Raw genomic sequence first — 62,389 nt, forward strand, 5'->3', positions numbered from 1 at the left:
AGAGAGAATCCTGAGCAGGCTCTGCACCATCAGTGTGGAGCCCAATGTGAGGCTCCAACTCACAAACCATGAGATCATGACCTGAGTCAGAACCAAGAGTTGGATGCTTAACTGACTGAGCCACTCAGGCACCCCCCAAAAAACAATTTTCAATCCTCATCTTGACAGATGTGCCAGCAGGTTTTAACACTTAATAATCTTTCTTGAAACATTTTCTTTTTTTTCTTTTTAATGTTTAAAAAATTTTTTTAATGTTTTATTTATGTCTGAGAGAGAGTCAGCGTGAGCAGGGGAGGGTCAGAGAGAGAGGGAGATACAGAATCTGAAACAGGCCCCGGGCTCTGAGCTAGCTGTCAGCACAGAGCCCAACGCGGGGCTCAAACCTATGAACCGTGAGATCATGACCTGAGCCAAAGTCAGACACTTAACTGACTGAGCCACCCAGGCGCCCCTATTTTTGAGAGAGAGTGAGACAGAGAGCATGAGGGGGAGAGGGTTGGAGAGAGAGGGAGACACAGAATGCAAAGCAGGCTTCAGGCTCTTAGCTATCAGCACAGAGCCCGACGTGGGGCTTGAATTCATGAACTGTGAGATCATGACCTGAGCTGAAGTTGGACACTTAACCGACTGAGCCACCCAGGCTCCCCTTGAAACATTTTCTTTACTTGTATTCCAGGACCCCACATTCTCTTGGTAATGTCTTTTCAGCCTCCTGTGTGATCTCTCCTCATTTCCTCTGACCTCTAAAGGAATGAAATATCCCAGGATTTAGGACTCAGACCTTTCTTCTTCTTATTCCCTTGTTGATCTCATCCAGTCCCCTGGCTTTAAATAACATCCATATGTTGATGACTTACTAATTTATATCTCTAGCCCAGGCTTCTTTTCTAAACTCTGGATTTGTATAACCAACTGCTTACTCCACATTTTCCATTGGATGTTATCCAATAGACATCTCAAATTTAATATGGCCAACACTTAACTCCTGATCTTCCCTCCCTGAAGTCTGCTCTATTTACCCTCCCCCTTATTGGTTAATGACAATGTCTTCCTACCAATTGCTCCAAAAACCTTGGAGTTACCCTTGGCTCTTCTCCTTTCTTCACAATAATTAGCAGATTTTATTGTCTACAGTGCCCCCACCCTGGAACAGGTCACCACCATCTGCCATTGGAGTTACCTAAGAGGCCCCCTTACTGGTTGGCTTCCATACTTGCCCTCTATAGTTTATTCTTTATCACTGTCTAATGGCTCCCCATTTCACTCTCAGTAAAAGTCCAAGTACCTAACATTGGGCTACAAGACTCTCTACATGATCACTTACTCTGACCAACTTGGCTAAGAATAGAAAGTTTGCCAATACTGAATGATGTAGAAGATAGTCTCACCTATACATTGTTAGTGAAATGCAATTTGTTAATATTTCTAAAAAATTTAAATTAAGCATATGCTATCACCTAACAATTCCATTTGTGAGAATTTATGAAAATACACGTGGCCAAAGACACAGATGCAATGTTCACGGCAGCATTGTTTGTCAAGGGCACACAAATTTACAAGGCACTTCCATACAATGGAAGACCACGCATGGTAATAGAGATTCATGGGCTTTGGAAAGATCTCCAAGATATATTACTAAGTGCTAAAAGAAGCAGATCAGTCACAATACAATAATCTCATTGTCTAATAAAAGGTCAACATAAACACATTATATAAGAGAGTATGTGCATGCATTTAAAATATGATTTGCGGGGCGCCTGGGTAGTTCAGTTGGTTAAGCATCCAACTTCAGCTCAGGTCATGATTTCTCGGGGTGTGAGTTCAAGCCCTACAAGGGGCTCTGCGTACTAATACTGTGGAGCCTGCCTGGGATTCTCTCTTTCCTCTCCAATTTGTACTCATGCCCCCTTTCTTTCTCTCTCCAAATAAATAAATAAACATTAAAAAAGAAAAGCCACACAAACATTATTTGAAAAGATTACCAGTCAACCTGTGTTCTGTCTGGGGAGTGAGGTTGGGAATGGAGTATGAAAGAGATGTTTCTTCCTTGTATAACATTCTATTCAACTTCAATTCCTTTAAAAAAAAAAGAAAAAGAAAAAACTATGAACTTGCACTTTTATGATTTGTATGTCTTTAATAAATATAAACAAAGATTTAAATAAAAATTTTTAATGTTTATTTTTGAGAGAGACAGAGCGGGGGAGGGGGAGGGAGAGAGGGAGACACAGAATTCAAAGCAGGCTCTAACTCACAAACCATGAGATCATGACCCGAGCTGAAGTCAGATACCCTCTATAGTTTATTCTTTAACACTCTGAGTGATAAACCCAGGCGCCCCTATAAAAAAGATTTTTAAAAGGTCATAGAAATGCTCACCTGTATTTTACTTCAAATGCACATGTCTTAAACATTCTATGTTTGATTTAACTCACATAGGATTACAGAATGGGTGTGTATATCTAGAGTTTGCCACAGAGCGTGACTGTTTCTTTTTTAAAACTTTTTTTTAATGAAGAAAACAAAACATACTATTTGTAGAAAATCTAGCAATGGAAACTCTTGGCAACCCAGAGAAAACCTGTTAACATTTTAGGGCATTTCCTGTAAAAGGCAGGGTGTCCAGAGAGGTGGAACCTGAAACCTTATCAGTCTTTTGCTGATGCCCTGATGCCATTTGGGGGGATAAGGGGGGCCTGGCAGTTTTGGCTTCCTCTGTTTGGGAAATTCAGCAGAGAGGGTCACACACAATGGTGAGGCAAACATTCACCCATTGTTCATGGAGAAAACAGTGAGGTCACCTTGCTCCTGCAAGCAGATGTTGCAAACCAAGATACGAAGTGTTCCCCCATAGTGAAGATCAAGTCATCTTTTAGCCAAACCCTTTCTTGAAGTACAAGGAGAAACTGGTTCCCCAGGAGTGCCTTTCACTCACTTGCATGTCCCCTTCCACAGATTTACTTCAGATGGACTATTCAGTCTCTATGGAGGGCACACACGGTTTTGTGGGCTATGAGACGGCTCGTCGGGGCCTAGCACTCCTTAGCAGGACGCTGTGGTGGCAATGGGGGATTTAGGGATGAGGGCTGCTCACCTTGGCACGGTTAGTAGGACAGGGCTGGCTCCACGGAACCAGGTGTGGCTGATTTGCTCGGCCCACACTGCCCCCGGGGCCACAGTGACACCTGGCATTTGCAAACACTGCAGAACAGAGCCTGGCTGCTCACGGACCAGACCCTGGGGACAGAAACGTGGATGGACCGCTTGGTGTCAGCTTGCAAGAGGTGGAGTCCAGAGTCAAACCCGCTATGCCAAACTCTTTCCCGGAAAGGAAACAGGATAAATATCCTGCAGGCAAACAATTCTGTTCTAACAAGGAAATGAGGTCATACATCAGGTTCAAATGGAGAAGGAGCTTGACAACCCCAGAAATGTAAAGTTAGAAGGAGGTACACTTTTATAAGTCCTCCTGGCAAAAGGCAGACTAACAGCATGGCGATATCATACTTAAGCCCATAGAAGCAGAAGGGACAGTGGGATAGGACCTGGAAGAAGAAGATGGAGGAAAATGGGTGTCTGACATTTAAAGAAAACCAAGATATCTGACTTGACCCTTCTAGAAGTCTTGTTAACTTCTTCAACATCAACCAAGGAAAACAGGAGGGAGAGAGGCCAGACTGAGGGAAGCACAGGAAGAACAGAAAGCTAAGGACAGAGGTGGTCTGGCCCAACCTCCCAATCTTCTATAGATAAGGAAAACCAAAGCCCAGAGAAAGGATGGAAGTTTCCCACAAAACTAGACTCCATGGCTAAGACTCTTGACTTCCAGTCTAGTGCTCTTAAGCCCTTCCCATTTGGACTGATCCATAGGCCAAAAAGGGAGGAGATTTAAGTCCTGCCAGAAGAAACGAAGGCTTCACACTCAGAAGGGAACCACTCCCATCAGGCTTCATCACTTCTCAGCCTTGGAAAAACCACTGAACATTTCAGAGCCTTGGCATCTTCCTCTCTGAAATGAGGTTTTGGGGTAGGGGGGTGTGAGCGGGGTGGTTAGGGATCAGGGGGCTGGTGGCATGGTAGGTGCTTAGTGTAATGGAGGGGGGTTCCTCTATCACTCTCTGGAGCATTCAGGGGCTGGAGACCCAGGTGCAAGGAGCTAGTATAAAGGGAGGCCCTGACGCCCTCCCCACCTCACTCTTCCTTGGGCTGGCCAGAGCACAGGAAGGCAGCCAGTGGTATAACAGAGTGATGAATAGGCCCAGCTCTACTCCCTGCCAGACACCCCTGACCTCAGGTCTGCAAGCCTGTGGTGCAGACCATGTGTTCACTACAGGGCCCCCACCCCCAAGATGGACTGTTCCCAATCCCAGTCACAAGGCCCGGGGTGCCAAGTGTGCGTGCTGCCCAGGTAGTCTTCAAACTGTATCTCGTGGGGAGAGGGGAAGTGTAGGCTAGGTCAGGTGGGCACTCTAGACAAGTCACCCCACATCTTGCAACCTAGGCAGGAAGGAGGCCCTCCTGGGCCCATCTTGGCTGGCCAATGTGTGATGGTCTGGTTGCCACGCGGCTCACCCTCAGGTAATGCCCAGCTCTGTGTTCAACAGGAAACCTAAGGGCTAGGAAACCGTGGCCTTTTCATGCCCTGTGGAGAGTACAAAATAACTCCTAGAAACACAGCCTCATGCCCAGCTTCTCCTTTCTATATTGAGAATTTCAGAGCGAGGGGAACCTGTGGTTGAGATCTGAGGTAGAAATAGGGGCAAGAAGATTGGGGGGAGGAAGCCCACTGTCTGAGGAGAGAGAAGGTGGCAGCAGTTGGAGAACCAGCTGTGCTTCACTTTCTGGCAACAGGAGGCTGTAGACAACTCCAACACTTCAGCTCCTGGAGCTCAGTTTGCATGTCCTATCCCACCCAGTATGTACAGGAGTTTGAGTGCATGCCCACAGCCATCCTCCCTTCAGGCTGCCCAGCCTTTCTCCCCACCCAAGGAATCCCTGACCCCAGGGACCACTCTAGACCTGGTTGGGGGGGTTGGGGAGGGGGCTGCCTCACAGGAGCACCTGAGGGAAAGTCTAGGTCCCTGGGGTCCTTCATCCTGCTGCCCAGGCAGCCTCCAGCCATCTGTCCATCGCCGAGTCCTCCCACAGAGAAAGCAGAGTCCAGGGCAGGGAGAGGCCTCCACATTTTATTAGGAATAGGGCCGAAGCAGAGGCTGGAAGCAGAGCAGCCGAGTTCTTAATGACAGATAAATTAACCGCAGTGCAGGGATGGGGGATGGGGGCCGGGCCAGGCGCTTTAATATAAAAAAACAACCAAAAGACAGACAAACGGACCCCAGAGACATGGGGTGGGGGAGGGCAGCACCATCCAGACAGCAGGGAGGACCAGGGCAGACAGAGAGAGAAGGCAACTTGACCCTTCGCCCCCAAACTCCACCAGCACGGGGACTCTGGGCTGGGAGCAGCCAGGTTGGGCAGAGATGGCACAGCTGGCGGGCAGGAAGCCCAGCACCACAAGACGGCTTGGCCTGAAGTGAAGGGGGAGCTGGGGGCTGGGACACAGCGCCCTTGAACCTCCAGTCCCTCAGAGGAAGAGCCTTACTCCAGGTGAAAGAAGGGAACAAGGGTGGGGTCTCTCCCTGAGCTGAGAGCGGTCATCTCCTCCACAGCAGCAGTGGGCAGTGGGGGGTGTCAGGGACCCCTTCATCTTCTTATCCATCTGCCTCCTTGGTCCCTGCAGGGAGGGGCCCCACTGGCCCTGAGGGATGGGGCACCAGGAGAGCTGGTCCAGTCAGTGGTCTCCAACTCCAGAGAGGGACCGTAGCCCGGTGCAGCCCCTCAGCCCTGACTCCCACAGGAGGAGAGCGAGTCGTAGAGGGAGTCGCTGAGAGACTCTGACGTCTCCAGCCCTGGGGGGCCCCCACTGGCCACTCTCCCTTCCTCGCCCATGTCCGATGTGCTGGGTGTGCGGCTACCTCCAAATGCCGGGCCCTGTGGTGTAGGGGCTGGACGGCTGGGCTCCAGGTTCTGCTTCCGGTCCATGGGCAGAGCCTGGGAAAGGAAGGGAAGCTCAGGAAGCTCCTCTCACCTCCTGGCCCAGCCCGAGAGGTGCTGGGCTCTGCCCCCTGATGGGGTGCTGCAGGGCACCACGGTGGGACACACTTGAGAGGAAGCAGGTTAGAGGTACCACTGAGCTTGGTCTTGCCAAGGTTCTGGGGAGGGAAACTCTTTCTCCAAGAAGGGTGTGAGAAGGGGCAAGGGGGTGGGCTGCCCAGAGGGGCATCCAAGGGGGCTGACCCTTCATCCACTTCCAAGACAGGGCTGTACCTCATTGCAGGGACTGGTCTCCCCATGTCCTCCCTCCTGCCCTCCAGGCCTGTCCTGTTTCCCTTTTGGCCATGCTTACCATGGGGGTCCTGGGCAGCCCCTCCAATTGTCGGGATGGGCATAGGAAAGGGTCAGTGGAGCTGCTGGCTGCCCTTGCGTTGGGGAAGGTCCAGTTCTTAGCCAGCTGGACAGGAGGGGGAGGGCCTGGGTCCTCACAGGGATCTGCATGGTAACAAGGGGAAAGTGGATGGTGGCAGGTAAAGCTCCAGGGATGGCCCACCCTTCTGCCCAGACACTCACCGTCAGGACAGGCCTGATGGCCCCGGTGGCCCGGAGCAGCAGTGAGCAGAGCGGGAAAGGCTGGCATGCTAGGGTGCCGCCCGCTCACCAGCAGTTCCTCTATGCCCGGCACCTCACGCTCCAGCGTGTGGGCACGGCGGGGGTCTTTGGGAAGGGGCGGGGGCCGAGCTGGGGGCACTCCAGGTGGGGGGTCCAGCCGCGGTGGCTTTGTCTTGGGAAGATTCTTGCTGGGGGTCCCATTGCTGCCATGGTCTGGGGGTGGAAAGGTCCCAATGCCACTGTCCAGGGTTCGAGTCAAGGAGCCACAGGCTGGGGAGGGGAGGGTAAGTCAAGGATGTGAGACTGTGGGTTCAGCCCCTCTGCCTTCTTCTGGCTTCCTGCCTCAGCCTAGGCTCCCCAACTGGTCAGGGACCCTCCTGGCCCAACAGGCCGCCGTCCCTGCCAGTCCTTCCCCCACCTCCCCTATACTTGGAGAAATATGTGTGTGTGTGGGGGAAGGCCAGGTACCCCCAAGGGCAGGGAGGGGTTTAGATCTGTCCAGCTCCAGTGCCTATCTGGTGCTTGGTGCCACGAAGGCACTCCAGGCCTGGCATCTGCTACAGGACAGGAGCAAAGTGGGCAGGCCCCCCATCCTGCTGACCTGTGAAGTGTGAGGTGGGCACTGGCTCAGCCAGGCTGTCCTCTGAGGGCATCTCTTCCCGCCTTCCTGGCTCGCTGCTTGGCTGTGTGGGGTACAGGAGACCTCAGAGCCCATTCCTCCCACTCCCAGCATTCCCCAAGCTCAAGACCCCTGGAGTATGGGTCTGCGTGTCTGCAGTCCACCAGCACGCAGCGACCACGGGCACACCCAGCAGCTTCCAGGCCCCAAGGACAGGGAACCCTCTGGGCCCAATACGCAGCCCCTCTCCCAAGGACCTACCTTTCCAGAAGGTTTTCCGCAGCCCTGAAGAGGCCCCACCAGGCCATTTCGGGGCCCACAGGCTGGCCATGGGTTCTTGGGGTCAGAGGACACCGGCTGGAAATCACCATACTCCGGTTTGGGCTCCCGCCAGTTCTTGGGGGGCAGCTCCTTGCCATCCACCCTATAGGCAGCAGTACAGACGGAGGTAAAGGGAGGACTGGGTCTACCCAGACATGCTGACCTCACTCCCTCCAAAAGTGCCGGGCCTAGTGAAATACCCACTGATCCCTGCCCCTGGGATTGGGGACATATGCCTGATGGTTGCCCCCATCAACTCCTCTTGAGGCTGGGAACAGGCAGAGACCCTAGGGAAAACCTCAGAGAAACAGCAGGGGCAGGAGACATGGGACAAGTTCCCCAAAGCTACACAGGGCCGAGCCTAGAGACCTCTAGATGCTGTTTGTTAGTAGATGGCAGACTGCTCACTTCCTGGTCCACACACAACACATCCTGCCTGCCCCAGCTGAGCTTGAGCATACTTGCTGTTCAAATGGCACCCCACCTGGTGCCCAACCCTATGGACATTCTGCCTCATTTGGCCCGGACGGAGAAATCCCAAGATGGGGCAGCCCCTTCTCTGAACCACAGCTCCTGCTGCTGTCTGTGGCAGGTGCCAATGGGCAAGATGGGATGGGGACCCTCCTTGTTCTACAGGATAGAAAATCCCAGAGTAAGACCTTTACCAGCCCATAGTTAGGAACTAGCAGTCCCTTAACTACTGCATGCAGGCAGCGCTGGAGACAATCTAGGTAGATGTGGACTGTTAAGTCATCTTAAATGGGCCTGGCATGTCCCACATCAGATAGTCAGAGAGGCGGGCAGTGGGGGCACAAACCCCAGGCTTTGATTCAAGACCCAATCTTTCCTCTGGGCCAGACCATCAACTCTCAGACACTTTGGTGGCATTTTACTTGAACTCCTACCCATTTTGCTCTTGGAAAAAGCAGCCGCAGCCCCAGGTGTGCCCATGGAAAAGTGCCCCCAGACACTGAGCACGTACTGCCTGGTCCCAGGCTCTCACCTGTTGAGCAGCTGCTGCATGAAGGTGTCTGCGCCCTGGTACATGCCAGCCAGCTGGCCCTGCACCTGCCCCAGCCCTGTACTGGGTCCTGGCGCTGGTCCTCCGGCCCGGGGCCGGGCCCTGCTGCTCAGGTAGGCCTTCTCCTCCTCCAGTGCCCGGCGCAGGTCTTCTGCCTTAGCCATCAACTTGGAGATGTTGAGACTCTCTGCCTCCAGCTTCCGGGCTTCCATTTTGACTTCCTTCCGGAGTGGGGAGCCCCCACTGGCCCCCTCCTTGCTCTTGGTGGTCTCTGTGCGGCGGTTCAGCGCTGGCAGCTTGCTCTTCTTAAGGCCAAACCAGCTGGCGATGCTGCTGGTGTTGCGGTGCTTGGCCTCAGTGCCTGGCGCCCGCTCCTGGCCCTGGAGCCGCAGCACATTCTCCTCGATGCCCTTCATCACCTTCTCCTCGATGGCAGAGTGTGGGGCCCGCCCCTCAGGGCCTTGGCTTGGGTCAGCAGAGCTGGGTGCGGGGGATGTAGGCTGGACGGTAGTGCTGCCACACTCTGCCCAAGGTGGGCCCTTGCCCTTGTCAGGCTTGGGGGGCTCCTTGGTAGTTGGTGGGACCACAGGTCGGGGTACCACCTTGGTGGGTGACTTGGAGGGCAGCTTTGTAGGGCTGCCATGGGGGCTCTTACTGGGCTTGCCAAGGCTGGGGGCTGAGGTGGGCACTTTGGCAGGGGCACGGGGTACCTGGGGGCACAGGGCCCCTGCCAGCCGGCTCTTGGCCAGCTCCACTTTGGTGAGGCAGCTCCTTGGTGAGACAGGCTCCAGGTCCACCCGGGCCCCCATGGAGTGGGAGGAGTAGACTCGGGCCCCGGAGTCCCCCAGAGGCCCAGGTTCTTGCTGCTTCAGGCTGCTTGTGCCTAAGGCCACTGCCCCCCGCAAGACCCCCTTGGCTTCTGGCCCCTCTGGAGGCCTGGGGGTGGGGGGTGCCATGTCTCCAGTGCTCTCTCCTGACCTCCCTGCACCCCGGGCCTTCTCGGTGCCAGGCCTGGCTGGTACCCCGTTTTTCTCTGGCCCCTCGGGGCCAGTCTTCAGTTTCCCCAGGGCTGCCAGTCTGTCCCGCAGAGGTGTATAGCCAGCATCCCCAGGTCGCCGCCCTGCCCCCTGGCTGGGCTTCTTGGATGAGCTGCCTGGGGTCCTGCGGCCAGGATGGGGAGACTCCGAGCCTGCTTTGTCCAAACTCTTTTCCTGGGCACTCCCGTAGGAGCAGGATTCTGGGAGGCCAGGGCTGGGAGGAGCTCCAGGACTTCTCAGGACCTCAGGGGCCCGTGGCACCTCCAGAGTTAACTGTGGGTAAGCAGGTACCTGCAGTGGGGAGGGAGGGGGCTCTGGGGAAGGCCCCCTAAAGGTGCTCCGGGAAAGGTCCAGGATGTTCTCATAGCAGGGAGATACCACAGGTCCCGGGGACAGCGTGGTGGACAAAGCTGGCTGGGGAGGTCTCAGCTGTGCAGAGTCCAGGGCCGCGGGGCAGGGGGAAGGACTGGTAGGCAGGCCCTGTGCCCCCTCTGGGGACAGCTCTCCTCCACCCAGACCCCTGCGGGCCAGCAATGGGGAGGGGCTGCCGTCTGAGCCGCTGTTTCGACAGGGAATTCGGGAGTTCCGGGGAAGCTGGGGGCTGAGCTGGGGGCCTCCTGGGCTGGGGACCTTCTCTGAGGCTGGAGGCAGCTTTAGGAACTTGAGACCTCTGGCTGGAGAGGGCAGAAGGGGTCCCTGGGCTTCTCCAGGAGAAGGGGGGCCAATTTGGAGCTTGCTTTTCACCTGAGATGAAGAGTAGGGGTGGCCAGGCCGAGAGCCCAGGGGGGCATCACCTGCACCCACAAACATGCTGAGGAAGGGGAGGGGCCCCTGGCCCTCTGAGGTAGCACCAAAGCCCGGCCTGTGGGCCTCTGGGGTACCCCCACCCCAAACTGACTTGGGGAGGCCTTTGGACTTGGACAGCTGTGGGGGCCCCTGGTCTGGGGAAGATGGCTGCCCAGGACCTGGTTGTTCTCCACTGAGTGGGCCTGCAGCCCCAGCCAAGAAGGCCTGTAGGTAAGACTCTGTGTCCTCAAGGAGCTGGCCCAGGTTCAGCTGTTTGCGGGCTAGGGCCCCAAGCAGGGTGTCAGGGCTGGGTGCCTCGTTGGGGTCACCGGCCTCATCAGAGGAGGAGGAGGAACTACTGCCTGGGGCACAGGGAGGCCCAGAGCCAGTGCCTTGGGCCTGGGAGGAGACCCTACTAGGGACCCAGGGCCGCCCAGCACCTTCTTCCTCCCCTGGGCCCCCCAAGAGGCGCTCCCAGTGTAGCAGGCCTCCCAGGCTACCAGGGCCTAGTAGCAAGTAGGGGGCCCAGGATGAGGGTTCAGGCTGGGGTGGGCCACACAGCTCGCCGTTGATGGGCTCTGGGGAGCCGGGACCCTCGCTGGGAGGCCGCCAGGGGGTGGCAGGTGAGCAAAGAAGCAAGGGGTCAGTCTCTTCCAGGGCTCTCAGCACCTCCAGGATCTGGGCTTTCTTTCGAAGGAAAGGGGACAGAGCATCCAGCGCTGGGGGCGGGGCGGCTGGGGGTCCTGGGCCTCCTGGCCGTAGCTGCTGCTCCCAACACGCCTTCGGGGAGAAATGGCATGATGAGGAGGCTGTGTACAGGCCCAGGACCTGAGCTGGGAGTAACTGACTATGTCAGGGACAGAGCTGGCCTGGTTTTGTCTGAGTCCCAAAAGGAACTACTAGCTTCTCAGATAGGACAGCTCGGCTTCTTCGAGAGTCACGGAGCCCTGATTACCCCACCTCCTTTCCTGGTGATACCCCCCACCACCACCACTTCCCACTGCTGCTTGGATCAGCAGGGCTGACACCCCTACAACCCTGATTATCTAGGCTTGCCCCAAGGGAGGGAAGCCTATTTTTTAGGCTCCAGAAAGAACACAGAGACTAAAGAAGGGGATGTGTTGGGGCCAAGTCATAAGTCAGTAACTACAGGCAAGCCCAGGCCTTCTCAGGGCAGACAGCTGACCTGATCCCTGTGGAGAAGGGAACTGGGATAACTGCTGCAAGCCCTCCCCTGTTTCTGCCTGGCTCCTTCTTGGACACAGTCCACCTGGTGTCATGGTTAACTAGATGGGCTCTGGAGCCAGACCATGTAGGTTCAAGTCCCAGATCTGCTGGTTAACTAGTCATATGAACTTCAGCAAGTTTCTTAACCTCTAAGCTTCACTATATCATCTGTAAAAGGGGATGGTCACTATGATCAACCTTATAAAATAAATGAAACCAGGGATGCAAAAGAATAAATACAGAATAGTTCTAGACCTGAATAAATAAGTATGTATAAAATTGTATATCAAGGGGCACCTGGGTGACTCAGTCGATTAAGTGTTTGGCTTCCGCTTAGGTCATGATCTCGGGGCTCACAAGTTCGAGCCCTGCATCGGGCTCTGTGCGGACAGCTCAAAGCCTGGAGCCTGCTAAAGATTCTGTGTCTCCCTTTTTCTCTGTCCCTCCCCCACTCATGCTCTGTTTCTATCTCAAAAATGAGTAAGCATTAAAAGAATTATAAATGTATGCCAAAAATTATTTTAGAAAAAGATAAATGACATCCACGTGTTCAGCACAGTGCCTGGCATTGAGCAAGCAAGCGCTCAGGAAATGTTAACTATAGGTCTTACTAACACCTAACTAAGTTTGCTTGCCAGGCTAGTGACTAGCAGTGGGATTTTGTTCTTGCTATAAGGCTGACCGCTGAGGGCTCATATCTGTGCCCCAGGAAGCAGCCCTCCCGCTGAGACTCCTTAGGAAGCAGCAAAGCCCCAGGCCATTGTGCCCAGCCCCCCTACCTCTCTCTGCCCAGCACAGTGCCCCAGAGGCAGCGAGGTGGTCGGTCCCTCGACAGAGCTCAGGGTGGGAGAGGCTGGCGGCTCTGATGGAGGCTGGAGTGGGGTAAGTGGGATCTGTAGGGAGAGGCAGAGTTAGCACAGGGCCTTACCTATCCCAGGTCCCTACCCTCCTCATGATGTTAGGACTTCCCATCCAGGGCAGAAGAACATTCCTCCACATCTGCTCCTTCAGGGACGTCTCTTGGCCTACAGTGTGGCTTTCACCACTGTCCCTACTACTTGGTCATAGGAGCCTTGGGAGACGATGCACCGACAGAATGAAGTGAGCCGAGGTGGCAGGGAGATGGGACCACTCCGGGGCTGTGGAGAAACCACAGGCAGTGGCAGTGGCAATGGCAGTGGGCAGTGGCAGGCCTAACCTGCATGCCCATGGTGGCCCCAGGACCGCTCTGCTTTTCTCTAGGACCTCCTCCCTGCTTACAGAGAGGGCCAGCCTCAAAGCCCCTTCCTGTTCTGACTGCCTGTGACCCTAGCATCACAGGGATGGCTGAAACTAATGGAAAGGCATTTTTCACTCGGTCCTAGAAAAGAGCTGGCAGGAGTTATCATCTCAGCCCCCGCTAACTGATCTCTGAGGATGACAAAAGTACTATTTCATCACAGGTCACTTCTCTCTGTCCCTGAAAATGTCATTTCCATCCCCTAGGCATCTCCACTAGACATGAGTCGGCTTTAAACTCCTGCTTATGCGGCGTGTCTGCTTTCCCTCTGGCTGGCCGGCCACGGCCCAGTCCTCACTGCTCTGGCCCAGAGGCTGCCTAGCCTTTGTCTCCCTGACCCGGTCTGGGGCCTTTACAAATCTCTTACACACGAGGCAGCCTAAAGTATTCTCTTCTTTTTCATTTAAAGCATCTTTGTGCTCAAAGCCTCCTATTCCGGCTCACTGTCTTAGAAGACAAGTCTGGACTCCTCTGCTGGCATTGCCACCTCTGGTTCTCTCTCACTGCTCCTTCGTACGGCCTCTGTTCCAGCCCCGCTGAACAGCCTGCTGCTGCTGAGGCTTCCCTACTCTTCCTTCCACAGGGTATCCCTTCTCCCAACCCCAATTCTACTTTTTAAATCTCCCATCCAGCAAGGCCCGGGTCCAAGGTCACCTCCATGTGGCCCCCACTCTGCTGGCCTGTCTCCCCTCGGGGCTCCCGGACAGTACCATCACTCTCTGCTCTGTACTATGGCTGTCTGTAGACCTGCCTTAGCCTGAAGCAGTGCCAGGCTGCAGGGTTCATGTGCTCTGCACAAGCCACAGCCCTGTCCAGTTCCATACATGTGCTGGCAAAGGAGCTGCTCACAGCGAGAGGGTAATTAGCATCTGTTCAATGGAGCTTTCATCCTAGCAAAGCACAACTTGAGAGCAGCATTAATAATGAAAAACAGCTGCTAATTATTGGCTACTGCTATGGGCCAAGTGCTATATGTTATCTTATATCATCCTCACAACAACCTGCGATGTAGGTATCTCGAACCTCATTTATAAGACAAAAACTGGGGTTCATAAGGTTAAATAATTTGCCTAGGGTCACATAACTAAGAATTAGCTAAGTCAGGGACCTGATCCAAGTGTTTCTGAGGCCAAGGTTTGTGCTCTTTCCATCACGTCATGTTACCTCTGGGGAAGATAGGTCTATTGCCCCAAACCCCGAGAGGTCCCAGATTTCATTTAAGGAATCGGTGACTTGAGGATGATGTATACCTCTGTTATCACTGGTCACTGGGAAAGGTGTGGGCAGGGTGAGTTTGGCCAGTGTGGTTAGGCCCCTGGGGATTCCAGGGTAGACTCTGGAGCAGGGACAGAGGCCCCAAAAAGACCATAGTGATGAAAAGCCTCTGCCAGGGACCAGGCTTCTCAGTGAGTCGTGGGGGCATCCTGCTCAGGGTGTGGGGGGCAGGGCTCCCTGATGTGCATCAGATTCACACAGAAGGTGCTTCTCTTCTCGTCAAGGGTGGGGGTGGGCTCGAGGTGTGCTGGCTGACCTCAGACCTGATGCTCATGTCGGGTCCCTGGAGCTGCTCCTGATCCTCCCAGCCCCAGGTCCCACCCTGGCCTTGGGGCTACTGACAGACCGACCCCAAGTGGCCTCTTAACTGAGTTCAGGATTCCTCCCTAGTAAGTAGCCTTCTGCTTTTCCCGGGGAAGCCAGGTGCCAGGGACCAGCGTTTGAGGACATGCCTGTGTGTCAGTGGGCGAGCATGCGCAACTAGGCGTCCGCACAGAATGACCAGGCTGAAGCGCCTTGCCTGACCTCGCTGTGACACCAAGCACGGGGTGCCTTACACCCAGCCCCGCCCCTGCCCCTGGCCAAGAAGCAGCAATGCAGTGGCCAAACGGGCCCCCTGGGAGCTTGAAATCACTGCATTTTCAGTCTCCACCCATCTCCCCACATAGGGCAGGAGCAAGCAAGAACCTTCTCTGTCAACAAGAAGGGATGCCATCCAGTTGGGCAAGGAGCACTTGGGAGGTGGGAGAAAACCAAGCATGAGGGACTCAGGGAGTCTCCCCATGGCTCCATCTAAGGCTCAATATCTATCAGGCCAGAGGGGCCTTTCCCAGCAGGCCACAACCCCCAGAACGGAGGGGAACGGCTGGCGGCCTGCTTCTTCAGGTGCTGGGAGAAAAGAAGGTGATGAAGATATAGGGCTGGGAGAGGCAGGAAGCTGCATGGGGTAAGAGGAGGGAAGGAGAGTTGCTTGTGCCCACCTGGGGGAGGGAGCCTGTCGTCAGCTGGAGTTTCTGCTGAAACAGGGCGCTCAGCATCTGGTTCTGCCGTTCCAGGTCAAACACTCTCTTCTTCAGCTTGATGCACTCCTCTCGTAGATCCTGTGGCCCCAGGAGGCCAGGGGAGGATGGGGGAGGGGGGGCGCGAGTGGTATGAGCTCAGTCTCCTTCATCAGAGTGGCAGCACTCCTGCTGGCATGTCCTGCCTCTGCGGCCCCCTTCGAGGGGGAGCTGAGCCTGCCTATGTCTGCAGCTGCCATATTTTCTGGGGATGGTACATTCCCCAAAGTTTATCACTCCTGGTGGGAGGTAAATCCTATTCCCTTTGGCATCCTTCCCATCCCTGGAGCCAACCCCCTGCCTCTTAGAAACCACACATCAAAGAAAGGCCCATATAAGGCAGAGGAAGACCTGGGGGTCAGAGTGGCTCAGAAGTCAAGAAATTCCCACAGTACTTGAATAAATATTTAGGTGACACCTTATGCTCACAATATTAACACTGCTATCAGGGCCATCACAATCTGGACGAACCAGCTCGGGCCAGGATAAGGGAAAGATTCAAGCCCAAATCAAAGTTACCATAGCTCAGAGACCTAGCCTTCCTCTGCCTCCAGGTAGAACAGTATGGACCTGTCTGAGGTGGGGAGAGGGGCCTTTGTTGGAGGGTCAATAGGCCATTTCCACCAAGCTCTCTTCTCTAGCCCCTATCGGAGTAGGCTCAGGGGTCCCCAGGAAGGGCTTCCCCAGCTGGACCCAGGGTCTCTCCCCCCAGGGCATCTGGGCTCAGGGGTAAGAATGTCTCCCGTGGCTGCTTACCTTCTGGTTCAGCAGTGCCTGTACCACATGGTTGGCAACCTGGGGATAGAAAGCCCAATGCAGAGCCATCAGTACATGAACCTCTGCCTGCAGCATTGACGACTCATGCTCCCCCCGCCTCCCAATATCCCCCAGCATCAGTCCCCATGGCGACACCACAGACCTCATCTAGACACCGCTCATAGGTCTCCCGCTGGTTTTCATTGGCCTGGGCAAGTGCCGAGTTCTCTGCCTACAAGAGGAAGAAAGAGGGCAAAAAGGGGCTACGGGATCATTCGTCTGCCAGGGCAAATTCCTTTTGGGGGAAGGAGAGGCATGGAGTCAACTAGTGACACCCCTACCCCAGCTCTTGGCTCTGGCTGGATTCAGAGATAAACCAAAGACATCGGGAAGGCAGAGCTAAGATGGCTGGGTTTCTGTGAGCCCCAACCTCAGTCAGTGAGGTTGGAGGGGTCGGGGAGATACAGTGGCCAGGACGACCTAAGCTGGGAGGTGTCAAAAGTAATACTTGGGAAAAAAAAAAAAAAAAAAAAAAAAAAAAAGTAATTCTTGGGGTGCCTTGGGGGCTCAGTCTGTTGAGTGTCCTACTCTTGACTTTGACTCAGGTCATGAACTCATGGTTTGTGAGTTCGAGCCCCAAGTCAGGTTTTGCACTTATAGCATGGAGGCTGCTTGGAATTCTCTCCCCTCAACCCCCCACCTCTCTCCTGCTTGTGTGCTGTCTCTTTCTCTCTGTGAAAATAAATGCACTTAAAAAAAAGTAATCCTGGGGCGCCTGGGTGGCTTAGTCGGTTAAGCATCCGACTTTCGCTCAGGTCATGATCTCGCGGTTCGTGGGTTCGAGCCCCGCGTCGGGCTCTGTGCTGACTGCCAGCTCAGAGCCTGGAGCCTGTTTCAGTCTGTGACTCCCTCTCTCTCTGACCCTCCCCTGCTCACGCTGTCTCTCTCTCTCTCTCCTAGAAATAAATAAAAAACATTAAAAAAAAAAAAAGTAATCCTTATTTCCCTGGGGAGGGGGCAGAAGAGGCTGCAGGGGGGAGCGCAGGTTCTTAAGAATATGGCAAAGAGGGGTGCCAGGGTGGCCCAGTCAGTTGAGCATCTGACTTCAGTTTGTGAGCTGGAGTCTCACATTGGGCTCGCTGCTGTCAGCAGAGGGCCCGCTTCCCGTCTTCTGTTCCCCTCTCTGTCTGCCCCTTCCCCCACCTCAAAAATAAATAAACATTAAAAAAGTAAAAGAATTGGCAAAAAGCCTAGCATAGGGATCCATATCCTTGTCGCTCAGCTCCTGAGCCCCGGGTCATCTAAACACTTTTTCCTGTGGGCTCTGTGACCATGACTTTCCTAGATCAGCACGGGCATAAAAGTGGGGAAGAGAGGGGTACAGAAGGGAGACATCTGGGGGCTGGGACAGGCCCACCCCTGTGCATACCTCCTGTCCCAAGCTGGCCCTCAGGTTGGAGTGTTCAGAGCAAAGAAAGGGCTTCTCAGAGGAGCTCTGCTCCAGGCCGGCACAGCGGGCTGAGAGGAAGGACCACCACATCCCAAGAGCCCACCCAAGCCCCCCAGGGCCCTGGCCAGCACCACCGCCCCCAGGCCGCCCGGTGCCCCACCTCCAGCTCCCGCAGCCGGTGCAGGAGCTCCTGGCAGGTGCCCGGCTCTGTTCCACCGTCACCACCCTCTCCCGGCCTCGGCTTTCCAGGACTCGTGGCTGGCTGCTCCATGGCCTCCGACATCGGGCCCTGGGAACGAGTGAGAGCAGCCCTGAAGGAGACAGGGAGGAGGTGAGTGGAGGAGGGGGACAAAGACCAAACCTGTCAGTATTCCTGAGGTTTAGTGCGACTGACGTGCCATGGATATTGTAACAACTCAGGGTCTGACTAAGGCTCTTCTGGTCACAGGACAGATGCACAGACACACTCTTCTCATTTTAAGAACGGAGACCATTGTTTTATAAACCCCTGCAACTGTGCTCATCCTACCGTAGGTCACACAGATGCTGGCCAATGGCCAAGAGAGCGGAATTCTCCACTGAGATGGGCCTCGAAGTGGCACACTGTATCTTCTTGGGCACAGGGGGGAAGATGACCTGCTGCTCCCTGCTCCCCATGAGGCCCACTGTGCATGGCTCCCCATACCTCCTTGCTATCCGCTGGGCCAGTTCCTTCCTACTCATGCTTCAGGGACCCCACTCCAAGGCTGGGTCATGCACGGTTCTGTAACTGCCTCCCTGAGACGGTCAACCCTGCAGGGCAGGGGCTCTGCATTTACTTTACAGCCCAGACCCCCACTTTTGGGTGTGAAAGCTGGCATGTAAGAGACAGACTGATGACTAAACAGATGAGTTTGTCACTGCCTGAACACAATACAGCCAGGGTTCTGTCCTGTATCGTGTTATGTGCTTCCCGCTGCCCTCCTCCCCCTACCCCCCCAGCTACTACCATGGTTCCTGGCTTTAGCTGAGGAATCTTCATCTGCCCTTTGAGTTTCAATTTCTCTGCTAGAGGAAAGTACTCATTTCTTTCTTTTGCACCAATATTGTAGAAATTTCCAGTAGATGGGACACCCTTCCTAACATAAAAGCGTGGAAACCCCCAGTCCACCAAGGACTACTCGCCTCTTTGGCCCCCTGCAGAGCTCAGCTTAACACTTTCAGACCAAAGAAGAGAGGAGTCCTCTAGCAGCTCACCAACCAGGCATCTGAACAGTCCCTCCCCTGTCCTCTGCAGTAGGGCACAGGGGATGCCTCTCCTGCCCCCCACCCTCCTCCTCCAGTCCCCTCAGCAGCAAGCATGGGTTCAAAGCCCCTCACCTGTCTCTGCCTCCTCACCCAGGCTGGCACAGTCAGTCTAGAAGCCAGAATGGTCACCTCGCCTATTGAGAAAGAGGGAGACGATGTTAGCCATGCAATCCACAAGCGTTTCTTGGGCTTCCCCTGTGTACCAGGCACTGGGCCATAGGGGTGAACAAGCCAGAGAGAGCTCTGCCTTTATGAAGCTTCCGTTCCACTGGGGAGGCACATAATATACAGATAAACCAATGAACATACATCAGATGTGACACTGAAGCAGAGACCTCAGTGAAGTCTAGATGGAACCCTGGAATGGGAAAAGCATTCCAGGCAGAGAAAAGAGTCAGTGCAAAGGTCCCCAGCTTTCAGCCAGAAATCACTCATATAAGAAATAGGAGTAGGGTCGCCTGGGTGGCTCAGTCAGTTAAGCGTCTGACTTCAGCTCAGGTCATGATCTCGCAGTCCGTCAGTTTGAGCCCCGCGTTGGACTCTGTGCTGAAAGCTCAGAGCCTGGAGCCTGCTTTGGATTCTGTTTCTCCTTCTCTCTCTGCCCCTCCCTTGCTTGCACTTTGTCTTTCTCTCTTTCAAAAATAAAATAAAACATTAAAAAAGAAATAGGAGTGAACAGCAACACATGATGCTTTATGGCCCTTCCACAATACCAATCATCTTCTTTACTCCTCATAACTGCAAAAGGAATTAAATGTTATTAGCAACACCTATATTTGAGCTAAGGAAACTGAAGAACAGGAAGTTGTGCTCACATACACTGAGTGCACCCTGTGGCTGAGCAGTGTGTTGGCGCTCTCTCATGCACTACTGCACCTGATTCTCTTAACTTTGGCGGGGGCGGGTACGGTACCAGCCTGGGTGAGGAAGCAGTACTGGAAGCAAAGGATGCTGCCGAAGACATATGCTGGCTCTCAAAGGACACTGGACAGACTGGACAGGCCTCCATCTCCTCCTTCCTCTGAGCCTCTCTGTACACACACAAGTTGTACGGTAAGCTCCTTATATTCTGTAAGCTCCATATAGTCCCAGGGCTCTTGGAGTTTTGCACATGTACAGATCTGGGTTAGAATCCTGACTCTACAAAATCTGTTTCCTCACCTATAAAATGAGCATAAGAATACTTAGCCCACATGGTTGTCAGAGGATGAAATGAGATCATCCTCATTTCATGTATACAGAGTATCTTGCATGAACTCAGTGCAAAAAATGGAGGATTTTCACTGTAACATCCTGACAGAGACATGATGCAAAGTCCTACCTTGGAGGCGGCTGCTATCGTCTGCTCACCTGTAAGGGACTCTGAGTCCCAGGCTCCTCCCTGTGGGGTCTGGGCAGTAGGGGCACCCACAGATCTGAGAGTGTTGCCCCACCCACGCTGCACTCAGGGGCCTCCTCCTCCCCACCCTAGAGGGAGAAAGGGGCAATTGCAAAAGGACAGAACCGTTTCTTTGCAAGTGAGAGACAGTGTGTGCCCACGTTTGTGCGACAGTGGGAAGGGGGCTTCTGGAAACTGCAGGAAAAGGAAAAACTTGTAATACTTATTTTTAAACATGCCACAACAATCTAAAGTCCTTTGTTATTTTAACATCATAAAAAATGTATCGAGTAGAACTTCATTTGCTCATGACATTATCGTGTTTGATATTTTTAGAAATGGACAAGCTTGGAAAAAAATGAAAAAAATTCAAGAAATATCCTCCCCTTCCCACATACATAAATAGGGGTTAAAACCAAAAAAGGCCTCAGGTTACCTCCACCATTCAAATTCCACCCTACTCTCCCAGCACAGCTCAGATCCTGCGAATCAGAGGCTCCCACTGTCCCCACGATTCCCTTGCCTTCCTTCACCCCCTATTTCTTCCCTGGGAGTAGTGGGGTTGGGGTTGCGGAAGCAGTGCTGGGGGATGGGAGAGACAAAGTTGGGAGGGTGAAGGAAAAGAGTGGGGGTGGACAGGGCAGCGTCCAGGGGCCAGAAAGGGCGAGAGATAAAGCTGAGAAAAGCCCAAGGCTTTGTGTTCCCAACACAACAGCAAAAACCAAACTCAGGGTGAAGATGGTTTAGGAGAATATCTTTTCCTAAAAAAACAAAAAAACAAAACAAAAAAAAATAAAAATGCATCCATGAGGTCCAGATCATGGGGACTGGTGGTGGATTATGTATGTACTTTTATGTGTGTTGAGGAGGGTGGGGACCCAACATACCCCACAGGGCTGACTGCTGCCACTCTCTCAATCTGAGCCTCTGTGAACCCCAGGGCAGGGGGCCCTGAGTCCCACCATGAGCTCGGGGAGACCCTCCAAGTGAGGGTCCAAAAGCAAACGGCTCCATCATGCGTGTCTGTGTCTGGATCCCCAGCTGGGCTTAGGAGAGGCTCCGGAAATGAAGGCAGACCGTGACTCAACCTCACTTTGAGGAGAAGTTTTCTGCCCTCAGTCGAGGTGGTCTGGCCAACTCAGGACCAGAGGCCTTCTCTTCATCTGCAGGGCCACAAGCGGAGGGCAGGAAGCTGTCAGCCCAGATTGCCGAAGAGTCACGGCGAAGAGGTCTGAGCTTAAACCTGGCACCAGGAGCAGTGCATGCTTGTGAGTAGGACCCCAGTTTGAGTTCGAGATTCCTGTGGTGAAAAGGAGACTTCCTGCACTCTCCTCTGGAGACTACTACCACCTCCAGCTCCCAATCCGAGCCTAATTAGCGATCTGGCCCTTCAGAGTCTAGGTTTTCAGCTTAAGTCTCACGGGAAGAAAACCAAGCCAGATTTTTCCCCAGTGGCTCTCCCTGCCGGGTGTTGGTGGGGAACCCTCTCCCAGGAGCTGCACCCCCACTCCCTTCCCGTCTTCCCTCAGGCCCCAGGACTCCTACTCACAGCTTCTGTGTTCAGCTCTACCCCGGGCCTGGAAAACACCCAATCTGGGTGCTTCAGGGTGGCCCTGGTTTCAAACATTCCTCCGGTGGTCCCACGACACGCCCGGATGTTGGATGCTGGGTCTGGAACACACGATGCCGGCCATGCTGGGTAGAGATGGAGCTGCAGGAGGTGGGAGCTCCAACTTGAACTGGAGGCTTCTCCCGCCAGAACTGCCAACGGGCAGCTCCGCCCCCCACAAAAGCCTGATTCAGAGGGAGGTGACCTCAGTGCCGCTGAGGGGAGGGAGGAAGACCAGAGCAGGGGCAGTACGCAGCAGCCAGGGACAGGGAGGGGGAGCAGCTGCTCAAGGGGCTCTGGGTAACCTGGGGACACAGCTGGTTCAGCCCAATCGCTGAGCAAATCTGAGTGACAAGATCTCTTCAGCCTAGTCAGTCATAGGGCCCAGAAGAGAGGTGACTGTCCCGGTCTTTCAATCAGCCAGATCAAAGGAGTAAGGTTTGCAGTGCCTACCCTCTCCACAGACCCCTCCCTGCCCTCCAAGTCCAGGCCTGGGAGGAAGAGACTAGAGAGGTGGCAGCAAGCCTGACTTCCATGCTCCCTCACCCTGGCCCTTAGCCAAGGGCTTTAGGCCCCAGTGAGCCTCTCACTCACCAGCTGTTCCCCCCAGAGTCCTCTAGGGAGAGAAGCCAGGGACCAGGAGGGGGTGAGGGGGGCAGCTGTGGGAAGGCAGAGATAGAGAAGCTCACTTTAATAACAGAATCATCCGTAACAACAACCGGTTCCCCCCTGCTCCCCCCCATCTCCCAGCTGCTTTCTGGAATCCCCGTCACACCCAAGAGTCCACTTGTAAACAGCAACTTCTGTACCCACAGCAAACACTCCTTTCCAGACAATATCAGCCCTCAGTTGGGGAGGGTTAGAGGGATTGAGGCCCCAGGGCATTCCTGGCCTGAAAGTAGCCACCTTAATCCCTGCCCAAAGCAGAATTCCAACTGGTCTCCTCCCCCCTCCTGGAAAGAGGATAGACAAGAATTTCCTTCCCTCCTCCCAACAACTGGCCCCAAGACACAATGGTTCTACTGAGAGGCTTGTGTCCATGGGGAAGGGGCCCCCAGCATCTCCTTCCAACTTCCTCTTCACAAGAGGACATTGGATGCAAGAGCTTCCATCCCATGGTGTGGGTTCTTTCTTTCTTTTTAAAGTTCATTTATTTATTTTGAGAGAGAAAGAAGGCACAAGCAGAGCAGACGAGGGGCAGAGAGAGAGAGAGAGCGCGAGAATCCCAAGCAGGCTCTGTACCGCCAGCGCAGATTCTGACGCAGGGCTTGAACTCATGAACTGAAAGATCATGACCTGAGCAGAGATCAGACACTCAATCAACTGAGCCACCCAGGTGTCCATGGGTTCTTTCTAACCTCGGCCTCCTGCCCTCCAGCCAGGCTGGAGGAAGGGGAGTTGAGCCCCAAAGTCTTAGACTTCAACACCCCTTACCTCTCCTCTCCTGGTTCCTTCATACTCCCTGTCCACAGCATAACCCAACAACAACAACAACAACAACAAAAGCAGTTGCTGGGGGTGGGGAGAGGAAAGGGCCTCAGTCACAGACACAAAGTGTTCATTTATAGGGCCACAGGGCCAGGGGCTCTGTGGCCCAGAAGCCTAGTCCCCACTCCCCAAAGCCCAGCTGGACCCATCTTAGCCAAAAGGCAGAAGATTTATAGTCCCAGCACTGCAATTTACTTGCTGTGTGACTTTAGGCAAATCACTCAGTCTCTCAGGAATAAATGCCAAATGGAGACTGTTCTAGAACCATGTTCTCAAAATGTGGTCCAGGGGCCCTGACATTCTTCCAAGGAAGCCACAAAGTCAAAACTATATTCATAATACTACTAAGACACTATTTGCTTTTTTGACTCTCATTCTGAGTATACAGTGGCATTTTCCAGAGACCACGTGTTAGGTGATATCACAACAGACTGAATACAGAAGCAGATATGAGAATCCAGCTGCCTTTTATTGTCAGACATGACAGATATGCAAGAATGAAGAACAATGCTATTCTTTTCACTACTTTTTTGGTTTGGAAAAAAATATAGTTACTTAAAATATGTCAACATGTATTGGGTTTATTATTATTATTTTTACTTAATTAGATGTTTAAAACTCTCAGTTCTAATTTACATGACAGGAAGTGTCAACAGATAAAGCTGTATAAACCAAAGTTCTTTGGGGGTCTTCACGTTTTAAGAGGTTGGAGGGGTCCTCAGGCCAAAATACCTTGAGAATCACTTTTCTAGAAGTGTTGTCTGATAGAACGTTCTGATTATGAAATGTTTATTCTGTACTGTCCAATACGGTAGCCACTAACTATACATAGCTATTGAGCACTTGACATGTAGCTAGTTCAAAGGAGGAACTGAGTTTTAAATTTAAATTACCACACGCAGCCACTGTACTGGATGGTACAGTTCTAGAAGATCCCTGGGATTCCTTGACTTGAGCCTTCCAGGTCAATGCTTTTTTTTTCCATAGAGTCTAGAGGATGGGGTAGGACAGGACTTGACACTCACTCCTGTCCCCAGGCTTTTGCTCACGGTATTTCTTATTCTCTCCTCACCAAAGCCGTCCCAGCCAGATCACCAGTCCTGCCTGGCACTCCTACCCAGGTTCACTGTTAGGTCCACATTCTCTAGGGCTTCACACCTACTCCACTCTCCTCAGAGGGGAAAACCCCTCAGATCTCCTGCCACCCAGCCCATCGGAACCCTCCCACCTCCCCATCTCCTCCCGTTAACAGCAGAGAGGCTACCTTCTTCCCAGGGAAGATCAGTCCTTCCTGCCCCGGCCCATCCCCACTTAGGTCTTCAGTATTTACCTCCTGAAGGGACCTTCCCATCCACCTTTAAAAGTTCTGAGGTGTCTTTCATCTGAAAATTAATCTTTCCTGTGACATTTCTCCAGACACTGCCCTCTTCTGCCTTCCTCAGCCAAACTTCTCAAAAAACAAACAAAAAACCCCCAAACCCATCTTCATTTCTTACTCCTTCCTCAACCTGGTCCAACATCAGCAGTAACTGCCACACTGCTAAATCCAAACAATATTTTTCTATCCCCATTGCTTTCTTAGGCACAAGTGCCTCTAGTTGCCACTTCCTCATAGACTTTCTTTTTTAAACTTAAAAAAAAGTTTAGTTTGAGAGAGGGCATGCAAGTGGGGGAGGGGCAGGAGAGAGAGAATCCCAAGCAGGCTCCATGCTGTCATCACAGAGTCTAACCCAGGGCTCAATCTCATGAACCATGAGATCATGACCTGAGCCGATATCAGGAGTTGGACGCTTAACTGAGTCAACCAGGCAGCCCTTTTCAAGCTTTGAGACATGGTTCACATCCCATAGGACTCACCCATTTAAAGCGTGCCATAAGTGGTTCATAGTGTAGTCACAGATATATGCAATCGTGACAATTTTAGAATGTTTTCTTTACCCTTTAATTAGCACCCCTTCGCCCCCAACCCTAGGCAACCAGTAATCCATTTTCTGCCTCTATAGAGTACTCTATTCTGGACATTTCATATGAATGGAATCATAGTAGAAGTGGTCTTTGTGACTGACTTTTCACTTAGCGTGTTTCCAAGGTTCACCCATGTTGAAGCATGCATCAGTACTACACTCCTTTTTATGGCCAAATAATATTCCACTGTGTGGATATGTTACCCTTGTTCACCCATTCATCTGTTGATGGATGTTTGGGCTGTTTCCACTTTTTGGCTGTCCTGAATAATGCTTGCTCAACCAAGTTTTCATTTAGGTGGATTTAGGTTTTCATTTCTCTTGGGTATATACCTAGGAGTGGACTTGCTGGATCATATGGTAACTTTTAGGTTTTACCTTTTGGAGGAACTGCCAAGCTGTTTTCCAAAATGAATGTACCATTTTATAGTCCGGTCAACGGTGTACAAGTGTTTCTCTGTTGCTCTATGTCTTTGCCACTTGTTATTGTCTGATTTTCTTTTTAAATTTATTTTAATGTTTTATTTTTGAGACAAAGAGAAACAGAGCATGAACAGGATGGGGCAGAGAGGGGGGGACACAGAATATGAAACAGGCTCCAGGCTCTGAGCGGCCAGCAAAAAGCCCGACGCAGGGCTCGAACCCATGAACTGTGAGATCATGACGTGAGCTGAAGTCAGCTGACTCAACCGACTGAGACACCCAGGTACCCCCTGATTTTCTGATTTTAGTCACCCTAGCAAGTGTGATCTGATACCTCATTATGGTTTTGATTTTTAGTTCCCCAGTTAGTGATGTTGAGTATCTTTTCATGTGCTTATTGGACATTTGTGTATCTTCCCTGGAGGAATGTCTATTCAGATCCTGTGTCCATTCTTCATTAGATTATGTGGGGTTTTAAATTTTACTATTATTATTTTAAATATTTATTTTGAGAGAGAGAGAGAGAGCTGGGGAGGGGCAGAGAGAGAGGGAGACAGAGAACCCCAAGCAGACTCTGCCCTGTCAGCGCAGAGCCTGATGCAGGGCTCAAACTTATGTACCTATGAGATGGTAACCTGAACCAAAATCAAGAGTTGGGCCTTTATTTAACGGACTGAGCCACCCAGGGGCCCTGATTATGTGAGGTTTTTTAAACTGAGTTGTGAGGATTTTTTATATATTTTGAATACAAGTCTTATATATTATTTGCAAGTATTTTCTCCCATTCTGTAGTTGGTCTTTTCACTTTCTTGATGGTGACGTGGCCACTTTCTCCTGGATGACTGTTCCCTCTTTTATGATGCTCCTCCCTGCCCCTGCCCCAGCCATTTTGCACCTCTACTTCTGTGTGTTTTAAAACTTTGTATGGTTTTCTATGATTGTATACACACACACACACACACACACACACACTTAAACACACAAGCAGTATGTTCTTCTCACTGTTCTATACCTTTCTTTAGAAGAACAATTAAAAACAAAAACCCAAAACCACAGATTTTATTTGGATCTTACCGGCTTTTCCACTGATAACCATTCACTGATGTTTTCTATTCCAACATCTAATCTAGGATCTCACACTGTATTTAATCACCAAATCTCATTATTTTCCTATGATTCATGACAGTTCCTCAGTCTTTGTCTTTTCTGAGCGTGACATTCTGGAAGGGAACTGATCAGGTCAGTATTTTAGAGAATGTTCCCTTATTGGGGTTTGTTTTATGTTTTCTCCAGTTAGACTGAAGTTATGAATGTTTGGAAAGAATGCCACAGAGGTGATGTGCCCTTCTCAGTGCATTATATTGGGGGGGTATAATGTCGATTGGTGAGGTTAACCTTGACCACCTGGTTACCTGGTATCTATTAGTGGGTTTACCCACTATAAAGTTACTATTTTTCCTTTTGTAATGAGTAACCCATTTGGGGGGCAATACTTTGTGACCATGCAAACATTCTGTTTCTTCTTAAATTCTTACCCACTAATTTTAGGATTCATCTGCAGATCTTGCTCACATCAATTACTATAGCGTTCTAATGATAATTTTTTTATTTCTCTCATTCCTTACACATTTATTAATGAGAAGTTTTCTGTAAGGAAATGCTTGTCCCTTCACTGCCACTGATTTACCTAATTACATATTTATATTAGCATGAACTCCTGGGTATTTTATTCTTTGGATTAAAATCCAGTATTATCATCATTTATTTCATTGCTTAAATTCCAGCCTTGATCATGGAGAACTCTTTCAGGCTGGCTTCTGTATCCTTTCACTATGCCCCAATAGAAAGAAAATGTTATTTACTTTTTAACATCTGCTTACTTTCTGGCACCATGAAATGTTCCAGACTTATATTTTCCCTGCCACAGTCACTTTTCCAAGAAGCTCCAGAGCAATCATCTTTCTAAAACTGTAAGTCTAATTGTGTCCCTCCTGCCTCAAATCTTCCCATGACCTCTGATGGCCTCAGGGACACACCAAAGCGCTCAGCACAGTTGTGGAAATCCTGCCCTGGCCCCACAGCAATTCTCCCGAAAAGCTGTCCTGAGTGGATGCTACCCACATTCATCTGTCTTCCTGAAGTGCTTCCTTCAGGACCAGTACTTCCAACTGTACTGCGTCCGTTCTCTAGCCTTCCCCTATGAGGAAGACGGGGCTCCCTGTGCTATCAGAAGGGGAGCTCCCTAGGGACGCCTGGCTGGCTCAGTTGGTTAAGCATCCAACCTTGGCTCAGGTCATGATCTCGCAGTTCGTGGGTTCAAGCCCCCTGTTGGGCTCTGTGCTGACAGCCAGCTCAGAGCCTGGAGCCTGTTTCAGATTCTGTGTCTCCCTCTCTCTCTGACCCTCCCCTGCTCACTCTGTCTCTCTCTCTCTTAGAAATAAATAAAACATTTAAAAAAAAAAAAAAAAGAAGAAGAAGAAGAAGAAGGGGAACTCCCTGAGGCAGAGCCCTGCCTACATTATTGTACCCCGACTTTCTGCCTGGGCACTGCCCCTGTCCACGAGGGCCTGCACGTGGTGATCTCCTTTCATTCCAGACAGAATAAGGCAAGAAAGAAGACGCAGCATGCTCGTCAGTTTCTCTTAAAGACCCCCAACTGCTCCCACCCAAATGGCTATGAGGGCCCTATGACAAACCATGCTAAGAGGTGAGCAAGGGTTGGTTTCAGATTTATCCCTAACATTGATAGGACCCTATCCAAGCCCTCAACCCACTCCCAGGCCTCAGTGACTCCCTCTGGCAAATGGGCCTAATCTATTTATTCTGAGGATATTTCCAAACTGATCACTCAGTAGGAGTCACAATACTGGGTATAGGGGAGGGGCACTCAGAGATGGATCAGCTCTTCTGACTTCTTGAGGCTTTCAGTCTGGTAGGGGATAGAAGACATGTAGGTAATAGCTATACTGTGAAGGAAGTCCCACGACAGAATTTTTTTGGAGAACTTTAAAAATCAGTAGAGAAATATTAACCTGTATCTGGAACAGTTTTTTCAGAACTTAAGGCATCAAGTTAATGGAGACTTTATAGATCCGCAGGGTGTAGATACCAGGGAACGGCAAGGGGGTCATTCTAGGCCAAAGGCAGGCATAAACAGAAGAAGGCAGAAATCTGTGGGTGTGTACGGAAACAGAATGACTCAGTGCAGCTGGACTGAAGGGCATTTGAAGGTGAGTGTTTCCTGGTCCCCTGGCCCATGCCAGTTACTAACTCCTCTCCTATTTTCTGACCCAACAGCAGAGTCAGCATATTTTTAACACCCTGGGTGTAACCAGAGACACATGCTGGGTCCCAGAGGAAGAGCTGAGGCAGAGAGGCTCCTGGAGGCAACAGTAGAGGCGACTGCTGAGTTGACTACTGGTACACCAGCTATCTGCTTTCAGGTCCAAGAGGAAAAGGGCCTAGGAGGCTGCATGGCCTGATGACTCTCAGGCTGCACCTGCAGGCTCTACCCTCCCAGCCCCCAGGCTCAGCCTACAGTGCTGACTCCCCCAGCTTCCCTTTCTGGGCCTCTTTCTTCAAAGGGAACAGGCTTTGGCCAACCAAATACTTTCCATGTCCAGGCAGCTTCGGTGTTGACTTAGTGGCTGCTATTTGGCCAGAGTGTGGATGGGACCTCCTAAGCTACCAGCTCTGGCGAGAAGAAAGTAGCCTTCCCTGGGAACATAAAGTAGCTCTGGCACACTCACAAACCCTCACTCTTTGCTCTTATTTGTGGCCACAAATGGGAGTGAGACTTCCTGGATTCCGGTTCTGGCTCATCCATACTGAATGACCCTGGGTGAAGCCTAGAACCCTTTGGGACTCAGTTTTCCTATCTGTAAAATGGGATGAGCTCTCTGACTTCTCTCTTCCTGCAGGGCACAGAAAGAAGAGATCATATCTGGAGAGCGATTGCAGCTGAGAAGACAGGTCCCTTTGTGTGGGGTAGGGGGTTGAAGGTGAGGGGCTTGGCAGGGCTTTTAGAGAGAAGCCCTTGGCTTTGATTCTGCCTCCCTCTTACAGGGCCCACAGGCTTCCCAGGAAAGCAGGGGGGGATGGGGAGCGGGGAGAGGAAGGGACAGCAAAGCCAAGAGCTTTAGCCTTCTTCTAATCCCGGGACAGGAAGTGAGGTGCCGTCTACAGAGGAAGTGAGAAGCAAACACCCCCCAACTTCCCTTCGGCCTACAGTAGAAAAGGAAGGTTCCAGCTTTACGAACCTGCAGGCCCAGAGCTGGGGATAGAAGGTGATGGGGTGGGGGTTGGTAAGAAGTCTGTCCAGTACCATCTTACAGAGAAAGAGGTTTTTTGTTTTGGACATAATAAAAGTCAAGGGGCCCAGGACGTCCTACAAACTGGGAGAGAGGGGAGAAGAGAAGCCACAGAGATCAAGTTGAAAAAACCCAGCCTTCCAGGTCACGTGGTGCCACATCTCCGGTCCTGGCCCCAGACCCCTGCTCCCAGCTTCATACTGTGCCATGCCATGTGCCTCCCCCACCCCCGCCCCGCACACCAGGTCCTCCGATTACTTGGTCTTACAGTATATGGCCTTTCCTTAGCACAACACTACCACACAGTAACTGCTGGACAGAGCCTGACAATTCCTCAGAGACTGGTTTTGACCTAAACCTTGGCATCTGAATGAAGTTTAGTATATAAAGCTGAACAAAGCCTGCTAATGGCCTGGGGCCAGCTGGAGGGGCCCTGGGGTAGGTGGTAAAGATCAGAAACCAGAGACCTGGCAGAGATGGAAAGAAAAATCCATCTGCCAACAGATAAAAGATGAAGACAATATATGTTATCTGCTATCTTTTGGATAAGAGGAAAAAACTAAGAATATACATTACATTTGTTTTGTGTAAAGACTTTTTTTAAGTTTTATTTTTATTTATTTTGAGAGGGAGGGAGGGAGAGAGAGAGAGAGACAGAAAGAGAGAGAGAGAGAGAATGGGGAAGGGGGGAAGATAGATCATGAGATCATGACCTGAGCTGAAATCAAGAGTCAGTCACTTAACCAAATGAGCCACCCAGGTGCCCCTATGTAAAGACATTCTTGAGGGATATGTAAGAATTAAGTGATTATCTATGGAGGGAAAGGGGGTGGAAGTGGGAGCACAATTTCTCAACATATACCTTTTTGTATCATTTTGATGTTTGGACTATGTTAAAAAAATGTCTAGTGAAAAACTGAAATACAAAACTTAAAAAAAAGAGTGGTAGAAGGTATAACCACTTTCCCAAGTAATTTTTTTTTAATGTTTACTTATTTTTGAAAGAGAGAGAGTCAGAGTATGAGCAGGGGAGAGGCAGAGAGAGGGAGACACAGAATCCGAGCAGGCTCCAGGCTCTGAGCGGTCAGCACAGAGCCCTACACGGGGCTTGAACTCATTGGCTGTGAGATCATGACCCGAGCCGAAGTTGGATGCCTGACCAACTGAGCCACGCAGGCGCCCCTCCCAGGTGATTTTTTTTTTTTAAATGTTTTATTTATTTCTGAGAGGGAGAGCGAGAGCGAGAGCGACAGCGTGAGCAGGGGAGGGGGAGTGAGAGAGGGAGACACAGAATCCGAGCAGGCTCCAGGCTCTGAGCTGGCTGTCAGCACAGAGCCCGACGCGGGGCTCGAATCCACAAACCGTGAGATCATGACCTGAGCCGAAGTCAGACGCTTAACCGACTGAGCCACCTAGGCGCCCCTCTCCCGGGTGATTTCTAAAGCTCATTCCAGCTGGGGCCATCCACCCTCTTCCCATATTAGAAGTAGGGACCAGGTCCCTGGGACAAGAGAATGGTGAGGAGGTCTGGCTAGATGAGGCCAAAGGACACCAGTCTTCACTCCCTTTCTTCCCGTAAAGCTCCCACTGGGCTAGGAGAGCAGTCCTTCTACACCCAGGCTGTGGTGGCATGGTAGCCCCAAACTATTCAGAAGTTGGTCAGGGCCGCTTCCTCCTGGGTCAGGCCTGCGTTCATACTAGATCACGAAGAGCAGAGGCAGAGGTGGGAGGTTGGGAAAGGGGAGAGTTTGGGACAGATGGGAGTACACTGGGGTAAATGACACCCAGGAGTACCTACAGCTGCTGCAGACAGGTTCTGGGGGTGTCAACAGCTCCTCCTACAAAAGGACCACCTAAAGCCCCCACATCAAGCCAGTTGGGGATGAAATGAGTCAGCCCATGGAACTCTGACTACTGAGAACACTTCAGGACTTCTGGGGCCCCTCACAGTCCCAACTAGGAACAAGCTCATCACTCTACTCAGGGAGGGACAATTTCAAGCCCTTCAGGAGAGTGAGAAGTGTAGACCAGTGCCCCATGCAGCACCTACCACCACTCAAGCCCTGAAGGCATCAGCATGAGAAGCAGAATGGGGTCATCTCTCTTTCTGAAATATCTATCTACAGGGATACCTGGGTGGCTCAGTCAGTTAAGCATCCATCTGACTCTTCAGCTCAGGTCATGATCTCATGGTTAACGAGTTCAAGCCCCGCATCAGGTTCCATGCGGATAGTGTAGAGCCTGCTTCAGATAGTCTGCTGCTCTCTCCTTCTCGCCCAAATACAAATTATAAAACTTAAAAATTTTTTTAATAAAAAATAATTTAAAAATAAAATAAAATAAAAATAAATAAAAATTATCTATTAGATATTTTTAAAAGCTTGGTGAGTACTGGAGAAATCCCAGAGCTGAAGCACAACTATAAGGTCCAGGGAGTGTGCCTGGCTGGGTCCTTCTCAGTGGCTGCTGGATTTGTAGAAATCAGTAATAAGAGGAATGATAATTCACCTTAATAACAGCCTGGCTTCCTCGGGCCCCTTTCATCTGTGTTAACTCCCAGAGCCAGGAAAATGGTAATTATTGAGCAGGTGCCACACCCCAGTGATGATGTGTTATTAATCCATCAGCACAGGCTGGGAAACTGAGGCCTAGGGAGCCCTTCCCCTCACACAGAACTAAGGATGTAGGAGCTGAGGGCCACTGTGTAGTGAGGAACTGAAGGTGCTGATTCCATTCCTGCTGTGTTTTGGGAAGATGCTGAAGCTGGGGGAACTCCTTTCAGAGTCAGCCAGACCTGGGTTTGGGATGAAGGTGAGGAAGACCCCAGATGTGTTCCAAGCCCCCTCCTCAGGCTGCAGCAGGGCCTGGTGGCAGCCTTGGCTGGGAGTCAGGGCCTGACTGACTCCGATCTTGAGCCCATACACTCACTCTGCCAAAGTACTGCAAAGCAGACCAACAGCTGCTCTGAGCATCTCTGGATCTCCGCAAAGCACGCAGGCACTGCAGGGTAAGTGAGCGCTCGGCCCTCCAAACAGCCCCATGCTGCAGGCGCCATCTGCGAAGTGGGAACAAGGGGCATCTTGCAGCTGGGGGCGTGGATCAGATCAGAAACATGTCAAGAAGTGGAGAGACTACTTCTCAGGGAGCCAAACCCATCTCTGCATCCCCCTTCCAACTTTGGCACTGATTTCAAAATAATGAGACCCTTGTTATATCAAGTTGCCTGGTCTGTCCCTGCTGTAGAAACCTGCAGGGGAGGTCCAGCTGGCATGTGCCCTCCAGAAGGGCAGGGGAAGGTAGGCAAAGAGTCACAGAAGACTAAAGATCTTTTCCCACCGTGGCCATGGAGGGAAGCAGCAGAGATTCAAATGAGGACAGGAGGGTCAAGACAGAGGCACTGCCCATGCAGAGCCATCCACAGCCTACTGTGTGCCTGGTACTGTGAGAGATACTGAGAACAGACGCAGTCTCAGCTCTGGGAAAACTGCAAGGGCCAGGCCAGGAGCAACCAATGGCCTTGTCCTCCAACCTTTCAGGGCAGGGCCTGGGGAAAAACACTAAGGGTGTTGCTCTAAGAGATGGGAAGTTATTTTTCAGCATGTTAATGCTGACCAGAGCCTCTGGGAGAACACTCTGACCCTCCAGAAGTCCAGCTCTCTACAATCTCAGGTTCAAGAACTGCCCTCTCTGCTTTAAATTTGGCCCAGGCCCCTCGTGCATAAGAAGTGAAGGCAGAATGGAACCATGTAAAAACACTAGACCAGAGTCAGGAGCCCTGCCTCTGACACTCATCATTGCATGAATCACTTCCCCCTCTGGACTTCAGTTTCCCCATTTTTAACATGAGGGCGTTGGACGAGATGCCTCTAGGATTCCTTCCAGCCTATGACTCTATGTTGTTTTGATGTGGTGGCAGATCCCAGGTTGATTTACATAAATTTGCATGTTCAATCAGAAATCCCCAACTCCAAGTATAGAAAATCCAATCAGTCCATTAGTGCAGCCAGACTGGAGCTGGAGAAGCCTGCCAGGTTCGGGTGAGAATCATCAAAGCAGACTGTGGTAGTGGTGGTGAATTGGGGGAGGAGCTGGGGGAAGAAGGGCGAGAAGTGTCATTTGTTCTACGGGATGCAGTTCTGGTGAGCCAAAGCTGTCGGGGCCACGGTCCCCTCTGGAGCTATCAGGCAAGGGTCCTTTCTCCTCCTGCTTCTAACGGGGCCTCTGGCTGGCCAGCCTCGGAGCCACACCCCAAGAGGAAACAGCAGCCTCTGCCTAGCAACAGCCGCATCCTTCACTCTGACAGGGACTCCACCATTAACCACTTTCTGGGAAACTGACCTCCCTGGGAGCTTCCATTCTCCAATCCAGGGGCTCCTTGCAGTGAGGGAGGTTTCCTTGGGGTCTAACCTAAATACCGCCTGTTGCAGCTTCAATCCATGGGCAGCAGGGCCCAGGAGAGAAGCAATGCAGGAGAATGCACCCCAGGTCTAACCAATCCCACAGCGTCTCTAACCACCACCTCCTCTAACATCCCCCTTGGCACCTGGGAGATCAAGGATGAAAACAAACAAGGAAAACGTGAAGGCTTTGGCTCTTGGGCTAGAGAGCAAGTCCCAACCTGGAGAACCTGACTCCTGAGAAACCATAGCCCCAGGAGGGAAGGAGGCTGGGAAAGGTGGGGCTGGGGCAGTTTCTCCCTGCTGCTTGGCTGCCATGGAAGGGCCAGAAGGCTGGCTGGACTGGGTGAGGGCAGCAGGGAAGACTCCTTAAGCGCACTGCCAGGGGACTGGCGAGGTGGGGGAGGGCACAGGTGAGGCGAGTAAGGCCAGGGAGTGAGATGGGCAACAGCAGCAGGGCTCTCGTCCTCTTCCCATAAGAAGGTGGATGAGTGTGCTGTGCTCACTGGCTCAGATCCTAAAACAAGTCCCAACAGCTGAGATGCAAACTGTCTCCTGGGAATCTGCTTACCCTACTGGCCCTTGGCTGCCTCTCCTTCTCTCAACTCCTCCCCAAAGGCCCAACTCAAAGACTGGCCTGCCAGGATGTCTCAGCAGAGACCTTGATGGGTGGGCCAAACCCCAGCCAGCAAGAGTTCATACCCCAAGCCACCAGGGGTAAGCAAGACAATAGCTATTCTCAGGCAGAATCAGGGAGTCTGCTCCCCTCCAGCCAAGGTTCCAGTCCTAAGTAACTGTGACTTAGAACTGTATCACCCAACATCTACCCCTTCAAACTTCAAAGCCACCTTGCCAGAGGACCTTTCTCCCTTTCAGATTCACTTATCAGTGGAACCATGCAACATCAAAAAGCGAAAGGGGATGTTAGAGGTCTTTAGCCCAATTGCTGAATTTTACAGATGGGAGAAAAGAGCCCCAGAGAGGCAAGTGGTCTTGGTCCAAGTCACACAGCAAGCTGGGAAGAGAAGAGACCACGGCTTCTGACTCCCAGTTCACAGAGCTAGCATCCTGGTCCTCATATACACTGGTTTCTGCCTACTGTGGAAGAGCCTTTTCCCCTGCAGCCCAGGCCATCTGCCTCTCCAGGTTCCCACTCTGTCCGAAAGATCTAAACTGGAGAAAGATGCTGGAGTGCCTGAGCCACCTCGTGCAAAGGTGTTTTTCTAACAAAGTTGAACTATGCAGGAATATCTCCCCAGACAGGAATACACATGTGCCTCTGAAGTAGGAAACCCACGAACCCTAGACTGATCATAAAAAGACAGGAAACAAATATGAGAAGTGAATGTTGAGTCTCCCTTCTTGAAAGACAAGGCGTCTCAAAGTCAGCAGGCATAATGTCTTTGGAGAGAGGGTCTGCGACAAGACAATTAGGCTGGGTTCATTTTCTCCAAAAGTACTGTCCATAGAACGGTTAGGCACTCCCTCCCTACTGTCCCCTGGACCACTGCTGTCCCAGGCATCTTCCTCCAGCCACTACCTCTGGCAGACAGTTGTGCTTAGGCAGGAGGACCCATGGAGAGGGTGAGGGTGGTTGGAAGGGATTAAGAGGCGTTTGTCTTCACAGCCAAGAACCCATCGGTGTAAGACCCCTGGTTCCTCAGAAAGGCGAGCATTTACGAAGCAGCAGCTGGCAGGTTTGGTGAATAGAGCTGAGTACCTGGAAAACCAGGCCTGCGGGAGGTGAGGTACCTCCGTGCCCTTGGGGCACTGCCAGGGCTGGAGACATGGGGCCCTGGGCCCAGAATAAGGAGAACGGGGCTGGGGTTCGGTGAGCCGCTTTTCTAGTCGGCCTAGGCCAGGGGAGTGTCGGGCACAGATAAATTCTCTGCATTCTTCTGGCACCGCAGTCAGGACCCAGAGAGCCTTTTCTACAGGCGCTGCCCTGGCCCCACACCCTGCCCAGCCCTTCTCCCTCCCTCAGCCTCTCTTTAGTGTTCAGCCTCCCGGCCCCCGCCTCTTTCCTTCCCGCAGCCCCTCGCAGCCACGGAAGGATTGTTCCTAGAGACCCTGATCTCTCCGCCTCTCCCCATCTTCCCCACGCCCTACCGCCCCAGGCCACGGGGACTGCAAAGAGGGAGAAGAGGAGCCCGGGGCTCGTCTCCGCGCCTGCGCTTTGGGGAGAGCCTCCCTCCCCCCTGCGCAACAACCCCGCACCACTAAGCGGCACCCGGACAGTGGGATGCGGGTGGGGTGGGGTGCGCAGCTGGGGCAAGGTCAGTGCTTTCAAAGAGGGAGGGAGACAGGCCCCCGGAACANCCCGCCCCTCGCCCAGACCCCGCCTCCCTCTTTCCGCACAGCCAATCCACGTTCGCCCAGGATGCGCGCCCCTCCCAACCCCCCTCCAGATGTTCCCAGGACAAGAGCTAAGTCCGCCCGTCCGGAGAGTGCTGCTTCCGCCCTGGTGGGAAGGACCTCCCCTCCCCCCCCGTAGAGAAACACTCTCCTCGGGCCCGGTGGTATCGCGTTTGGTAAACTTCCCCGCTGCGGGGGTAGAAGAAGCTGCGTCGGGCTGGGCGGGGGTGGAATGCGGGGCATCTATAGCACAGAAAACTAAGTAGGTACGCGCGGAGCCACGGGCATGCGCATCTGCTTCTGTGGGGCTGGGCGTGCACGTGTATGTGTGGTTGTGAGCATTGGTGTTTGTAATTTGCCTTCCTGCTTACGTGTTGGGTGTAAATCTATGGGAAGACGTTTGAGTGCCTCCTTGGCCTTAAATGCTCTCTCCTCACTTTTCCTTCTCCAGATCGGGATCGGGTCCTCCCAGTAATATGGAAAACGGGGCGTTGGGAACGGGCTCCGCTCTTTTCAGAGTAGCGCTCATTTCCTCACTTGGAAGAGGTAAGGCTGAGCAGAAAAAGGATAAAACCTTGTTCTCAGCCACTTGCTATCTAGGTGGAGACGAGTACCCGCCCTGTTGAATTAACCTCAGGCTTAAAAGAAGAAAAGCAAACACCCAGCTAGGCCCATGCAGGGTCTCAGAGCTTCCTTCAATACCATTCTCACAGGTCCTGGATTAAACATCTATTTGCCCTTGTCTGGATACCGTATAATCTTCACAAACTGCATCATAGTGAGTGACCTGTTAATGCAGGTTCCGAATGGGGTTCTGCAGAGAAATACAAAGGGATCCCTAGCCCATTTTATTAAAATTGCTTCTGTTGTGGGTATACACGGAAAGTAGTAATGCATCATATTAGTCCAATAAAGGAACATAAAAGCTGACGGATCTTGGGGTGCTTAAATTGTCTAGGATTAATTAAGAGTTCTCTGAAGGAGAGAGGACTTGAGAATGGGATTTGAAGGGCATAGTGAACTTGAGCAGATTCAGACAGGATAAGGACACAAGGAGACCTATGTAGGAAAGAGCAGATTAGTTGCATGGGACAGTCAGATCACCTTGGCAGGGTGGGAAGTAGAAGTTAGTGGAGGAGGTTTTGTACTGAGATCAGAATGAGGATATGGATTTGACAGGACAGGTGATAAAGAAGTTATTTTTTTTAATAAATTATTTTTTTAATGTTTTATTTATTTCTGAGAGAGAGAGAGACAGCATGAGCAGGGGAGGGTCAGAGAGAGAGGGAGACACAGAATCTGAAACAGGCTCCAGCCTCTGAGCTAGCCGTCAGCACAGAGCCAGATGTGAGGCTCGAACCCATGAACCGTGAGATCCTGACCTGAGCCAAAGTCAGATGCTTAACCAACTGAGCCAGCCAGGCGTCCCTAAAGAAGTCATTTTGAGTTCTTGAGCATAGAAATGAGTGCCTGAGGTCAATTATTGGAGCCTAAAAGATGTCATAATTGTTATTCCCACCAACTCTCTCACCTTTGGTTTAAAACAAATTTTATTGATTGATTTATCCTTAACATACAATAAAATGCACAGATCTTAGGTGTTCTGTTTGTTGAGTTTCAACAGTAATATACACTAATTTAACACCCCAAACAAGATACTGAACCATCACCCCAGAAAATTCCTCATGCCCCCTATATTTATAGTGAACTACCCTGCACCTACCACCACCCACGCCCTGCAACCTCCTGAATTATATCACCATAGTTTTGTCTGTTCTTGGATTTCACATAAACGTAATCAAATAGTATGCACTTTTTTTGTGCCTATATTCTTTAGCGTAGTAATGTCTTTGACTAAAGTGAGTCTGTTCTTTTTATTGCTTAGCAATATTCCATTGTATGAATATATCACAATTTGTTTATCCATTCTCTAGTTGATGTATATTTGGGTGTTTCCAGTTTGGGGGCTTATTATGGATAAGACTACTATAAATATTCTTTTGCATATCTCTTTGTGAATATATTCTCATTTCTTAAAAAAGCTCACTTTACTTTTTTTGAATTGGATTGTTATTAAAATACAATCATATTAATTTCAGGTGTACAACATAGTGATTCAACATTTATATACATTGCAAAATGATCACCATAAGTTTAGTTACCGTCTGTCCCCAAAGTTTGTACAATTTTTAAAAGTTTATTTATTTTGAGAGGGAGGGAGAGAAAGAGAGCACAGCAGGGGAGGAACAAAGAGAGAGAATCCAAAACAGACCCTGAGCTGTCAGCGTGGAGACCCATGTGGGGCTTGAACTTAGAAACCGCACGAAATCATGACCTGAGTGGAAATCAAAAGTCGGACACTTAACTGACTGAACCACCCAGGGGCCCCAGTTCATACAATATTATTGACTGTATCTCCTGTGTTATACAATACATCTGCATGACTTTTTTGCATTATAACTGGCAGTTTAAGCCTCTTGATCCCCTTCACTCATATTGCCCACCCTCCTACCCTCCTTTTTTTCTGGCAACCATCAGTTTGTTCTCTGTGTTTGTATGTCTGGTTTTGTTTTTCAGATTCTACATGTATGTGAAATCAGGGGGCATTTGTCTTTTTCTGACTTATTTCACTTAGCACAATACCCTCAAGGTCCATCTATATTGTCCCACATGGCAAGATTTCATTGTTTTTTGGCTAATATTCCATTGTATGTATATGGGTATATATGTGTGTGTACACACACACACACACACACCACATCTTGTTTATCAGTGGACTCTCTCATTTATCAGTGGACACTTAGGTTGCCCCATATCTTGGCTATTGTAAATAATGCTGGAGTGGATGTAGTGGTGCATAGATCTCTTCAAGTTGTTTTTGGTTTTTTTTGGATAAAAATCCAGAGTGGAATTGCTGGATCACATATTAGTTCTATTTTTAATTTTTTGAGTAACCTTCCTACTGTTTTCCATAGTAGCTGCACCAATTTACATTCCCACCAACAGTGTACAAGTGTTTGCTTTTTTCCACATCCTCATCAACGCTTGTTATTTATTTATTTATTTTTATAATAACTATTTGGACAGGTGTGAGGTAATATCTCATTGTGGTTTTGATGTGCATTTTCCTGATGATTAGTGATATTGAGCATCTGGCCATCTGTATGTCTTTGGAAACATGTCCACTCAGACTGCCCACTTTATCTTAAAAATTTTTTTGCCCTTTCCTCCCTCTTCTGCCTATTTCAAATCAGATTGGTCTTTGGTTTTGCTGTTGAGTTGTAGGAGTTCTTTATGTATCTTAGACATTAGCCCCTTATCATCACACATATGATTTGCAAATATTTTCTTCCATTCAATAAGTTGCCATTTCATTTTCTTCATAGTTTGCTTCACTGTGCAAAAACGTTTTTAGTTTGATATAGTCCCGTTTGTTTATTTTTGCTTTTGTTGCCCTTGCCTGTAGAGTCAGGTCCAAAAAAATATTGCTAAGACTAATGTCAAGAAACTTATTGCTTATGTTTTCTTTGAGGACTTTTATGGTTGCAGGTCTTACATTCAAGTCTTTAATCCATTTTGAGTTGATTTTTGTGTAGTGTTAAGATAGCGGTTCAGTTTTATTCTTTTGCATCTAATTGCACAAGTTCCCCCACACCATTCATTGAAGAGATGGCCTTTTCCCCATTGTATACTCTTGCCCCCTTTGTCATAGATTAATTGATCATACATGTGTGGATTTATTTCTCAGTTCTCAGTTCTGTTCCATGGATCTTTGTATCTGTTTTGTGCTTGTGCCATTCAGTTTTGATTACTATAGTTTTGTAGTATAGTTTGAAGTCTGGGAGCAGGGAGTGTGATGCCTCCACCTTTGTTCTTCTTTCTCAAGGCTGCTTTGTCTATTTGGGGTCTTTTGTAGTTCCATACATATTTTAGTATTATTTCTTCTATTTCTGTGAAAAATGTCATTGGTATTTTGATAGTGACTACATTGAACCTGTAGACTGCTTTGGGTAGTATGGACATTTTAACAATATTAATTCTTCCAATCGATGAGTGTGGTATAGATTTCCATATATTTCTGTCTTCTTCAGTTTTTTTCATCAGAGTCTTATAGTTTTCAGAGTATAGGTCTTTCGCCTCCTCAGTTAAATTTATTTCTAGGTATTTTATTCTTTTTGATGTAATTGTGAATGGGATTGTTTTCTTAATTTCTCTTTCTCATAGTTTGTTATTAGGGTTATAGAAACACAACAGATTTCTGTATATTAATTGTGCATCCTGCAACTTTACTGAATTCATTTATTATTCATTTATTCTGATAATTTTTTAGTGGAGTCTTTAGGGAGCTCATCTTGTTGGTATTTTTGGAATCTTATAGCATTGATTCTTTTTCATCAAATCATCCAGTATTCCCTGAGGAGGAATCAGTGGGCTAGTCCTGGGTTTACAAAAATATTAGACATGATCCTTTCCTCCCAGGGCTTAAATGTCTAGGAAAACTCCATCCAAAACCACAGGATGGAAAAACCTTAATAGAATGCCAAGCATTTCTAACTATTTGGGGATGTTTCCAAATTAATAAATTTTTGGAAATAAACCATCTGAATTTTTTCCTTTTCATTCAGATGCTCACCCTTAAAAAACAAAAAACTAATAACATCTACACCTGTCACAGCAAGTGTCTGCCCTCCTTACTTAAATGCTCTTGCACACTTGAAAGGTTAAGCATTCAGATTTTGGCAGATTCTCTATGCTTCATAAACCTTTGTCTTCACTGCCAGGAGGTTCAAGAAGTATAATTTTTATTACACCATGATTGCTTTCTGTCTTTGATAGTGCTTAAGACACTTTGATTCCTCAGTGGTATTATTCAATTAAATTATTTAAAAATATACAGAAGTCCCATAGTTGTGTTTTCACCCTTGTTATATACCATTCATCACATATTGTTCTTTGAGTTTCTGTGTCATAAAACAAGCTAGTCTCTTGGCCTCTTTTTGCTACAAGCTGCTAGTAATAAATCAGTATGGTGGCATGGTCTAATTGTGCATATAGTGCTAATGACTGACCAGTAGATCACTGCTCGCATCAGTGCTTTGAATGGTTTTAAGCAGGGGATTGGCAAAATCAGAATTGCATTTTAGAAAGAATTCTGCGGTTGCAGTATGGGTAACAGGTTAGAGAGAGGAAGATTGAAGTCGAGGAGAATAGACAGAAAGTATTTGTAGTAATTGAGGGGGAAAATGAGAAAAGATGTGCTCTGGACTCGGAGAGTGATAGTGGTGATGGAGAGGAGATCACTTGAAGAAGTAAAGAGTAGCAGAGTTAGCAGGTCTTGAGATTGGAAGGGGAGGAAAGCAGAGAGCCAAGCCAAGACTTCCGGACTGGGTAACTTGCAGGTGGTAGGACCACTCACTGAAATAGAAAACACTGGAGGAAGAGCAATTTTGGGAGATTATAAGCTCACTTTCAGACATGTTAACATTGAAAGGCCTGGGGGATATCCAAGGGGAAATGTGTATCTAAGAGGTAAGACCTTCCCAGCTCTTGTGCCTCATGAAGAGGTTACAGATGTTCTGCATATTGATTTTCTCAACCCTCAAGGCAGCTCGAACTCCCTCGGAAAGACAGCAGTCTCAGTAAGGTATGTTGCCATGAAAACACCATCATTCTCTATGTGTGCCATGATATGGAAAAGGCTGGAAGTATTTAAAAGAAACATTTTTTTTAATGTTTTATTTATTTCTGAGAGAGAAAGCATGAGCAGGGGAGGGTCAGAGAGGGAAACACAGAATCTGAAGCAGGCTCCAGGCTTTGAGCTGGCTGTCAGCACAGAGCCGGATGCAGGGCTCAAACCTAAGAACCGTGAGAACATGACCTGAGCCGAAGTCGGGCGCTTAACTGAGTGAGCCACCCAGGCGCCCCAGAAAAGGCTGGAAGTATTAATGCATAATGCTGTTGGATAAGTAATTCTGAATCTCAGGAGAGAGATCTAGATTAGAGATAAGGGGCTTGTGAAAAATGAGAACATTAGAACTTAGCTGGTAACTGCAGTCATAAAATGGAGATCTTGCGAGGAGAGAAGAGAGACTGGAATAGAACCCTAAGGAACAGCAACATTAGAGAGGGGTCTCCAGAGAAGGAGGAAGACAACTGGCTGAGTGCTGTCACCAGATCCAAAAGGGTTTCCAAAAAAATAGTTCCTGATAAATTCTAAGTCAGGTTGGATCAGAACTGACACATATCTGCTGACTATAGTCACATCATTGGGGACTTCGGCAAAACCAAATTTTGAACGGTTGAGAAAGACGTACAAAGAAGGAATAGAGACAAGAAGTATTTAAAACTTTTTCAAGACTCTTGACTATGCTGTGAGAGAAAAGTTAGACAGGTAGGTGGGGCAACGGGATGAGAATTATTTTAGAAAGCTATTTTTAGAAAGTTGCTGCTTTATTTTAAAACGTGTTTAAAATTCATTATTTTAAAGCATTATGTGCATATGGTTAACAAATCAAATAATACAGAAGCAATTATGTGCTCATTTCCCACCCCCAACAATGAGCCATTTTAACTTTCTGGCTGGCTGATTCTTCAATATGACTAACTATGCTTATACTGCTATTATTTGATTTTTCACTTTTACATGTTTTATTACCTTCTGTGTATGTATTCTTTTTTCAAGGTACAAAAGTGGAATCTTACCATTCATACTGTTCTGCACTCACTTCTTGCACTTAAAATATCTCAGAGACCTTTCTTTTTTTTTTTTAAATGTTTTATTTATTTCTAGGAGAGTGAGAGAGAGAGAGAGACAGCGTGAGCAGGGGAGGGTCAGAGAGAGGGGGAGTCACTAACTGAAACAGGCTCCAGGCTCTGAGCTGGCAGTCAGCATAGAGCCCGACGCAGGGCTCGAACCCACGAACCGCGAGATCATGACCTAAGCGAAAGTCGGAAGCTTAACCGACTAAGCCACCCAGGTGCCCCTCTCAGAGACCTTTCTATTTTAACATAGAGCATAGAGCTACCCTGTTCTTTTAACAATTACATAGTAATCCATTTATGGCTGTACCATATTATTTGTTCTGTGGACACTTAGGTTGTTTCCAGCTTTTCACTTTTATCAGACAACTATAATTGATAACACTGTACATATATCCTTGCATATTTTTTAAAGTTTATTTATTTTTGAGAGAGACAGAGTGAGGAAGGGACAGAGAGAGAGAGTGAGAGAGAGAAAATCCCAAGCATGCTCCCTGTGAAGCTTGATGCAGGGCTAAATACAGGGCTCGAACCCCTGAACCATGAGATCATGACTTGAGCTAAAATCAAGAGTCAGTCATCTAACCGACTGAGCCATCCAGGCGCCCCTATCCTTGCATATTTATGTGAATATATCCACAGGACAAATTTCTAGCAGTGGAATTCCTGGGTATGTGTAGCTTGTTTGGACAAATACTGAGAAATTGCCTCCCATATGGTCATGTTGATTTACCACTCCCACTAACAGGGTGGAAGAATACCTGTCTTCTCACATTCTCACCATTACTTAAGTTTATTTATTTATTATGAGGGAGGAGGGGCAGAAAGAGAGAGGGAGAGAATTCCAAGCAGGCTCCACACTGTCAGTGCAGAGCCCAGTGTGGGACTTGATCTCACAAACCGGGAGATCATGATCTAAGCTGAAATACAGAGTTGGATGTCCATCTAACTGAACACCCAGGTGCCCCCTCCCCTTTTTTAGTTTATTTATTCACCATCACTGTTTAAAATTTTTGTGAATATTGTTGTAAATGATGAAATATTCTTTCATTGTTTTTATTTGCATGTAATTAACAAGATTAAACAAGTTTTCAGGTGTTTATCTGCCATTATTTTCTGTGAATATCTTTTTTTTTAAATAGATGTCTAAGAGTTGTTTGAATTATAATGAAATTCACCTTATATCTGTCACATGTATTGCATATTGTTTTCCTAGTTGGTAGTTTGTCTTGTGACTTTTTTGGATTTTTTTTCCTTTGCCTTAGGTAGTCAAATTTATTGGTCTTTTCCTTGATAGCTGTTAGGCTTTCTATGTTTAGAAAATACTTTTTAAAAATCTTTTTTCTCTAGTATGTTTATGGGTTTTCTTACTTTAAATATTTCATCCAGAATCTACTTAAATGGCAAAGACCACTGTTATTTCTCAGTACTGCTCAGACTGAAATCTCCATTATAGACCATTTAGTCCTATCTGTTCTCAACGTATACAACACCTATTCCTTTGTACCTTTGCTGAAAGGTTCCTTTCTCCAGGCTCACAGGTCATGCTCCTTTCTCTCTTGCCCATTACTGCAAAAGCCGTATTCCTTTCAAGAACAGCTCAAATCCCATATCCTCTAGAAAGTCTTCCATGCCCATTATAGCCCACAAAGACTTTTCCTTTGCTGAATTTCAAATGATCACATGCTAACTTGTTCGAGCCTCTCCTTTTCTCAACTTTAACGTATTTGCTAATCAAATCAAATCGAACCTTCCAGGGTTGTTTAATCTACTTTTTCCTAGTATCCAAAGCAGCTAAAAGCATGCTGTATATATGGAATTTGATAAAAATACTTCTTGGTTTGCCACAAAAGTATATGCATTAGTCACAGGTAGTCAGTGAGCATCTGAAATATGGCTGATCCAAATTGAGATGAACTGCAAGTTAAAATACACATTGGAGGGGTGGCTCAATTGGTTGAACGTCTGACTTTGGTTCAGGTCATAATCTCATGGTTTGTGGGTTTGAGCCCCATATTGGGCTCTCTGCTGACAGCTCCAGAGCCTGGAGCCTGCTTCAGATTCTTCCTCTCTCCTGCTAGTGCTCTGTCTCTCTCTCAAACATAAATGATTATTAAAACAATTTTTTAAATACTCATTGGATTTTGAAGATGATATAAAAAATAATGTAAAACATCTCAATAATTAATATTGACTACATGTTGAAATGATAATTTTTGGAAATACTGGATTATATATTTGGTTTTTGAATTTTTTTAATGTTTATTTTTGAGAGAGAGAGATGCAGAGCATGAGTGGGGGAGGGGCAGAGAGAGAGGGAGACACAGAATCCGAAGCAGGCTCCAGGATCCAAGCTGTCAGCACAGAGCGTGACATGGGGCTTGAACTCACGGACTACAAGATCATGATCTGAGCTAAGTCAGACGCTTACCTGACTGAGCCACCCAGGCGTCCCTGGTTGTTGTTTTTAAGTTAAAGTATATCCAGGACCATTCTCTATTCTTGTCCCTCAAGGAGGCTCATCATGCTTGGTGTTGGCTCCTAAGTTAGGCTTGTTTGAGGATAAATAAGAAGATCTTTTCTAGGAGCCAAAGACTCTCACAGGCCAGTATGTAATCATTATCTTCATGGTATCAGGGCCTCATCTTTACGAACACAACACATCTTTGAAATTAATTGCTACAGACTTGAAATACAACACTTCCTTTCAACAGTTAAGGTTAAGGGCTCAGCCAATAGAAATGTTGGTAGGGAAAAAGGTCACGTTCAGATGCTGAAGCATGTCCCAAAGGTTTTAATGACTGAAGATTCCTCAATGAACCGAACCATGTAGATGGAGCCCCAGACTATCCCTTTGGTCACTGGGGCCATTTTCTGCCATCAAGGAGTTATTTGGGACAGGTGCCACTTGGCTCATAGCCTAGTCTCCTTGTAGTCAGAATCCCTGTATTAGTTTCCTGTTCCTGTTGTAACAAATCATCACAGATTTATTGATTTAAAACAACACAAATTTGGGGCGACTGGGTGGCTCAGTCTGTTGAACATCTAACTTTGGCTCAGGTCATGATCTCTCTGTTAGCTGTGCTAACAGCTCAGAGCCTGGAGTCTGTTTCAGATTCTTTGTCTCCTTCTCTCTTTCTGCCCCTCCCTCACTCACACTTGGTCTCTCTCTCTCTCAAAAATAAACATTAAAAAAATAAAACAACACAAATTTATTCTCTTATAGTGCTAGATGCCAGAAGTCTAAAATCAAGGTGTTGGCAGGGCTGCATTCCTTCTGGAGGCTTCAGGGGAGAATCCATTTCCTTGCCTTTTAGTTATTTATTGTCATTATTGTTTAATATTTTATTTTTGAGAGAATGTGCGTGCAAGCCCAGTAGGGGCAGAGAGAGTGGGGAGGGCTCTGGACTGACTGCAAAGAGCCCAACTCAGGGCTCGAACTCGTGAACTGTGAGATCATGACCTGAGCTGAAGTTGGATATTAAGCCAACTGAGCCACCCAGATGCCCCGTTTTTTTTTAATGTCTTATTTTATTTTTGAGAGTGAGAGAGCATGTGCACAAGTGGGAGAGGGGCAGAGAGAGAGGGAGACATGATCTGAAGCAGGCTCTGCGCTGAGAGCAGACAGCCCAATGCGGGCGGGGGAGAAACTCGAACTCAGGAACCATGAGATCATGACCTGAGCTGAAATCAGATGCTTAACCGACTGAGCCATCCAGGTGCCCCTCCTTGGCTTTTCTAACTGCATTTATTAGCTCATAACCCTTCCTTACATCACTCCAACCTCTTGCTTCTAGCATTCTATTTCTTGCTGGGGTCAAATCTCCGTTTTTCTTCCTCTTAATCGACTGAGCCACCCAGGTGCCCCATTTTCTTAAATTTTTAGTTTCTTCCCATTTTCAGTTTCTTGGGCAGTCTTCTGCCCAATCATAGATCTCCCTTTTCTTCTCAATACTTGAATTCAGATACATTTCTTTTTTCATTCATATATTAATTCAACAAGTACTGCTCAGCTGCCTGGCACATATTAGTAATTGTGCTAGGTCTCAAAGTACAAAGATAAGTTGGGCTTGAGGAGATCAGTCTTATGGTGGTGGGACACAGGCATATAAAGAATTATAATATGATATGGTAAATACTATAATAGAGGCTTCCAGGCAAAGTCCCCACTAGAATATAGTAACAAATGTAAAGTGCTATAGGAGTTGGGGGAAGATTTCTGACAGAATTTAACATGTGAACTGTCTTTTAGGACAAATAGTTCAACCAGGTTGTAAGGTGGGAGAGATGGGGGAGAGAGAATGAAAACAGAGGGAATTTGTGCTAAGTCTCAGAGGTGTGAAAGGACATGGAAAGTAGGACACGGTGGTAGGTGAGAAGTTCAAGTGTGACTGCGGTGTGGAGGAAAAGCATGAAGAGCAGTGCTGTACAACACAATTTTCTGCAGTGATGGAAATGGTCTAAGTCTGTGCTGTCCAATAAAGTAGCCACTAATCACATATGGCTATTGAACACCTGCAACATGGCTAGTAAGATGAGGAGCTAAATTTTAAATTTTATTTCATTTTACTTAATTTAAATTTAAATGGCAAGTGGCTACCTTACAAACAACATTGGTTTAGGCATTGGATAAAGGATAGGACTCTAGCTCTAGAAAACACTGAAGGTTTAAATTTTTTTTTTTTTTTTTTTTTTTACTTTTGAGAGAGACACAGAGTGTGGGGTGGGGTGGGGAGAGAGTCAGAGAGAGAGGGAGACACAGAATCTGAGGCAGGCTCCAGGCATCTGAGCTGTCAGCACAAAGCCCAAGCCCGATGTAAGGCTTGGACTCACGAATGGTGAGATCAGACCTGAGCCAAAGTTGGATGCTTAATCGAGCCATCCAGGTGCCCCAAAATACTGAAGGGTTTTAAGCATAATACTAGCATAACTAGATATCTGAGGAAGGGAACACTGGTAGCAGGGATTAGAGGGTAGATGACTTAACACAGAAATGCCTGGAAGGGACCCACCACATGGATGGAATAAATGGGACTTATGTGTTATTGGACATGTGAGAATTTACTGGACTTCGTGACTATTTCAGTGTGGGGAGTATAAGCGAGGAGCTTCATCTGATTTTTGTAGCTTGAGCAATGGGTAGATGGCAACAACTGAGATAGGATTAGGTTTAGAATGAGGTTAATGAATTTGCTTTGGGTTCTGTTGAATCTGAGATGCCTAAGAACTATCTAAGAGGATATAATTACAAAACAGGAAAAACATTAATCTACAACTGTGGAAGTGACACTACCAATATATTTGGGGGTTATTAGTATATAGGTAGATGCTAAAGGCATGGGAGTGAAGGAACTCACCCCAGGAAAAATATGTAGAAGAGGACTAGATGGATCCTAAGAAGCCCTAAGCAATCAAAATGTGATCTATTTTGCATCAGAGTCACCTGAGGGGTCATCAGGTTCCTCCCTGTGGATGTACTTAATGCCATGGAATCGCACACTTGGAAATAGTTTAAAAACCCACAAATATAATCAAACCAAACCAAACCGACTCTCAAGCCCCATTCTTAACCTGAATCAGTGTTTCTGGAGATGAATCCAGGACTCTCCAGGTAACTTAAGTTCAATTAAAATTTGAACTAACAGCTTAAAGACTACAGAAAAACTAAGAGACAGAAAGAGAATAAAGGGAGAAGGGTATGGTGAAGAAACCAAGGGAGAGCAGTTCAAAGAAAGGATCAATAGTGCTGAATAGTGCCATGACCCAGGAGGAAGGCTGAACAAGAGGCCTCAGAATTTGGCATTCAGGAGGTCCCTGATGAATGGGAAATGAAGGAGCATAGGCTGTGGAGTCTATTCTTTCAAGGGTTTTGTTCACATTTGGTAGCGAAAAGACGGAGACATTGAATAAACTTGAAGAGAGATCAGATACAGGAAAAGTTGATGGTTTAAAGAGAGAACTGAGCATGTTGGCAGGTGGACAGGAAGGAGTCAGTGAGGCCAAGGAGACACCAAGGGGATCCTCAATAATAACAGTTTGGGAGAAGCAGCAGAGGTTGAGATCAGGAACTCAGGCAGAGGTTAACTGGGTAAAAGTTCACTGGGTAAATTCAGAAGTGAAAAGGTGGAAAGATGAAGGGGTTTAAGACTGAGGACAACAATGCCTCGATGGATCAGTTAAGAGTCCAACTTATGCTCAGGTCATGATCTCACTGTGAGTTTGAGCCCCACATCAGGCTCTCTGCTGTGAGCTCAAAGTCCACGTGGATCCTTTGTCTCCCTCTCTCTCTGCCCCTCCCCCACTCACACTCTCTAAAATAAAAAATAAAATAAAGTATTTTAAAAAAAGACTGAGGGCAAGAAAAGACTTCCTGACATAGCAAACACGAATGGTGCTGATTGGCGGTTAGGTCATCTGCTTAGACTAGTGGAACAGGGATATAGAGTCGAGACCTGCAGAAGGGTAAAAGTCCAGAAGAGTCACTAGGATGAAAGTGATCAGGAGGAGCAGGAATATAAAAAGACTGAAAAGTAGTACTGGAGTCTGAGATTGGAAATGGCACCAACCACATAATTATCCTGCACAAAATAGAAAACCAGTTTTCCTAAATGAAGGTTTTGGTTCTGCTCTATCGTTTGGGGAATGTACTAGCCTTGGCTCTCTGCATAGAGTTCAAATTCCCGAGCAGGAACTTTTACTAACTTTTCCACCAATAGGTCCAACGTTTAATTGGTGGTTCGGACTCTTTTATTCCCCAACCTTACTTCTAACTTCAGAAAATAATAGGATCTTAAGGATTTTGAAACTCATCGATACGGTTTCCTTTCTTAGCTAGGTATATTTTGTTTTCCCATCTTGTCTCCACCAAATCTTTCTCCACCTTCCACTTTCCCTTGGACTCAACTCATGGGTGTCAAAACTTGACAGATATCAGTGACACCTATCCCACAGCATTTATGCTATAGTCATTCAATTGTAGACTGCATTTTATGCCTGCTTCCCTGCCATGTTCCCACTGCCATACTATGTACCCCCAACCCCCATGCTGGTGTGCTTTGGCAGAGGATGCTGACCAAAAAAAGTCCTGAATTAACTTACTCTCTGGCATGTTTTCTGTTCTGAGCTTGGGTGAGGTTCTTTTTCTTGAGCTGAAAACTCCCTGGACAGTGTGGTTAAAAGCAGAAGTTTCCTACCTACCCCAGAGTCACAGGGCATTCTCAATCGTACTCAAGTCACTTTTATTATATATAATTGTACAGTCCCACTTCATTCATTTCATTTGTACCAGCTGGATATTGGGTTCATAATTCAAATCTTTTAAACATCTTATAAATGCTAGCCGGTGCATTTTGGCTAGTATCTGTTACCTGCTGTGCTGAGCCTGGGCATGTTGAATATGTGACCTGTTCTTTAATGATAAGATGTTTTTCATACTAACACTCTCCTTTAGCCAAGCCAGAGACTCTTCATTCCAGATTATATTGTGAGGTTTTGCCTGAAGGCAGGATAAGAAGTCCGGCAAAAGCCTGAAGAAGCCAGATCAGAGTCAAGTTGCCCATGGAAGAGATACATTCTAAGGCTGGCCTGGGCTAAGTCTCTAACCACTAGAAGCAGCCCCTTCCATATCCTAGAACCAGGATCAGTTTCTCTAGGCCATCTCAATCCGGAGAGCCCAGCTCATTGCTCCACAAATGTATTCTCTTCGAGAATCAACTCAAATAGTGGGGAAAAGATACTGATTCTTGCAATCGCATGTCCTGGACATTTTGCCCAAAGTTTCTGCCAGGTTTTGAGGCTGCCTTATACTCACGAATTAAGGAGAATGAACTTAATTCTTAGTATAACACTCTTTCAATATCTCTTTCCTGGTCTTCCCACCCTCCCATCTTACGGTCTCCAGAATCTTAATCTGTTCTTTTCTTTCCCTTCCTCTACCAGTGATTCAGGAATTGGATGAGTCCCTGTGGCTTGTTTTGCCCTGAAGAGTAGAAGGCTTCGGTCCCAGCTGGTGTTGCCGAAGCAGCATACTAATTCCATGCCATGGTCCTGGGTCAAGATCTGCACAATCTGATTGGCCATATCACCTCGGATGGCAAGGGAACGGAAGTGGTCAAAGTCATGGAGGCCCAGCTTCCGAAGACGCCTTGCAGCTGCCCGGTAACACTTCCAGGGCTGTGGCTCCACAAGGAGGTAGCGGCAGAGGGAGGAAAGGTGGGCCAGGAACTCCCACAGACCATGGTCCCCATGGTTCAGATGAATCCACATGGTTATTGACATGCAGAAGCCAATGTCAAAAACTGAGCGTCCAAACTGGTTTAAGAAAGAGCTCAAGAGAACTTTCCGGGTTCTTTGATTCATAAAGTCCAGGGTGATAAAGGTCAAGGCATCAGGAAAAGGGCATTCTTTTTCAGCTCGTTCCACCAGGACTGGATCTATGTCACAGCAGAGTAGATTGAGTTCTCCTGAGATATCTGAGCCGGTCTCCCCATCATGTAAGGAAAGGAAGTGTTTGTATAGAGCCACACTCAGATCCTAGAGAAATCCAAAAGAGCTTTGTCATTGCAGCTCTCAACCAGTGAATGGAAGAAAGACCTCTATCTCTCATTATGTCATTGGACTCTCATTATGTCACTGGATTGCCACTTACTCTTGGCTTTATAGGTTATGAAGCTCCTAGACTAAGAAGGTTGCCCGAAAAGTTTTCCACAGAGCAGGTTCTCAGTGCGCTACAGGGGTCTCAGGCTATAATGTGTCCATCTCTATACTTTCCTGACACTGATGGTAGATTGGGTTGTATGGTTCAAAGTTATAGCCAAATGGATGCAGAAAAGGAGCTGAGAGCAGTCTTATCCAGCTTGAGTAATATGCTGGTAAACTCACTTTTTTCAGGTATCTCAGACCTCAGGGAGGAAGAAAGGGTTCCAGGGGCATAGCCAGTGTTCCTTACAAGGAAAGTGAGGAACCAGAACAAGCACCATCTTATAAAAATCTGCTTCTCAGACTTGCGATTGGGAAAGTCTGGATTCCAAAAAGTCCTTATTTAGCCTTCATTCTATAGCCTCAATTGTACTCTCTGGCTTATACTTCACCACCCCCTTTTGAGATTTATTTTACTTCTGCATCTATTACTCCCAAAAGTCACTGCTGACTTCCTTCTAGCCATGTCTAATGATCTGTGATTTTCACCATCTTGTCACTTTTTTTCACTCCTGAACAAGTCACTATCTTCTTTCTCTAACTTTGACTTCTATAACCATTATAACTAATTCAAATTTGTATTGCTCTATCTATTTTTCAAGGCATTTTTCTATGCACCACCTCTTTTGCTCTGTGCAACAATCCTGTAAGGAAAATCCTGGCTGGAAACAATCCAGATGTCCAATAATAGTAGCACAGATGAATAAATGTATATTTATATACATATATATTAATGTATCTAGTAAAATGTATATATTATAAACTGTATCTGTTAAGATGGAATACTAAATAGCAGTTAAAAATGAAGGAATGCAGCTCAGTGCATCAACATGGATGAGTCTTACAAATATACAATGTTCAGTAAAAAAAGCAAGACACAAAAGAAAATACATGGCAAGCTTCCATTTATATGAAGTTCAAAATGGATAAGATTAAATTACATTGTTTAGGGATACAAAAATGGTGAGCTATAAAGAAAATCAAGGACATAAGAATAGTAAGTCAGGCTAGTTGTTACTTCTGGGTGGAGCGGGGCAGGGAGTGGTTATGAACAGAGAAAGTTAAGGGACTTTTGGAGTTCTGACAATGTTTTATTCTTGATCTGGACAATGGTCATAAAGGTGCCTGCTTTATAATAATTCATAAGTGTAAATTTATGTCTTAGGCACTTTTCTGTACATGTGGCATTGTTCAAAAAAAATTCTGTCTTTTAAAAATTATGGTTCAGAGGCTAGGGACTTGTCCAATGTCACATGATTAGTACATGGCAAGATTTAGGCTACATTAGGTTCTTTGCTCTATACCAGGCTTCTCATACTATGTTTATTAATAATTAATAATATGCATATCACTTATGGATCTTATTAAAATAAGGATGCTGATTTAGTAAATCTGGGGGTGAGGGACTGAGATTCTATATTTCTAATAAGCTTCCAAGTCATGCCGATGCTGTAGATGAAGGACCACATTTCAAGTAGGAAGGTCCTATACGCTGCTTAATTTTCTCTCCATTTCTATACTTATTTCTTTGCTGACTCCCTCTTCCTGTCTGATCTTGGGTATGCCAATTTGACTAGTCATTTTGTCACATCAGTCCCTCCTCTATCATATCTCTTCACCCTCTCCAACCTCAATTCCCCAATCCCAGAATACCCTGGAAGCTTAAAAAAGAAAATACAGACCCAGGGCTCAATCACCCAAGATCCTAATTCAGTAGGGCTAGAGTGGGGCCTGGGAGTTTTAAAAATGTAAATAAAGCACCCTATAAATTATGGTACATCCATACAATTTTGAAGCTGCTAAAAAAAGAATGTAGTGACATGAGTGATCTCCCAATTAAGTGAAAATTTGCAAGGTGCAAAATAGTGTGCTATTATTTATAAAGGTAAGAGATGTGATATTTATACATACATAAATGCCTGTTTGTACACACAGGATGCACACCCAAGAAATTATAAACAGCGGTTGCCACCGTGGAGAGGGAAAGGAGAATTTAGGGTCAGGAGTAGAGACTTACTTTTTATTACATGCCTTTGATTTACAATCATAGGGTCAGAATTCCGCTCTTCTGGGATATGCCAGTAGTTACAGATAGGTGTCAAGAGGCACATTTTGATATTTTGGAGGTAATTTCACTATAATCACTCTATGCCCAAGAATACTTTGAGGTAAGATGTGGCAATGCCTTCCTCGGCCAGGAAGCTGTATCCTCCCTCTCAACCCTCTCCACTGTACTCAGTCAACTCACTGCTTTTAAATAAACATCTCCTTGGCTCCAAGGACCATCCTACACTGTATGGCACACGAATCTTAATTCCAGGCGCGATTCCGTCACCCCTGGCTCAGCTCTCCCAGGAAACCACTCCAACCCTACGCTCCCAAAGTTGGGTGTCCGGAAGCCCCCCTCTCCTGCAGCCAGGTCGCGAGCCACGCTGTACAGGAGGCAAGCGCCGGAAGCCCCCAAACGGTGGCCTTTCCCACCCGAGGTTTGGCCGTGACGGGGCTAGCACACAGGAGGGGACGCAGGATTTGGAACGGAACTTAAACTCATTTCGGGAAAGCTGTGATGGGTGTGATGCCACGCCCAAACCAGAGCCCCAGCGAACGCAGAGGAAGCCGACCGCTCAGCTCCCAGACCTCCGACCCCGCCCACGTCACTCACCCCAGAGTTACACCCTACGTCGAGCCCCAGGATCGGCCTCGATTCGGGACTCTGAGGGAAAAGCCGGCGAAGCAGCTCCGGTGGCAAGAGGCGGAGCCGCTGTTCTGGAGGATGGAAGCGGGAATAATGAGGGAAATTTCCAAATGGGGCTGCCCCGGGCTCCAGAATTCGCGGTTCCTCTTCCGCCCCGGCCTCTTCAACGCCCCCGGTAGCCGGCTTCGTGGACGCCGCCATTAGTCAGTCTAGCCTCTGGGTCCCGGCGGAACCGGAAGTCGGAAACCGGCACGGCGAAGGGCCGGGGAGCCAGCGCGCGTGCGTTAAATGGCAAAGGTGGGGTGCGTCTGAAGGCTGACGTCCGCTCAGCGCGCGCTGACAGACGAGCTTGCGTTACTTTGTTACTGGGAGGTGGTTAGCACTATTATCCCGTTTTATAGGTGAAGAAACAAATGCGGAGAGGTTGCGTGCCTTGCCTAAGCTGATACAGTTTCAACTTGAGCTACGGGGAGAACAAGGAGTTTGTTGAGATGCTGGAAATCAGTGTGGGTCCAGCTTCCTTCCTTTACGTATGCATTAAGTGAGACCCAGGGAGTAGAGATTACCCAGAGTCAAACAAGGAATCGGTGATACAGGAGCTTGCACCCGGTTCATCCCATGGTTCCAGGTAAGGCTAGCGAGGAGCTGTGGGGCACTTTAAGTGCCAGAAGAGCCAGATGGCACTGACTGCCAGGTGGGACAGGTGGATGGGGCAACTGTAATTTGTGAGCTCTTTGAGAGGCAAGGACCATGACTTATGAGCCAGCACTTAAGAGTTCTTATCGGGTGCCAGATCCTCTCTAAGACCTCTACATATGTTAATTCTTTTAATCCTCACATCAATCCTGTGAGGAGAACATAATTATCACATATATATGTATGTATGTATGTGTATATATATGTATATATATGTATGTGTATATATATGTATGCATATATGTATGTATGTGTGTGTATATATATATATATATATATATATGTATGAAGACATTGGGGTACAGCGAATTTGTAATCTGCCCAAGGTCATGCAGTTAGAAATGATGGTACCAGGATTTGAACCCAGGCAGTTGGGCTCCAGAGGATGTGCTTCCAGCCATTATATTATTCTCAGCCTTGAATCCCCTTATGCCTACCGTAATACCTGGCCCAAAGATGCTCAGTAAATATTTGTTGAATGAAAACTCAATATCAAAATCGTGCTGGGAAAACCAGATATTCATATGCAAAATAATGAAATCAGACCCTTATCTTACCAAAAAAAAAAAAAAGAAAAAGAAAAAGCTCAAAATGGATTAAGAACTTACATGTAAGGCCTAAAACGGTGTGACAGCTAGAAAAAAAATAGAGGAAACACTTTTTTTTTTTTTACGATGGTGTCATGGATATGACACCAAAAGCACAGACACCAAAAGCAGAAATAGACAGGTGGGACTACATCAAACCAAGAAACTTAAGTACAACAATGAAAATCATTGATAGAGTAAAAAGGCAACTTACAGAATGGGAGAAAATATTTGCAAAATATGTATAGTATCTGATAAGGAATTAATTTCCAAAATATATAAGGATCTCCTGTAACTCAATAGTAAAAGAACTAATAGCATAACTAAGAAATGGGCAATGGATTAAATAGACATTTCTCCAAAGGAAGGCATATAAATGGCCAACAGGTATATGACAGATGCTCAATGTTACTAATCATCAAATAAATGCAAATCAAAATCACATTATCTGACACATGTTAGGATAGCCATTATGGAAAAACAAAAACAAAAGACAACAAATGTTGGCAAGGATGTGGAGAAAGCGGAACACTTGTACTGTTGGTGAGAATATTAAATGGTGCAGCCTCTATGGAAATTCTTCAAAAAATTAAAACTACTACTACTCTATGACCCAGCAATCTCATATCTGGGTATTTACCCAAAATCAAGATCTTGAAAAGATAGTAGCCCTCCCATGTTCATTGTGATACTGTTTGCAAGAGTCAAGATGTGGAAGCAATTAAATTTTTTTAATGTTTGTTTATTTTTGAGAAAGAGAGGGAGGGAGGGGCAAAGAGAGAGGGAGACAGGATCTGAAGCCAGCTCTGTCCTGACAGCAGAAAGCCTGATGTAGGGTATGAACTCACAAACTGTGAGATCATGACCTAAACCGAAGTTGGACGCTTAACTGACTGAGCCACCCAGGCACCCCAAAATATGGAAACAGCTTAAATGTCCACTGAACAGATGAATAGATAAAATAAATGTGATATTACATACAATGGAATATTAGTCATCTTAAGAAAGAAGGAAATCCTGCCATATGTAACAACATGGACAAATCTTGCAGATATTTTGCTAGGTAAAATAAGCCAGTCATGCAAAGACAAATACTGCGTGATTTCACTTATGTAAGATATTTAAAATAGTCAAATTTCATAGAAGCAAAGGATATCATGGTATTTGCTAGGGACTGGGGGTAGGGGGAAGGGATAGGAAGAACTGCTAATCAATGGCTATAAAGTTTCAGTTATGGAAGATGAATAAGGTTTAGAGATCTGTTGTACAACATTGTGCATTGTGCCAATAGTTGACAATACTGTGCTGTAACTTAAAAATCTGTTAAGGGGCACAGTGAGTAGCTCAGTCCCTCAAGTGTTCAACTCTTGATCTCAGCTCAGGTCTTGATCTCAGGGTAATGAGTTGAAGCCCCACATTGGGCTCTGCACTGGGCATGAAGCCTAGTTAAAAAAAATCTGTTAAGAGGGTAGAGTTCATGTTAAGTGTACTTACCACATGAAATAAAAATTAGGAAAACAAAAACAAACTCAATAGAGGCTGCAAGTAGATGACTAAAGCCAAGTTTGCTTTGAGAAAATTAAAATGGAAGGAAGAAAGGAATTGAACTGAAACAGACAAAGTAGAATGGAGATAGACAAAATAGGGGCTGATCCAGAGATGGGAAAAAAACAGTTGGTAAGGAGAGAAACTGAGGGGTCAGCCCAGATATCAGTTTCCAGTTAGAAGCCAGGATGACCCAGAATATCCATCAGGTTCAGCCAGGGGTCAGCAGAGTTGTATTGACTTCTCCCCACCTGGCCAGCCATCATAAAGGACGTTTTGCTACATGGGGACAGAGGTTTGCCGAACTTCTAAGGGACTGAAGTATGACCCCTGCAGATAGTGCTATCAGAGGTTAAAATGAGCCTGGTCTCTTTCCCTCCCAGTTTTTACTTAATACTTTCATCTCTGCCTGATCTATTTGGGGACATAAGTTAACAACCAAAAGTCACAGTGGAACTGAGCAAACCACAGTACTCTGAACAACTTCCAGGAAAGGGTGGGAGTGGAATAGTAGCACTGGGTACCGTTTCTCTCCCCAGTATTTGACAGATTTTAGTGAGCCAGACTTACCTCTTTTTGTCACTAGATGGGGCTAGCACCAACACCTGGCAACCCTTAATTTTCAAGGTGATTTGGAATCACCTTGCTTTTGTAAACATTTTTTGTTTGCTTGTTTAAACACAGCATAGGGTCGCCTGAGTGGCTCACGTGATTGAGCATCTGACTCTTTTTTTTAAAAAAGAAATTTAATGTTTTTTTATTTATTTTTGAGAGAGAGAGAGAGAGACAGCGTGAGCAGGGAAAGGTCAGAGAGTGAGGGAGACACAGAATCTGAAACCGGCTCCAGGCTCTGAGCTAGCTGTCAGCACAGAGCCCAGCGCGGGGGCTCGAACCCACAGACCGTGAGATCATGACCTGAGCTGAAGTTGGACGCTTAACAGACTGAGCCACCCAGGCGCCCCAGCATCTGACTCTTGATTTCACCTCAGGTCATGATCCCAGTGTTGTGGGACTGAGCCCTGCGCTGGGCTGCACGCTGAGTGTAGAGCCTGCTTGGGATTCTCTGCCTCTCTCCCCCTGCCCCTCTCCCCAACTCGTGCTCTAAATAAATAAATAAACAAATAATACTTAAAAAAATACGTACACAGTATGTATTTTTGCCAGTAAAGTATTTAATTTCATTAAGGAAATGGGTATGTTTTTGAGTTTTTGAAAGACTGTTCACCAGTAGAAAAAAAAAAAGAGACCAGTACATGGTGAATAGCAGGCCCCCTTAATTCTGGGACCCTTGAGAAGCCAGATGGGGTGGGTCTGGTAATGGTACTAGGGACCTAACTTCCTCAGAGATGAGCACATAAAGAGGCATTTTAGTTTGCCTCACTGGTAACTTTTGGACCCCGTGTCCATTTTTCATTTTTGAATGACCCAGATGACCTGACAATACCCAACTCCTGGGTTTGGGGCCTGAGTCACCAGCCTGAACACCTCAAATCGCTGTAACACTACCTAAGAACATATGCTACACAGCAATTGGCCAGGTCTTGTGGAACCTGATGCATACACAATTGTGGGAGTGCAGGTGCTGTAAAGAAAAGAGATTATAAATATAAAGACAGATATAAAAGTGAATAAATACAAAGACAGATATAAAAGTGAATATTTATTTACAATGAGAAATCACAGCAAATTACACATTTTTTTAAAGCTCTGGAATTTTAGAATTTCTTTCTACATGAAAGACACTTGATCAAGGTTTCCCCCAGTTTGATAACAAAGTTAAACATTTACGTGACATTGCCAATAACAAATTGTGAACTTGAAAGAAACCTTTCTTTTTTATTTTTTTTAAAAATTTAAGGTTTATTTATATTTGAGAGAGAGAGAAAGAGACAGAGAGAGAGAGCGAGCAAGCAAGGGAGGGGCAAAGAGAGAGGGAGACACAGAATCCAAAGCAGGGCTCCGAGCTGTCAACACAGAGCCTGACGTAGGGCTCGAATTCGTGAGCTGTGAGATGACCTGAGGCAAAGTCAGATGCTTAATTGTCTGAGCCACCCAGACACCCCCTGAAAAAGACTTTTCTAAACGATCAAATAATAAAAGGCAAATTTGAACCACCATGCTAAGACAAGAGTGTTATCTTTCTTGTCCTCATTTAAAAAATTGTATTATTAAATCCTTGCCATGTGAAGAAGCAATCAAAGAGTATGCAGCCAAAAATGTTAGAAAAAAGTAATATTCAAGTGTGACTGGCATTTAATTCATTGAATTATCATGGAGGTTTTTTGTGATATTTGTGTTGTTTGTCAGCTTTAAAATTTTTTCCTGTACAAGGACTAATCTTAGATACACATTTCAAATTTTCTAGCTGATTTGCCTTTAAAACCTCATTATAATTGGTATGTTATGAGTTTTTTCTTTTCTGCATTGATATCAGTAATTTGTGTCATCAAAAAATGTTTAAAGCTAGACATTCTGATAAATTTTATTTTGAACAGTTCCCATCAAGAAAGAAAAGAATATATGGTACATTTGAGCATATTGCTAACAGGACAAAACTTTGTTTTGACTGGATGTCAATATGGACAGAATCCTCTACTTATATTTTTGCATAGCTAACAATTGGAAGAATTTTCTTCAGACTAGTTTCTGGCTTCATACATCTTCTAAGCTTCATTTTCCTCTACTCCTGCGCACTTCTGGTGCTGGGTGCTGAATGTAGGACACATTTAGATATTGATTTGAAAACTCTGGCCTTGCATTGCAGGTCATAACTTCATGTGAATCAGCATGTGGGTGGATAAGAGACTTCTGGAGCTATTCCTTCATCTGGGCAGCGGGTAAAAGTTCAACTTTGCATGGAAGTAATTATAAACCATATGAATAGATCCTAAACTTCCCCTTAGCTGGATTCCAAAAATGCCTGTAGCTATTCCAGTGCCATTTAACACAAGGGCAAATGTGAAGGAAGGGAAGTCAGAGTGGAATTAGAAGTTTTAACCACCTGCAGTGAAAAAATATTATTTTTTCAAATTTTATAAAAACAAATGACATTGTAAACACATTTCTAGGGCCTTAGACGTGTCCTACATGTGAATGAAGACCCTAAAAACTGAGCTTCATTAGCTCCATGGAAAGTTAATCTCTGCCCTGCACAGAACATGTACCCAAGAACACATAAAATGAAGAGGTATATATACAGAATTGGAAATATCCAAGTAAGGAACAACTGACATATATAATGATTTCTACAGCTTCCTAAGGAACCTTGTGCAGCTGACATCTCGGCCCATGGTCTAGTCCATCATCTTACGCTCATATTCTTTCCCTCTCAAATCATGCCCTAGAGGCCCTGCTCAGTCTCTCCTCTTTCACCTCACTCACTGCCTCCTTGGAGGTCATAGGGGCTCAGAACTGAGAGTCAAGCAGGAAGCTGTGTATATTTTAAAATATTGAATCTATTCTCTTATAGAAACAATATTCCAACAAGAGACTCTTGCCTGGACTTTTGGAACATAACACATCTGTAAATGGAGAACTTACTCTTTTTTAAAATGTTTATTTATTTTTGAGAGAGAGAGAGAGAGCAGGGGAGGGGCAGAGAAAGAGGGATACAGAGGATTTGAAGTGGGCTCCATGCTGACAGCAGAGAGCATGGTATGGGGCTCGAACTCATGCACCATGAAATCATGACCTGAACTGAAGTTGGACACTCAACTGACTGAGCCACCCAGGCATCCCTGGATAACTTACTCTTTATTATAGTTGAGAAATTCTATAATTAGTCCTTGCAGAGTTTTAAACCACTTGGAAATTATAACCATACAATTTGTAAATGGAATGTTATAGCTGAAAGGCAACCAAGAGAACCCCTATTCTGAACCTTTCATTTTCAGATAAGGAAATGGAGATCCAGGTGGTAAAGGCAGTTTCTTCAAAGATGGAGCCAAATTAGGCAGGGCAGGCTAAATACTATAACAAATAACTCCCAAATCTCAGTGCTGTACCATAATAAAGGTTGTTTCTTCTTCATTGTCACAGTCTGTTATGGGTCAGTGGATGATGCAGGAAGGGCTCTCTGCTTCTCAGAGACTTCATGGACCCATAGAAGGTTCACCTTTCCCTGGGGCTTCAGGGTCCTCCAGTGAGTCCTCTATATCTGGCAGCTGAGAAGAGACCCTGGACAATCTCAAGGGATGATTTGGGGGCCAGATCCAGAAGAGGTATTTTTTACTCCCATATACATTCCATTGGCCAGAACTCAGGCCCATGGCCCATCTGGATGCAAGAAAGGTGCAGAATATAGCAATGTGCCCAAGAAAAAGAAAACGTGGATTTGGGGTAAAACTAACTGGTCTCTGTCCAGGAAGAATGAGTGAGGAGGAAGGGAGTGAATATCTGTGGAATATTGGAAGATATTGGTGCTGGGTTTTTGTATATTAGTTGGTTCATTTGTTTGTTTTGATTAAAAAACTTTCTTTTTTAATGTTTATTTATTTTTGAAAGAGAGAGAGAAAGTGAGCGCAAGTGGGAGAAGGGCAGAGAGGAAGACAGATTCCGAAGCAGGTTCCAGGCTCTGAGCTGTCAGCACAGAGCTCCATACAGGGCTCAAACTCAAAAACTGTGAGACCATGATCTGAGTCAATGTCAGATGCTTAACTGACTGAGCCACCCAGGCACACCTATTTCGATTTTATTTTTAGGTAA

At 47.6% G+C, this 62,389-nt stretch overlaps 2 protein-coding genes and 1 long non-coding RNA gene across 4 annotated transcripts; 1 reads left to right on the top strand and 2 right to left on the bottom strand.

The window, feature by feature from the left end:
• Positions 1 to 5,165: 5,165 nt before the first annotated feature.
• Positions 5,166 to 21,760, bottom strand: NCKAP5L (NCK associated protein 5 like). Of its 2 annotated transcripts, XM_077753338.1 has the most exons (13): positions 21,710 to 21,760; positions 18,855 to 18,916; positions 17,656 to 17,806; positions 16,209 to 16,277; positions 16,046 to 16,084; positions 15,212 to 15,331; positions 12,457 to 12,570; positions 8,610 to 11,230; positions 7,547 to 7,709; positions 7,268 to 7,349; positions 6,628 to 6,936; positions 6,407 to 6,549; positions 5,166 to 6,051 (listed from the first exon to the last, which is right to left on the bottom strand). In XM_077753338.1, exons 3-13 carry the CDS (start codon positions 17,776 to 17,778, stop codon positions 5,839 to 5,841), a joined length of 3,996 nt encoding a protein of 1,331 aa, XP_077609464.1. In that variant the 5' UTR covers positions 17,779 to 17,806; positions 18,855 to 18,916; positions 21,710 to 21,760; the 3' UTR covers positions 5,166 to 5,838. The 2 variants fall into 2 exon arrangements, with proteins under 2 accessions (XP_077609464.1, XP_077609465.1); XM_077753339.1 differs by lacking the exon at positions 12,457 to 12,570.
• A 15,040-nt stretch (positions 21,761 to 36,800) lies between these two features.
• On the top strand, positions 36,801 to 51,766 carry LOC144222745 (uncharacterized). The gene is made up of 3 exons (XR_013332471.1): positions 36,801 to 36,882; positions 37,158 to 37,252; positions 51,404 to 51,766. It is a non-coding gene; the product is annotated as an uncharacterized LOC144222745 (long non-coding RNA).
• Positions 50,687 to 55,093, bottom strand: BCDIN3D (BCDIN3 domain containing RNA methyltransferase). Its single transcript, XM_077753340.1, has 2 exons — positions 54,825 to 55,093; positions 50,687 to 51,997 (listed from the first exon to the last, which is right to left on the bottom strand). Exons 1-2 carry the CDS (start codon positions 55,056 to 55,058, stop codon positions 51,353 to 51,355), a joined length of 879 nt encoding a protein of 292 aa, XP_077609466.1. The 5' UTR covers positions 55,059 to 55,093; the 3' UTR covers positions 50,687 to 51,352.
• Between the last annotated feature and the right edge of the window lie 7,296 nt (positions 55,094 to 62,389).

Source organism: Crocuta crocuta, unplaced genomic scaffold (genome assembly GCF_008692635.1).
Source record: "Crocuta crocuta isolate KB4526 unplaced genomic scaffold, BGI_CrCroc_1.0 scaffold30, whole genome shotgun sequence".
In the NCBI taxonomy this organism is placed as follows: domain Eukaryota; kingdom Metazoa; phylum Chordata; class Mammalia; order Carnivora; family Hyaenidae; genus Crocuta; species Crocuta crocuta.

What these genes read in the sequence shown, in the direction of transcription:
- NCKAP5L (XM_077753338.1), bottom strand. Translation starts at nt 17,778, where the DNA reads ATGTCGGAGGCCATGGAGCAGCCAGCCACGAGTCCTGGAAAGCCGAGG. An exon ending in CCATCAGGCCTGTCCTGACG is followed by an intron (nt 6,550 to 6,627) that starts GTGAGTGTCTGG and finishes GTTACCATGCAG; the next exon opens with ATCCCTGTGAGGACCCAGGC. An exon ending in GGCTGCCCAGGACCCCCATG is followed by an intron (nt 6,052 to 6,406) that starts GTAAGCATGGCC and finishes TTCCTTTCCCAG; the next exon opens with GCTCTGCCCATGGACCGGAA.
- BCDIN3D (XM_077753340.1), bottom strand. Translation starts at nt 55,058, where the DNA reads ATGGCGGCGTCCACGAAGCCGGCTACCGGGGGCGTTGAAGAGGCCGGG. An exon ending in ACGTAGGGTGTAACTCTGGG is followed by an intron (nt 51,998 to 54,824) that starts GTGAGTGACGTG and finishes GGATTTCTCTAG; the next exon opens with GATCTGAGTGTGGCTCTATA.